Source organism: Tyto alba, unplaced genomic scaffold, assembly GCF_018691265.1.
Source record: "Tyto alba isolate M040663 unplaced genomic scaffold, T.alba_DEE_v4.0 Super-Scaffold_38, whole genome shotgun sequence".
Taxonomy (NCBI): Eukaryota; Metazoa; Chordata; class Aves; order Strigiformes; family Tytonidae; genus Tyto; species Tyto alba.
Window position 1 is genome coordinate 15,790,785 of NW_024881313.1, and position 57,513 is coordinate 15,848,297.

Sequence of the window (57,513 nt, forward strand, 5' to 3'; positions counted from 1 at the left end):
GCTTATCATGGTTATTCAGGATAGTCAAGGTCAAAGGATGAAAAAACAGAGTAATGGCAATGGTCAGTGGAGTTGGGTATTGTAAGATCTGTGTCGGTACTGTGAACCATTGGAAGTAGAAGTGGCCAATAGCAGGGTATTACAACATAAAGCTTGTTCACTGGGCCCTGGAGGACGGTACATGAGCATGCTGCCTAAAGGAAAACATTTCTGGAATAGACTATCCACCCTACTGTACCCAAGCTACACTTCAAATCAAACTACTTGTTTGCTTCTAAGGAGACCAGGAATAAACTAATGTATTTGCAGTGTGGGAAATCAAGCAACCAAGATGAGGACAAGTCAGTAAGCCTGATTATTCAAAAGTGCCTATATTGAAGAACACTCACATTTCTCAAAAGCATCTCTTGTATTATTTCCCTTTTTTTCCCCCTCATTTCAGGAAAGTTTTGCTGGTTTAATACCATAAGCCTAATTAACTGCATTTTATTAGTTAAGTATTCCTCAGCCAGTGTTTCCTAATTTCTCAAGTTTCTGGACAGCAGCTCAAGACAGTGCCATGTAAGTGTTTTAATAAAGGCGTCCTAGAACAGAATTCTTGCAATAATTTCCTAAGAGAACAATGATTTCCCAGTCAAGAAGTTAGGAAGAGGCAGACCAGAAGCAACCTTTGTTGGTAAAAGAGAAAGTAAAAGAGGATGAGAGCAGTAGAACCTCCCAAACAGCCTGCATCTATTTCCTATTTCTCTGCAACACCCAGCTTCTGAATTGACCAGTCTACAGCATTTAGACACCGTGTTGGTGGGATAAATTAGAATTATGCAAGGAAAAGGTAAGGAATAATAAATATTCTCTAGAAGGCACTGTCATTTCTCTCCTATAATGATGGGTGTTTGACACTGGGAAAAATTGATCATATGTCTATCAAAGCTATTTTCTCTTAAAATTTTGGACCCCAGACTTCTGTTAGAAGTTTATAAACTAATATTAGTTGTGATTTTCTTTTCCCCCCATACTTTAGAAGAGCATTTAGCTGTTGGGTTTCCTGCTTGAACAAAATACATGTATTGAACAACTATAGGAAAAAACCTACAGAAGAAAACAGCTACAGTAAGTACATGCATATTTACTTCTAAGCTGGAATATTTTATGAAGATCTGATGGCTTAGTCTGATACCATTTCTTTTTTTTTTTTTTAGACATTAATTTTGTATATAAAACTATACGTAATCTACTAAAATACTCTTCCAAATCTGTTAAATGTCTGCACATGAAAAATAGATTACAGTGAAATAATCCAAAGGAATATGTCCTTAAAGAAATTATTCTGCAGAAATGATATGACAGAGTTGTTCCATGTTGGAAAAGGACATCTTTCATGTATTTCAGTTGGCTAGAATCATTAACTAGCCAGCAACAGGAGACACAGAAACATTGCATCAAGTCCAGGAAACGAAAGTATCCTGTTTTGGAGCTTTATGTCATTAGTGAGGTTCCAAACACTAAGATGTGGAGTAACTGTTTTAAGGATATAAACCTGTTTGTTTTTATGATAGGAGTAAATTGTATGTCTAGTAGAAAATGTAAGTTTGTTGGGAATTAAAATTATTCTTTTACATCGCTGAGTTGAACACTGAGCAGAAGTGTTTTAGTTTCAGTTTCTTTTCTCAGCGTTTAGATATTCTGGGTGGAGTTACCTGTGAATACGATAGCTACTTCAGCCATGGAATAAAAACATTGAGCTTCTTTCCCCCTTCACCCTCAATTTTTGACAATATGTGCTTACCGTAGTGGCATTTTAAAGAACTAGAAACTAGTTTATCTGTGATCAAAAGGGAAGGTCTGTTAAGAGAAAATGCAACCGCAGGCTTCCATAGCCCACAGCCCCTCTTTTTTCTCTGCTCTCACAGTTCATTAGTTAAATAAGGAGGCAGCTTGGCCAAAGGTAGGACAACAGTTTTCTGGCACTAGCTATAAGAAACCTTTACTATTGCTTCTCATTAAAGTTTACAGTTTAGGAAATCAAATAATCAATTGAGGAAAGCATGTCACTAGCGTTGCTTAAATGACCAAGCGCTCTTTCAGAAAACAAAATTTCACTGAAAAAATCTAAGAAGTCATTTTGCCTCAAGAACACTCAGCTACAAATAAGAAAGGGTGCATGGAGGAGACTATTACCACTAATACAGTTACTGTAGCTGTGTGCAGTAACATAAAGTAAAAATTTCAGATTAATAAATATAATTCTTCCAAAGGAAGTAAGAGGATAAAGTAAAATCAGACACTATGAAGGAGAATTATTTTATCTTATTGTGTTTCTTTCTTTAAAGTTTTTGCAAAAGTCCACATTTACAAAGAACAAGTGGATTGTAAAATGCTCTTCTTCCTGTCACTTATCTCCACAAATGCTGCTGAGCTACTTGCTTTTTTTTAATTTGAGAAATCTTACTGAATGCAAATGGTAATGAAAAGACAATGTGGAAAACATTTTTCTTTCATTTGCAATAGCAACAGCTAAGTAATCACAGCAGTACCTTTCCACCCCAATGTATTTTTGCAGCATTATTCAAGCAAATTCTACCTAACCACATGTAAAGGTAAAAAAAAAAAGTTTGGATTTCCATGTGTGGCTGATTTTTCTTCTTCTCAAAACTGGGTACTCAATGAGAACCATTAGTGACATGTACACAACGTAATGGGTGAACAGCTGGCTGAAGGGTTGGATTCAAAGCATTGTAGTAAATGGAGTAACATCTGGCTGGTGGCCAGTCAGTAGTGGTGTTCTCCAGAGTTCAATTTTAGGGCCAATTCTCTTCAATGTTTTTATCAATGACCCGGACACAGGAGTTGAGTGCACACCAACTTTGCCAATGATACTGAACTAAGAGGAGTCATTGATTGAGAGGCCTTACAGTGAGATCTTGATAGATCAGAGTTGGCAGCCACCAACCATATGAAATTTAATGAGGACAAATGCTGAATTCTGCACCTGGGACAGTGTAATCCTGAATGCATGTATAGATCAGAGGACAAGAGGCTGGAGTGCAGCCCTGCAGAATGGAATTTGGGAGTTTTGGTTAATGGTAAGTGTAATAAGAGTCAACAATGTGCCCTGGTGGCCAAAAGGGCCAGCTGTATCCTGAGGTGCATTGGGCACAGTATAGCAAACCAGTCAGAAGAAGTGATTGTCCCACTATACTCATCATTGGTGTGGCCTCACCTTGAGTACTGTGTGCAGTTTTGGGCTCCACAATAAAAGGATCTAAAAATATTAGAATGTGTTCTAAGGAGGGATACAAAGATGATGAAAGGACTAGAGAGCATGACTTATGAGGAGCAGATGAGGATACTAGGTTTATTCAGCTTAGAAAAGAAGAGACTGAGAGGCGACCTCATTGCTGTCTACAGTTTCTTCATGGTTGGGGTGGGGAGCAGAGAGGGAAGTGCTGATTTCTTCTGTCTGGTGTTCAGTGATAGGACACAAGGAAATGGCTTAAAACTGCATCCGGGAAGTTAGATTGGATATTAGGAAGAAGTTCTTCACTGAGAGGGTGGTCAAGCACTGAAACAAGCTCCCCAGGTAAGTGGTCATGGCTCCAGTTCCAGAACTGTTTGGACAATGTCCTTAGATACATGGTTTAACTTTTAGATTGTCCTGTGTGGAGTCAGGAGTTGGACTCAATGATCCTTGTGGGTCCCCTCCAACTCAGGAAATTCTATGATTCTATGATATTTTTATATATATATAATTATTGGATGGCCCATACAATCATAAATAGGTGTCCAAATGACCACAAATAGGAATCAGACACAATTTTTGTGTAGTGTCAGCTACAGAAGTGGTTTAAAAACAGGATTCAAATAATACTGTAACAAATCTGTCTTTTATAAGTAGCTAATGCCTCATATATGATCTTACTTCACATTCCCATGATGTCCCCTAATTGAACTTCTGTATTCTATGTGGCAGATTACACTAATGAAAAAATTAATGGTTGATAATAGCAAGGAAATATGCATTATTCAGTTAATAGGCTATTATAAATCACTTGTTTAGTAACTTTGAAATTTTTTTCCTTAAAGAATGGAAAACACAAACACTGAAATAAAAGAGAAATCACATTCATATCAACATATTGAACAGTGGACAAAAGAGGAAGTAAGACAATGGGCAACTGAAGTTGTTATGATTGACCAGAAATATGCAGGCATCCTGTTTAACCAAGATGTGACTGGTTCTACTTTGAAACTGATGACTAAAGTAGATTTTGTGGAAATGGGCATACCCCATGGGCCTGCTCTTAAAATAATGTATTTCCTGCAAAAGCATGACATTCTAGCTACAGGTTCAAATCAGGCTGTGGAACAAGAAGGCACTGAACACAGTCTTGATGGAGAAGGAGAAAACGTAAAAATTGCAAAGAAAGAATGCAAGAAGAAATATGGGTCATTTAATTCCAGTATACTGCAGGGTTCTAAGACAGAATCCATAGAAGAGAAAAAAAGCATGAAGTCAGCTGACAAAGAGAATGCATTGGAGAAGCCACTGTCAAGCAGCCAGCAACCAACTGGAAAGATGTGTATGCCATACCCTTTTGATAATTTCAGTGATGGTACGCGATACACACAGCATAATATTCTTAATGTCCCTGAAACAGGGCCACTCAATCTCATTGATCCAGCACATGAATTTAAATTACTTACCAACACAGACAAGGCACAAGAAGAGGATATCATGATGAAATTTAGCAATGAAGTCTTCAGATTTGCTGCAGCCTGCATGAACTCCCGCACAAATGGCACTATTCATTTTGGAGTACGTGACAATCCACATGGGGAAATTGAAGGAATGAAAGTTACCAAGAAAGAAGCATATGTTGACCATTTGAATAAATTAATCAGTAAATACTTTAATGTGCCATACATCAGCATTGCAAAAGCTTGCATTAGAGAACCCAGATTTGTCGAAGTACTGTTACCAAATGGAACTCCATCACATACATTTGTCATTGAAATAGATGTGGTTCCCAAACACTGCATCTGTGATACAAAATATTTCTGCACCAACACATACGAATATGAGAGTAAGAGATGGAAAAAATCTATCTTCATCAGGGATGGAGCTAGTTCCAAAAATATTCAAAGTACAAAAGAATTTGAAACTTTTAAAGGCACCTTGGCAAATCTAGCAAATTATCGTAAAAGAGCAGAGGAAGAATATAACTTGAAGCAGAAGAAGTCAATGAGTGAAGGACTGAAGCTAGTTAGTCTGCTCACAGGTAACAGGGACTCACTAGATAGCTCTTATTACGACTACTATATTTTGGTAACAAACAAGTGCCATCCAAGTCAAACTTCACACTTAGACTTTTTACAGGAAATAAAATGGTTTGCTGTGCTTGACTTTGATTTTGATTCAGAAATGAATGGTGTGTTCAAGACTTACAAACAAAAACGAAATGCCAAACTTTACTTCCCAAATTATTATGAAAACAATGTGGGTTCAGTTTCTGAACAAGCTGAAAAGCTGAAACTGCATCAGGAGACCAACTGGATTTTCTGCAATGGAGGATCAGACTTCAAAGGCAATAATGAACTACCATTAGATCCCACTTCATGGCAACAAGACAGAGCTGCTGGTGTCAGAAAACTGATTTCATTTCTTACGCACAAAGATGTAAAGCGGAGTGGAAAGTTTTTAACAGTGTTTCTTTTGCTTTCCACAGTGGAAGATTCAGTAGATCCCCTTGTTGAGACTTTTGTGACATTTTTCCAAGAATTAAAGGGACTAGAATACATGGTCTGCATTTGTATCGGTGCAGGTATGTACCAGCGATGGAGAGATCTTCTGCATGCTAGAGGCATTAGTGAGGAAGCACTTTCAAACAAATGTGTTTCTAATTTAACCCTGCAAATGGTAAATGGTACCATCATAAAATTAAAATCAGCAACACAGTCTTCTGAAAGACTTCTGCCCTCTGTTGGACATTCTACTGTTCTTCTAAAGAAGAAAGAAGAATCCATGGCAGCATTGGAAATACTTTGTGAAAATGAATGCAAAGACACAGGAATAGAGAAGGATGCAGATAAATTTAAAAACTTCCTGAAAGAGCGGGAAGAAGATTTTTATCGAGGTGGTAAAGTAACATGGTGGAATTTCTATTTTTCTTCTGAAAATTATACTTCAGATTTTATCAGGAGGGATGGTTATGAGAAGCTTGAACATCTAATTGTGTCTTCATCTAACAGTGCTAATCAATCACCTGTAAAAATTATCAACCTTTACCACCACCCAGGCTGTGGTGGGACAACATTAGCTATGCATATCCTTTGGGATCTCCGGAATCGTTTCAGATGTGCTGTTCTGAAAAACAAACCAAGTGATTTTGGAACACAGTTGACAACTTTACTCACCTGTGGAACAAACAATGACACAGGCTATTTACCAGTGTTACTTCTTGTGGATGATTTTGAAGACCAAGAAAATGTCTATTTCCTGCAGAAAGAAATTCAGATGGCTATAACAGAAAAATGCATTCAGTATGTAACTCCTTTAGTGATCATTCTAAACTGTATGAGATCTCAGAATCCTGATGAAAATTCAACAATCAATTTCTTGAACAGTATTTCTCTAAAACACATGCTTTCTGAAAAAGAGCAAAGGGCCTTTGATCAGAAACTGAAACATATTGAAAAGGTGCATCCAAATCCTGACAATTTCTATTCGTTTATGATTATGAAGAAAAACTTTGATCCTCAGTACATAGAAAAGGTCGTAAAAAATACCTTGCATAACTTGAATACTGCCTCTAAACCAGCACAACTTGTTTGCTACCTGACACTTTTAAACTCATATGTAAGAACATCTACACTTTCAGTATCACTGTGTGAAGAATTCTTAGGAATTAATTCTCGGGAGATTGGCTGCAGTAAAGATAAATTGATAGAAAAGATGGGGATTTGTTCCAATATTCTAATATATGTTCAGGTACATGAATACACGAGATACAAAGGTCTTCGTATCATTCATCCATTGATAGCATCTCACTGCCTAAAAGAACTGAAACTAACCTATCACTTGCCTAAAAGTGAAATTACATTGCAGTTATTGAAAGAAGATTTATTTTATAAGACTTTATTAAAGCAAGACAAACTTAATCGTGATATACAAACCCTGCTGATTACTAGACAGCGCAAGGAATATGGCGATGAGTCAGACACATTGTTTTCCCCCTTAATTGAAGCCATTCATAAGGAAGAGAAGCATGGTAACGTGGAGTATGTGTTAAAACAAGCATCTGCTAGATTTGAGCAAAATGGTTACGTTTGCCAAGCCTTAGCAAGATACTTCTACATTAAAGAAAGGAAATTTGATGATGCATTGTACTGGGCCAAAGAAGCCAAAGAAAGAGCACGACATAATTCATACATATCAGATACACTAGGTCAAGTCTTTAAAAGTAAGCTAAAATACTGTGTGGAGTGCAAAGCAAAGAGTGCAGTCCTGACAGCTGAGGAACTCAAATACTTGCTAGAGCTTGCTGTGAATGCTTCACAGGCTTTCAGAGAATCTCAGTGTCAAGCTGAAAATGCAAACAATGCACAATATTTGCAGCATCAGAAGCTTCAAAGAAAGTTTCAAGCGTACAATACTGCTGGTTATCAGGGAGAGATAGAAACTAGTCTTTATGTTATTGATGTCCTTTGGCATGTTCCTTTTTTCTGCAAAAAAGACTTACAGTGTAGAAAAAATATGACAAAGTATCTATCAGGAAATAGTGTCTTGAATGTAGATAACTCTAACACAGAGAGTGAAATGTTCAAGGTTCTTGAACATTATCGCAGCTTTTTATGTAGTTTGCGATCACGGCTGAAAAGGGCATTTGACTTTTTTGAAGACTACTTTGTGTTTTTCAAAACACAGACCAGTGAAAAAGAAATTGTAGATGCAAAATTGTATGACAGGGTTCAAGAATGTTTTACCAAATACAGAGAAATATTTTGTAATTTCAGTTTTGAGCAATGGAAAAGTCAACAAGTCCCAGAGATGCCCATGTCTCACTATATAGAAGCATATAGGGACACTGTGGAGGCATCCAAAGCAGGCTCATTTTCCAGCATTTTGGAATACCTCCACAGAAATCACAGAAATGCTGACAGAGAAATAGAAGATGTGGTAGAAGCATATGCATTTTTGTGTGAGGAGAATGCGCAAGTAACTCAGAAAGACAAGCAGAATTTGATTTTGGCAAATGTTGTTCTGAACTGCATTAAACCTAAATCCACTAAGTTATATCCTTACAAGGTGCTGAGAAGTCTGCTTATAAGCATTCTACAGAAAATGGAACCCACTTCACAGTGTGTAGAGCCTTTCTTCCTAGCCTCCTTGATGTTCTGGCCCGAAAATAGAAAACAACTAAATGAAGATTCCAGGAAAATGGAAACTTTTGTTAGACGCTTAAGTGAGTCTTTCAAAGAGCTCTATGGAACCCTTCAATGTTCCAGGCAGCCTCGGGCCCTGTTCTATCTAGCAAAAGGCAGTGACCTGAACAGATTTGTTCACAAAAGAAAAATAGATCAACTTTTTAGTTCACTTTCAGAACAGGAACTGAACTACCTCTGGCAGAGTGGAAATATCTGGAAGGAACAGGCTGTTCAAGATCTTTTGCTTCCTTTGGATGGACGAGCTGAGGGTAAGGTTATCTATGTAGACTATGGTAGCAATGAAACCTTTAGGATACCAGTGCAGCCTGTTCCCTCATGCCTGTTGAAAAATGGCCCTAACATAGAAAGAGTGTCTTTTTACCTTGGGTTTTCTATTGCTGGTCTCCTGGCATACAACACACAAAGTCTGTCATTAAAACATTAGGTATTATAGTTTCTCAGCTACAAGGTTTTTTCAGGCAAAATTATCCTTTAATTGGTTTTTGGTTTAGTTTTTCTTTTTTTTTTTTGTTAACAATTGCAAGCGTAAACCTTGGGTTGTCCATTATATGTCCTTCCTTCACTATGTTATTCTTTTAGTCCCATGCAGAATTGTGTCTCTGCTGTCATAACTGCTGTTTGGGCAGTCAGTCAAACTGAAACGTTGGTACAGTTAGTCCTGTAGACTGGTCACTACTATCCAAAGTTCTTCAGTTGATAACAACATGAGAAATCATTACCAAAAAAAAAAAATCTGAAAAAGAATATTTTGAAAATGTTACCTTTAAATACCATCAATTTTAAGAACCCTACTATCTTGCTAGCTTTTTTGCCATTGCTTGTAACGAATGATGTCTCACCATGATTTTCATACTCTTGTATAACTAATGTAAGAACAAGGAACATATGTTAGAAAACTTATCATGTGACGTTTCCTGATGTTTCATTGTTTCTGGTGTCATCTTGGCACAAGGATAATGTAAAACACCGTTCTGTTGCAAAGCAGCATTTTTTAATCTGTTCTTATTGTATATGCTTGAATAATGTAATGCATTTGTATATAGGCCTGTATTAATAGCCAAGCTGTACATCTTGTGGGAGGACATAAGCACTGGTCTTTTACCTTCTCAGGCCATTTCTAAATATACAGTTATTAAAGATAATGTTACTTCCTGCTGTACTGTAAAAGGACACACCAGTTGGCATTTGATGTCCATATTAAATAGATTTTATACTTTTGTGGTGGGTCTGCTTCTGCTTTATATAAAATCGATCCAGTTTGGTCATTCCTTTCCTTATAAATTCCTTTGGTTCCTTCCAGTGATAGATATCTTATCAACTTCAATCCTTGCAAGAATAGACAATTTAAATGCTTTAAGTAGTCATTGATTGCATTGTCTTCCTCATGTGTGTAAAACTGCCTGCGATGTTGAGACACAGTGTTCCAAAAAAGGAAAAGATACTGGTGCAAAGCACCAGAAACAAGAAGTTACTACTCTCTGGGGGTGCAAAATGTTGCACTTTGCAGTATGTGCATATGATTCATGAAAAACAGTTCAATGTCATTAGCTGCCTGAAAGAGGTCTGCACTACGACTTTCATCACCTGACAAGTCCTCTCTTCTCTTTGTGTCAGGCAAAAATAAGTGACATCTCAAAAGATTAGTAAATTGACCAAAAAAAAAAAAAAAAAGAAAGAATAAAGCAGCAGACCATTCTGCTCTTGCACAGCTCTTCTTTTAGCTGTAAATATGGATAAGGGTTTTATCATATAATCCAGACTGCTTTGTAACTCCTGCCAAAATATATTTCTCTTGGCAAGAACACACGCTTCATTTTAACCTGTATCCATTTTGTTTCTAACAGTATACTTTTATTTCAGAGAGGGTGCTATAGGATCAATTTTCATGATAATTCATTATTTGTTCTAGTTAGTCCTCAGGATATAGCCATACAATTTATCAATGACTGAAGTATTTACCTTCCCATATATTTATAGTAAATAATTTGCAATATCTTCATGGCAATTAAAGACTTCAGTCTTCATCTAAGTCAGTCACACCTCCTAAGAACATCAAGTATTTTTATGTGCTCAAACTCAGCTGAGCTGTATAGAGTGGCATGTTGGGCACACCCAGCAGGGTGCAGTGGTGGGCGGCTGTGGGGTGCCCCATGGTGGGAGGCCGTGAACCACTCTGGGCCAATTGCAGCCAGTTCCAGGTGGCTCCAGCAGCAATGTGGGCACCCCACTGCCCGCCAAACCTCTGCCATTCAGGGGAGCCGTTGGTGATACGACAAGTTTAAGAAAGAGTGGCAGCTGTGATGGACAGGGGAAATGGTAGAGGAGATGCTGTTGGAGACATGTGGAAGGGGACATTGTTGGGGCATGGCTAGAGACACACTTCTGGAAAGGGGCAACCCACATCAGGGCTGGGATAACCCTGAGGGACTGCAGCCCATGGGTGACCCATGCCAGGGCAGAGGAAACAAGAAGGAAGGAGCAGCAGAGAAGCAGATGAAAAGAATCAGAAGCAAGGAGTGGCAAAAATAAACCACTACACACTGAGACCAACCTCTTCCGCTGAAGGGTCCTCACCTTGTCAGGGGGATTGGGAAGAACTGGGCAGAGGTGAAAACGAGAGGATTTGCAGCTAGGAAAGGGGAAGGAAAAGTGTTGGACTGAAGTTGAAAGGGGAAGGAAAAGTGTTGGACTGAAGTTGAAAGGGGAAGGAAGGTATTTCTGTAAGTGTTTGCTTAGTTGCTTGTCTTCTTGGTTTCTCAATACCCCAATCAGAAATTAAATGTTTATGTTAATTGGCAATAAATTAAGTGAAGCTCCCCAACTTGAGACTGTTTTGCCCACAATGCATGTATATTTACTCATAACCCTTGGAATCTGGCACAGTGTGTTACCTGCTAGACACTGCACTATATGCCTGTGTGAGTTTACAGAAATACAGATTTTACTATTTGTATATATCAGGCTGTTTGTTGTAAAATCTATTTTTATCAGCAGTAGCTCATTAATAAATACAGGTATTTGATAACATCCTTAATTGAACAGTGTGGAACTGTATTTGATGATACATATCACACACAAAGGCTGACAGAATTGTTTTTTACAAGTATTTCCTATTTTCCATTACTTTGTAAGACCATTTTTTCATGGCTCATAACTTTGTTAATCTTTGTAGTTTGAAAACAAAGCTCTCTCATGACAAATATCTGCCTCAGATGTATTTTGTGTTAATTAAAGCTAAAAGGCTCAGTAGCTTCCAAATGTGAGATCATGAAAAAAATATGTTGTATTGCCCATGTTAAACAACTCTACCAGTTTTTTTCCTGCCTTGTTTAAAAAAGGGTTTTCTCTGGTAGGAGAAAAAAGGTAGATGTGAGGGGAAATTTGTCTGCACAAGCCTAATTTTATCAAGTTGCAAGGCCTGAAGAAACTGCCATTCATTTATGGGCATATGCAAATTTAGGTTTTAACAGCAGAGTCCATACACAGATGCCAGCCCCAGAAGTTGCAGGTCTGGGCTGTGATGGGCCAAGTCAAAGCTAAGAGCTCAGCCCTGCACTGTCAGTGCTGAGTCTAGATACCTGGAGGAGACAACCTGATACAACCTGGTTGCACAGGAGCCAAAGCTGGCTCTGCAGGAAGGAGAAGAGAAAGGGAGGCCCAAGCAGCTGTTTGACTTTCACAGACCATTGGGATGCTATCTCAGCAGCCCCCTCCGGTGTGCTGACGGACCAGCTAGGGACCCCCTGTGCCCAAGCAGCATCTGTGAACTGTGAAATCCTGTGTAGGAACAGGAGCTGAGGAATCCACTCCTGGAGGGGTGCAATGCCTGCAAAAATCTGTTTAGGGGGTAGAAGTTAAGAGTACTGAGGATCCTTCTCTGTCTAAAATCAGAGCTAGAAGTACAGAGCATGGAGAGGGCTTCACAACTGGTAACAGAAAGGAAGATTTCCATTAAGGAGATATTAGAGGAAACAGACTGGAGCGCAGTTGCTAAGATTTAGGGTAGGAACAGTGTCTAGACTAGGCAAGAGGCAACAAGAACCAAGAAACAGATATCGGAAAGTAATGGGACAGGAGACCAATATGGAGATCCATAATGCTCAAGGGAAAGAAGCTCAATGGAATAAAAAAGTACACAAGGGGGAAGGGGAAGGGAAAGGGAAGAAAGTCAGCTGCTGGCATGCAGACTAACAATCATACCATCTAATCAAGCCACAGAAAAGGTGCGCACAGTGTGCAAATTCCCTCAGCTCTATGTCTGAAGGAGATTGTACTTCCCACAGAAATACTTCCTGGGCTGAAGACTCTCAAGAATCGACTACAGAACTTGTGAGGTAAGACAGAACAAATTGAGATTCTCTAGAAAAGAGAATATGGAGGAAGTCACACTGACTTCTAACAGATGAAAAGCTGAATCAAAGAAGCTGATAAAAAGCTAGTAAAATGTTCCCCACATCCAGACCCAAGGTGGGCATGGAGTGAGAATGCAAACATACCATAGGAAAGATTCAATCTATACCTCAGGGGAAAAAAAAAAAATATCAGTAAAAGTTATGGGCTGGATATTCCTAGGGAAATCATCCACAGGGGACGTTTTCTAGATGCTCAACATCAGAGGAGATTCCAGACACCTGTTCTATCTTCTCTGCGGTTCTGCTAACTCTTGCTATGGCATCATAGTCCCATCACTAGATACTCAAAGATTAGGTAGGTTTATTGCCACATTCCCCTCATTTGCCTATGCAAAGAATGTGTCTATCAAAATGAAATATTTTCCTCTTCTCACCACACACAACCTATAATTAATTCAGTGTCAAAGTATGTGGCAAGCGCATGCCTTTCCTCTTTAGAGACCATTGTGATTACAGACTGTGACGGTCTTGTCATCAGCACCTCTTTAACTTCAGCTATCCACTTAGAGATTTGAGCATATCTGTGTAAGAGTATATGACATAAGTAAAAAATATTATTCTTTTTATTGATATCTTTTTATAATGAATATCTACTCAGTAGGAAAACCATCTTTTCATAAATTTGAGGTGGTAAGCCATATGCACCACGTGCCTTATTTGGTAATGCCTGAACTGAAATCTCAAGTCTGTCCTTCAGTCTTCATGTGACATAAGGTAAGCAATTTTATGCCAATATTTCCAACTGTAAAATGGAACATACTCATATGTACTCATAGTAAAGATGTAAGAATAACTTAGTATTTGCATGTTAAAAATTTAACACACTTCTGCTGCCCAGTCCTCCTTCTGCCTCTGTTCGGTGGAATGAGCAGAATTTCTATTACTCATGCTTCACACTCCTATTTCAAAATTATGTGGCCCAAGGCTTTGTACAGTATGAATATGCTTGTTTATTTCTGGGCTGTTGGGGTTTTTTCTCACACAAATGTGAATGATACTTAAAAGACTTAGGGCTGAAATAAACTAAAATATTTGTGAAATGGGAAAATAAGGTGGGAGAAGTTTTATCATGAGAGCTGGGCTTATCTACAGGGCTGATAAGGCAGGAGATGATGCAGTCTTGTGTGGCAGGAGCAACCAAGATGATTTACATAAAAACGCAGCAACAGTGAAACCCTGAGGAGAGGCCAGTGCTGGCCCGGCCAGGAGCAGCCCTGTTCAGGGAAAGCTGTGGGAGGAAGGCTCTGAGGAAGAGGCCATTACCCACAAGCAGCCACCACACACTTCACCTGTACGGGTGCTGGATGAGGGATGAACCGGGGGGCTTTTGGTACGTGCAACAACCTGTGTTTCCACCAAAAAAAAAAAAAAAAAAAAAAAAAAAAGAAAAGAAATGCCGCGGATATTTAGTTGTTAGCCTAGCCACAGAAAGGAAAAAGGTAAAAGGAAGCAAAGGAAGCAGCCCTCCCAGCCTGCTCCGACTCCGGACACAAAATGGCAGGAGGGCGGGAGCCGCTGGGGAGCCGCGGCCCGCCCGCGCCTCGGGCTCTCCGCGGCGCGCGGGCGGAGGCCAGCAGGAGGCGCTGTTGCTCCGCGCCCGTGGCGCTGCGCCCTCACGCGTCCGGAGGGCTCCGTGTGGGCCGCGCTTCTCCGCCACGGTCACGCATGTCACGCCGCACCAGGCACCCAGGGGACGGCGCCGCTGCCTCCGCTGATGCCAGCGAAGCGAGAGGGGAGAGGCATTTCGGTCACCATAGCAAGAGACCACTTGTCCTGCATGAGAGGGATAAGGAAATGGCTGTTCACACGTGGCCGGGGGCCACCTCGGGGGAAGTCCCACACCTGTGGGGAAATTGCACGAGAAGCTGCACAACTACGAACAAAATTCATTCAAAGTGGGACAGGTCCTTCCCCTTCCTGACCACCTTGTTCCCACGTTGCGAACCCACCTGAGGGTAACCACCAGCAGTGTCGTGAGGGGACTGAGAGTGGACCTGTCTGAGGCAGTCACCCGTGCCAGGGCAGTGGCAGGCCCTCTCCATCGCTGCCACTGCTTTGGGAAATGCTGAGCAGAAAGACCAGAGACCCATGGGGCTGCAATGAGCAATGCTGGACTTTGTTTAACTGCAAAACACCCAAGCTGGGATGCTTCACACAGGGCCCGATCCAGGCGGCAGTGTGTCAAGAGTTAATGCATCCTGAGTGAAAAAGACAGGAGGAGAGTGGCTGGGCTCATCTGGAGGGACTTACCCTTGCCCAAGGGGACTTATGAGAGCCAGCACCACAGGGAGTTTCTCACTTTGGTTTGATCCCATCTTGATGCACAATCCACCCTCCAGTAAGGAGAGTGTTGGCTGTGACAAATCCATATTGCTTTGATTTGAGGAGTCTTTGCTGAAGAAATCTTTTTCTGGGTTCCCTTTGCCTACTGGAACCACAAGCCTTCACTTTATGTAACCTATCACAGGACATTCCCTGACTGCGTCTTTGTAGGCACTTGCTTGTTCCTGGCTGTTGCTTAAAAGCTCGGAATGAAAAAGTGCTAGTTCCTACTCAGCAGCTGTGTTCCCTGAGGAGCTTAGGGCTCCAACACTTCTTGCTGAGCCAAACTGTAGCACCAGCTTCAGTGCAGCTATGGCTGCATTGGGAGAGGTCTGGCTTTGCAGCAGATGGAAAATTGAAGGACAAAGTTGCAACGGCAAATACAGTAACAGTGATTAATTAATAATGATTAATAATAAAGAGTGAGAAAGAAGGGAAGAAAGAAGACCTGTCCTCATGCTAGCTTCCTGCCTTCTTCAATGATAATTCCTATATTTAAATCAGGGAAAACTGACTTTAAGAAGTCAATTAATTTCCTTATTAAACTCAGGGAAATGAGAAAAGTCCACAAACTGACTGTTTTAGTTCAAGCAGTCAAGATGGATCAAGTTTATGCATATGATGAGATGCGTGTGCTCTAATGGAACAAAACATATGAAGAGCTACAAAAAATACCTCAGGCCTGCTCAATACTATGAATGCAATGTTGCATGAGTTACCACCTCATGATAGACTGTCCAGGGGACTTCACATCAGAGAAATGTAAGAAACAACAACTGAGATCCTTGGTAAAACTCCTGTTGACATCAGTGTACAGGAGATTTCAAGATAAAGATGATCAGCATGGACACAGGGATCATTTGGGAGTTACATGTTGGTATATGGACCTGCTCTCCCTAAGGCCAAGTAGAATGCAAAGATAGAGCAGAAACGAGAGTCTTGTTAAAAGGAGAAACAAAATTGCATTTTAAAATCCTGACTAGTTAAGCTGTTTGTAACAAGTCTTTCAAGTAGGGTTTCTACAGAAGAACAAGAAAATAAAACTGATCTTTATGGTTAAATTTCTTCAGCCTGCAGTTGTCATGAAAAGGCAGGTATCAAAAGAAACAAAATGAGCGTACTAGCAAAGAGAAATGATCTTTCTTGAGAACAAGCTGAAATGTCAAGGACTTAGGGTCTACAGTGTGCTGATAAGACACACCGATGTGTGAACTTTCCCTCCCAGAGCCATCCATCTCTATTATCACTGCCTGGAGATGGTTCTGTGTCAACTTTGCATCTGCATCAGTAACTCATTCTGTTCAGCCATCTGTTCCACAGACATCAAACTGTTAAGAAGCCCCAGTACAGCACAATCTAGTCCAGTAACACAGAAACAGAAAAGAAAAGAAAAGATCTCATTACCATTTGAATTCACAGGCTCTCCTGTGATACACATACAATATTTTTTATATTGACATGAACATGGTAATTTGGTGAGTAAATTCTTGGCTATAACAAGGGGATTAAAGTCAGATACTTAATATGCAACAGCTATGTTCAGAGGCAAAATAATTATTGAGTTAAACTAGGATTTAAGGTAGTTGTTTCTCACTTTGCAGTTTTTAACTGGGTTAAAAAACCATTCCTATTAACTAGGATGACTATTGCATCTTGGCATTTTAGCTGCTGAAGAGTTCACCACTAATTTATAGTATAAATGAGATAGGCATTTAAAAACCAAGGTCTCGGAACAAAATTATGAGAGTAGATTGTTGACAGGTTTCTGGTGAAATTAGAGGTTTCTGGGTTTGTTTTTATTTATTCAAGTCCATATATGATAGAAACTTAGGATTTTTTATTTCAGTTGCCCATGTTGTCTTTCTCAATTAAAATGTCCTAAGAGGTTGTAAAATTATATCTGCCAAATTCAGTGGCTTTTGATATTTTTGTCTAGGTTTTTTAGTACTATAGAGCTAGGATAATTAAAGGCCAGAGAGCTGGATTCCATTCTGGCCTGTAAATCTTCAGCAGAACTGGTGCTGAAGTTTCAATAACAAAATCATTATTGTGAATGATTACTGAGCCAGAGAAAACCATTGATTGACATTCAGATTCTTAACTGAATTTGCAGATGCTGCGAAGTGAGAAGATTTGGTGGGAGGTCTGTGAGAGGCATTGAGATGGGATCTTACCCTCACATTTTTAGAGCTCTCCTTCAGAGAAGCACTGCACTCCAGCATTGCTTTTGGGCTTGGAGAGACAGGGACTGCAGAATAGTGCAGGAGCGACATGCTCAAGCCTCGTTCAAATGAAAATGAATGCTGTGTTTAAAACAATAATCCCTTTGGCTAATTAACATGTGATCTGATTGGTGAATTAGCCTGTATGGAGTTTTTCCTACCACAGCTCAAGTATTTTCAATAGATAAGGGCTTTTATTTTTTAAAGGTAACTCTCCCAGTAGGGAAGCAAAGATTCTGCTTATACATTGACCCTGTATAATCTTAACACATTATTAAATGTAATCATCTGTTGTGACATATTCTCCAGTGAAGAGAGCTGGATACACAGGCTGATACATTTTGTGACTGTGTAGCATGCATCCCATTAGATATACTACGCTCTAAGCCATGTGTTCAGTTCTGTTATGTTCTAAAGGTTTAATACAACCTTCCTGTTTCTACATGATGCTCTGACCTGCTCACACATTAATAATGCACAAAGCCTCTCTTTGGAGCTGAAACTTGCTCAGCCTTGTTGCATATCTTTCATTTCACCTCTATCTTTGTTTTATATAACTCTCCCCACACTGTCTCTTGGAAAGAAATACACCAGACTTGTGTCCCCCAACAGAGCTGTGGTCTCTAAGGAAACTCGTGCATTAATTAAGGAATAGTATAATGGGTATGGGGCTTGTTTTGTTAACCAGTGCCCCAAGGAGCATCATTTCACTTATTTTACCCCTCCCCCCACTAGCAAATATCAGCATGTTTCTGCTAACTGTCATGTGGGTAAGTTCAAAACAATACATATGAGATAAAATGTTGTCTTTTGAAATAGCAAGCAAATTGGCACATGAATGTAATTTCTGTAGTAACTTGGCGCTGTCTTCTCTGGTTACTGGTTGTTGGACTCCTCCTCAAAATGTTTTAGTATTGAAGCCAACACCCATGGCCACACACTGGGTGTGCTTGGCAGCTGCAGGGCCCAGATGCCAACCACTGGAATGCATTTTATGTACCAGTGTCTCTGCCTGTGGCTTGGCTTCCTGGCCAGCCTTTAGCAAAGTCTCTTCTCTGGACTCATCTGGCTCCAGTGCTTGTTGCTCTTGCAGCTGTGGAACTGAAGCAAAAGGAATTTACAGATGAGCTGTCTCACCGTTCCAGTAACTGCTTGCCTCCACCACCTCCTAGCAAGATACATACACTGAATCCTTTTAGCATGTGAAAAAGAGATGTCCCACTTGCCTGTATTCATTGTGGAGGACCGAGTGCATGGATTGACAGGCATCACAGTGCATGAGTTACATCACTCTCTTCAGCACTTAGAGTGGGGATCTAGGCATGGATTTATCTCTGTTATTCCACAAGACTGAAAAGGAAAAAAAAAATCCACCTGGCAAGCAAGCTGTCTCATTGTCTGGATATAATTAACAAGTATGAGAGAAGACTGTATTTCCACAGATCGGTCAGTGTAGCATGCAAAAAATACGGCTTATTGCCATGTTATTTACTGAGTAGCTTTTTGTAGTATATTTGTTAATGTTTTCTTTTTTGTAGGGCTTCCGATCTTAACTCTTTGATTGCAGCATTCCACTGTGGTTTCTCTGCTACAGCACCCTCTAGACTTCTACATTTGTCTGGAAAGCTGGCAGCTCACTAAAGACATGCCAAGCAGAACACTGGAGGTGTGTTGTTTTGCTACACACCCACAACACAGTAATTGACATAGCTGCAGTTACATGCATCTAACTCCACTAAGGAAATATCCCCAGCTCCTGTTAAGCTACAGTAAGAAAATGTTGATGTGTCAGATACTGAAATGCTCACCAAGCTGAGACTGAATTGCAACCACTGACTGAAATACTTTTAAATGTCTACAACACTACAGATTAATTTTACACCTCTTACTTGCTTTGATGCACACAAGGGTAAATTCATTGAAGGGTAATGTCTCAAATTCCCAGGTTGTATTTAAGAATGGCTGTAACCTGAGAAAGTGCAGAGTTAGTTAACAGTCTCATCTTCTGAACTGTATTTTAGAACAATCACATTGACAGTTGAAAAAAACACATCCAGTACATGCATTTTTGGACAATGTATGCACACGCAGGAATGAAAAAGTGTAAAAGGTATTACCACATGCTTATCTGGAAGGTGCCATTTAGGGAAAAAAAAAAAAAAAAGGTATGAATTTATGTTATATTATTTTAAAAATATTGTGCAAACATATAACCAGATTATGGAAGCGTATAAACAAAGATTATGCACTGGTTTAGCACTCAAACAGCTATGTCTTGTAGTTATATTTACTTCAGTGCTGTCATTCCAAATGGCATTGGTGCCACTGGGAGCACCATTATCTGCTGGTGTTTTAAGTAATCTTTGTGCAGATTTCTCAGTGCAGTTTTTTCAGTAAGGCATTTTTTTATATAGTAACATTAAAATATAGAATTCTAAAGTATGGTAATACTTGGTTAGGGCTCTCAGGTCTTATTCTAAGTGAGAGTTCCTCTCCTGATGTTTAACCTGGGGAAAAAATAAACAAACCAAACCAAAAGGATACAAAACAAAACCAAAACAAAGCAACAAAAAAACCCCAAACCAACCAACCAAACAAAAAAAAACAATGAAAAAAACACCCAAACCAAAACAGAGTAATGAATCAGTACAGGCATTGGTAGAAGAGGGAAAAGGTGGCAAGAGGCTAGTGAAAAATTTAAAGGGAAGATAACAAAATGTAGAAACATGACAACATATGAAATTCAGTGTAAGTCAGTCAAGAAAATCAAACTACTTGTGCATGTTGATGTGCTAGAATCAACTGGGAAAACCTATGTATTATTATAAAGTAAAAAAAATGCACTCAGTTGTTAACACTCATTGAAAAGTGAGCAAGAAATTAAGTCACTCTAAGAAAAACATTGAGAATAATACTGTAAATATTTTAATGCCACATAGAAACAGTTTTACCTCTCTAACCTGAGTGTTAAGATTACACAAGCTCAAAAACAATATGGCAAATAGAATTTTATTTTTACTCTCTCATTAATTCTTACTAGGGCACAAAAGTATTTCAACACAAAGGCAGACTAAAACTTTTGAGGCAATTTAATTTAGGGGGAAGGGATATTAGAAGAGTAGGTGAAGTGTAGAAAATGATGGTGTAGAAAAAAACATCCGTATTTTGCTTCTTATATCCCAAGGAGTATATCTAGTGAGATTAGTAATAAAGAATGAGTATCAGTGAGTGATGTTTTCTACATAATTAATGTCTGAAGCATGCTATTGAAATACTCACTGATACAGAAATCTTTGCAGTATTTCTTATAAAATGGTTCAAACATTTGTTTGCATCGTATAGATGTTTTCTATGAAGTTAAGCAAGACAAAATCTGTTGGACACATCCACCTTCAGTTTGTAAGAACCACATAAGCTAGCTATGCGAAACATTCATCTGAAAGACCTGTTATGACATGGCTCTTGATGAGTGTTCCACTTCTGTAGAATATGATTTTCACTATATTTAAGTATATGGCCATCATTCTGAAACCTGTTTATCAAGGTTTACATTACATGTTTTCTTTCGTTCATTTAAATGCCTGAAAATGAAGAATGTAGGTCTGTATGAATATAAGCTTCTTTTCACCAAGTAAAAGTGAACTCAATATAAAGATACTTGTGAGGGCATTAAGTCTGCTTGTAGCCTGGGCCAAGAGATTACCCAATCATTTCCCTTTGATGGGAAGGATAAACTAAATAAAAAGCCCAACAAAATTCTGAACAATCTCAGGAAACTTTGTTGAATAACATTCCAGTGACAGAAGAGTCAAAATTTTCATTATATAAGCTTGTGATTCAACAACCAAAGGTTCCTTCTCATTTTGGTATTTCAGCTATTCTTTGAGCTCAGTTGCATCTTGACATGCGTAGAGGCAACTGCCACATGGGTCCAGTACTTTAAGCAGCAGGTGGGAAATGAAGTTAAAGAAATGTTAGAGGAAGTGTAGGACTAAATAACAGGCATGTTCTCTAGGCTTCTGATGTTAAGAGAGCTCATCTCATAAACAGGCCTACCTAATATTTTAAACATAAACCTCTGAGGAACTGATATTCATGTTTCAGTGGGTGGTTGCCATGACATGCCATGAGTGAGTTGAAAAAGAGTTTCTTTGCTGATGAGAGCCACTGTAATGTTCACTATGACATTTTCTGACTAGCATATAAAATGGAGGTCTGGACGGTCTGGACTTCTATAGAAATCTTAACAATACAGTGGTTCAACTAATTTAAAAGGACTGATCTCCAATTTGAGTAATATTTCAGCACTCCTTGCTTACAGTCTTTTTTCATTTCAGTAATGTGAAGTGGTCCTTCCATTCACACATTTGAAGGAATAAAACAAAATCCCACCAGTATGGAATGGTAGAATGGAGACTTCAGGGTCTCTTTGCACTAGTTTTACCTCAGTGTAGTTGCATTACTTCAGTGGAAGTAATCCTAGATTCCTGGTAGTTATCCAAATTTGAACTAGTAAGACTAGAAAAAACAGGCAGCACACTTCAAAAATATATAGCTTCTTTTCAAGTGTGAGGAAAGAGTCCTGTTTATGTGCCATATACAGTAAAAATCAAAGTAGGTATATCTCTTTTTCTAATCCATTTTTCATACAAATCATGGGGGCATACACTACAGGTCAAATTTGAAGATGAAATGTTCATTCTTGTATATTCTGATCAAATATGACAGCTCCCAGGTCACCTTCTATTAAAATAAAATTTGCTTGCAATCCCTGGCCAAATTCTCCTTCCCTAGTAAACAGCACGGCTATCCATTAGAAGTTGTATATACATGTGATGTAGATGTATGTGTTCATAGATCTTCTATATGTGATGTACCTACATATACAGTTTTACACTATATGGATAGATACTGTGTATACGTACAGTATTATTTTCATAGATGTGTGTACTGTATGTTGGTGCTATTAATGAATAAGGGCAAAACCTATTCTGTAGGTTGGGTAATGAAGGGATGATATTACACGGCGAGTATGAAATCAGTCTGATTTCCAGCAGAGTCAGTTGCAGCAGGACAGCTTGCATCCATCTCCTGTTCCTCAGAGGCAGCAACAATGGTAGGAGTAAATCTTCTAACACATCTCAGTGACAAATATTTTGTTCCCATTCTTCCTGTCTCATCCCCTCACTTTTCTCCACATACTCAGACAAATTATTACTTTTCTGTCTACATTGTCACTTCATCCAGTCCAGCCCTGAACCTTTACTGGTTTTGCATTTTCTCTAACATTCTCACCCTGAAACTTTCTGCTGAGCATGCATGTGTCTGCATGCGTTTACACATGTGCAACTGTCAGAAATGTTTCTTTACGTTTATTATGTTACTAAACCTTTGAGATGAGATGACTGTTAGAAAGAAGTGGCCTCATCTATGTGCAGTTTTTTAGAGTCTGGCATGAGTTTTACAGCTCACAGAAACATGCAGTCTGCTTGTATTTTTCTTGTTCCATGGAAGAGCATTGCATAGCAATTGGTGTTTGTGTTTACTGGAGTTCACATCTCAGGACGCGGTTCAAATCAGAGTGCAAATGAAACTAATATATTACCATCTGGTAATGAAGAATGTGGAGAAGTTAAATAGTTAATTTTTAGTAGGAACAAACCACATTTCCATCAAGTACAAGCAGTCAGCTGTTATTGTAGGTCACTAAGATACAATGAATTATTTTCTGCAGTTCGTGGAAAACATTAGGCAGCTGTAATAAAGTCAATGGTATTTCCTTCCTTACTGAAACATTACTTCAGCAAAAACTCCTGTTTTGTTAAAACGCTATTTCATGCTTGATGAAATTTCATACATTTCATCTTTTTATACTTTTAAACTTCTTTTATTGATTGCTGCATATAGAGAAAACACTGAGGGAAAAATAACAGAAGTGGCTTTTCATGTTTAGACGGATGATGATTGATCTAAACTAAAAAGGCTATAAATGGAAGGGGAAGGAAGCACTTCAGTTGCCTTTATATAACATAGATATTCAGTCCAGGAAATGTACCACAACATAAATGTGTTTTTAAGACATTAAAACAGCTTAAACAAGAGCTAGAGTGTTTCATACCACAGTTCATCACATTTATTTTTCGTTATGTATTTGTCCATAGTTATCTCTAGTAACACACAAAGTTATTGTTTTCAAAGTTTATCTTGCCTTATAAACACCTATTTAAATCCTGCCTAAAATATCTTTAATAAATCCCCTTACATCAGACAGTAATACATCTTTTACTCTTGTTTTCTTTTAAGATCTGATGAGCATGAAGAAATTAAGGGTTCCTGGGACACTAATCAGTGGTGAGTCTCTCAAGACTGTGAAATGAAGAACAATAGACCTTGACTGTATGTATGCAAAAACTGGTCAGCCAGCTGGTTGTACATTATCAGGGAAACACTTTTACTTTCTACAGGGAAACAGCACCCTCAGTGTTTCAAAAATATGCAGAGTCCTATGGACTGGCTCATAAACAGTAGCAGCTGGACCTCAAGTCAGGTACCCACACTTTGGTAAGCAAACTAACATTTCAGCAGAGGAATGAGAAAAATGTAGGAATTAGTAAGGGTTAGGGGGGCATGTTTGGATGGGAGGTTATGGCATTTTCAGTAGCTGGACAGGGATACAGATTGGATAAAACCTGAAAAGACTTTTGTAAATGTTGCATTAACAGTTGTCATGCTCACTTTAACATTGTTAGCACTGTATTAATAAGATGGAGTTTCCTTCCCCTCCTCCCTTTTAAACTACTTTAGCTACTTCAAATATATATCCAACTGAATATGAGTCTGAAAATTTCAGATCACACAGTAATTTTTCCTTAAAATTCAGTAACAGTATCCTTGATCCTGGAGAGCTAGTGATGGATTGTAAAGGTTTTTAAAACTAACATTGCTGGAGTTGATTGATGCTAGCCCTGCCATAAGAGGGTGTATTAATATCTCTCTCTAGAGATATGGGTCATCTTTGTGACTAGGAAATAAACTACCGAGCCTAGAACCTGGCTCTTTGCCACCTATTTGCAGCATCACAGCATGGTGGCTTTCAGGAGAAGGTTTTCCCAACAGAGAAGAGATAATGTTTTAAGGAGTTAATTCACTTGGCATTACACTTATACCTGGTTTATAATGTGTTAATGCTCTGTCATCCCCAAACTATTGGGACAAGGCAGCTGGTGAAAATTCTAGAAACTGTGAGCAATCCACCAACACATTCTGCTACCTCAGAGATTTCCTGGGTTGCTGCTAACCTGAAGCTTTGGATTTGCAATTAGTGGATAAGGAACCCAACTTCTCGTGAAGTCAGAAAGACTTTAAGTGCCTAGTAAGCCACAGCATTTTTTAAATTCTTACTACAGATCTACTTGAGACCATTTTTTTAATATCAGCCCTCAGCTTCTTACCTCACCCTAGTGAAGCAAGACCTTCTATCTCACATCACACCTTTTGTCCATCTTAGCTGTATTGTCTATTGTCAGCTCTTTGAAGAAGAGCTTCTCTCTCTTAGTGTATCTACACAACATACAACATTCACCCTGGCTAATGAGCTCTACCATACCCAGGATAAGATCTCCATTTGGAAACCTTTTAGCATCAGGAATGCTAGGTAGAGTCATGGTCATTCACATGCAAGAAAAACTCTACGTGGCATATCTGCAGAGAAGGACTAGCATGGTCTGAGGGGGAACAAAATGAAGCAAAGAGGTTGGCTTACTCAGGCTAGCAAAACAATGGTTGATACTTACTCCATATAAGAAAATGAAGATTAGAAGTCTGAGGACTGGGAAAAATCATAGAAGCTGGAGGACAATGCAACTTTCTTTTGGAGACTTTTCTGACTAGCTCTTTCATTAACATTCAGCTGCATATTTTGGAACGGGATAGGTTAATTCAGAAGAACTAAAAAAACCTGTGAATTGTCCTATCAATTCTGGACTACACCAGTTGACAAAGTTGTGCCTTGGTAATACATTATTTGATGCATTAACAACACAGAAGACTTCTTATCTTTAACCGAATATTTCCAGAATACAGGCAAGGGGTTACTAGTCATAACTATTTCATTAAGACAGGACAGCATGGGAGTTATCTGCCTTTTATTTTTACTTCTCTTCCACCTACATGCTAAAAAAATCATATAATAATTTATTTTTTTTAGTTCCATATTGTACATACCCCATAATAAAACCCTGTCTGTACTGTAGCTTTATCATCGAGCAGGCCCACAAAAAGCTGTGAAGTTTAACTCCATGGACAAATCCAAATGCTATTAACTAACACATAATAAACTTTAAATCACAGGTTTGTAGTTTGTCTTAACTAACTTTGTTTGCCAATAAGCATGCCTCCATTCTTATAATGAGAACATTTCTACATCAGAACCTCATCTTTCATGCAGTTAAACCGAGCAACTCATTGTCTTGTCAAAGTTAAGATGACAAGAGGTCATTGGATCATCCAGTCTAACCAGTACATCACAGGCCATCACTTTTCACTCATTCACTGCTGTACTTGATCTTGTCTTCAGCTAAACCATGTTCTAAGGTGATACTCAATTGTTCTTCAGACAGGAGATTTTTCCATTTCCCCTTAGTAGTTTGCTCCCTATTTAGCTACCACCAATTTATACTTTTGTTATTCTGTTTCTTCTTTATTGTAAGTAATTTTTCAGTCTTCTGATAACATAAACATTTGAGGATTCTTCTTGTATATGATGTTCAGGCAGTTTGGAATAACTTTGCATGCTCTCCAGGTTCTCAGTATTTTACAAAGTATCTGACACCACAGATGGGATTTATTTAACCTAAGAAGAAGCACCTACAATGTGCCACAGGCAGCCATCTTCAAGCTATTTTAGGATACCTTTTATAATGAAAAAAAGCATCACCTTAAATGAGCTAGTTTCCATTAACTATGAAAGTCATCTAGAGATTAACACATGCAGAAGTCTACACTGTGAGTGTGTGTGATGATTAAGTGAGACAAATTCTATTGCAGGACTGTGTGTGGTATCATAATGTTGGCCACACCAACACAATTCACAGAGGTGCCATCATCTCTCTTTTCCTGCTCAATACTCCAAATAAATGTAACCAAGGATGCATGCATCACACTAGGTGTTCATGTAAAATTTTATCTCCAGCATGACCTGTAACTTCTGAGTGTTTCTACTTGAATAAAAACTGTAGTTTTGCAGTCCTGATTTAGTTAAGGATATGAGCAAGATAAGATACAGGGAGAAGAATTGTCTTTTTATCAGGACAGCTAAAGTAACCTTTTCCATATAAAATTGCCTTTGCTGTTCCTGTCAGAAAGTGTTATCATCATGCTTTCTTCTTCCATGTATGTATGTCCTCTATTTAGCTCTATTAAAATGTGTCTTGCTGGAATGGGATCAGTTTATTACCAGTCTGGTTGCTCTGCATTATTCCAGCAACTATTTCTTTGCCTGATAGCTTTAGCACAGGTAGTTTCATATTTACTCCCAGATCATTTGCAAAACTGCTGAATACCATGAGGCATAAAAATGACAGAACAAGTCTCCATGGAAAACCGGTTCTGATTTGTCAATTACTTTTTAAAACTCTTGTTAAACTTCTTCATAAACTGTTTTAATGCGTCATGCACTGAACAGTGGCAATACCCAGCACGGTAAGACTAATCATTGTATGAATTACACTGTTTCACCTGTCTAGTTACCTCTACCAAACAAAATTGGAATTTTATTTAAAAATGGCAACAGTTTAGTTTAAAGTCCTCAATTTAAAGAACGTAGGGCTTTACTAAAAAACAGTAATTCCATTCTCATCCATTCACTCTATTTTACTGAATTACATGCCCTATTTTCTATTATTATGTCTGGGCCTGATGTCACAGCAGCATAATTACTCAGGCCTTCCTTTATGTCTGTCTTTTTAATAATGAATCAATGCTAGTTCATTTCTACTTTTCTATACTTTCCTCACTATTCCAAGATTTACTAGAAAATAGCATTAGCATACAAGACATTTCCTCAACCAACTCTTTAATGGTCTTTTGGGTGCTATTTATCTAGCTTGCTGATTTTAAAATGTTTATTTCTAGTAGATGGTGTTTAACATCCTCCATAGATACTAATGGGCTGCAAACTGCTCTATCACCAGTGCATGAGAAACGTGTAATCTTGCTTCTTTTCAGATACTGGACGGAAATATTTGTTGAGTTTTTCTTCACTTCACAGAATGGACATCCATAATTTTACTTGTCTTTTAGAACTGAATCATATGATTAAACTGCTCAAGGAGTTCTGACTTTTCAGTAACTCCATATTGCTACTTTTTATTTAATGTAGCATTTCTTTGTGTATATTAATATATGTGATATAACTGAGCTCTCTAAACTGAGAACCATAGTGGGCATGCATGTTTTTAGTAGCTTTTTATAGTGGTTTTCACATCAAATATCTTTAGAAGCTATCCTTATGACTTATGTTGTGGTCTTAGATTTAGGTGTAAACAAATGACAAAGGTAATTTACACTATATTTTAAAATAGCCTGTAGCAAATACTGTGTTTAGAGTCATGAATATGAAACAAGCCTTTGTATAGACATCTTGAAGAATGAATTTTATATATTCTTTTAGGAAACAAAAAAAAACAAAAACAAAAACAAAAAAACACCAAAGAAACACACATCAACACACATGCAGCATTGTGCTCCCATGCAAAATCCTCCATCACTGCTTACTCATATCAGTCAGCCCGAAGAGGTTTCTTCTTTAGTCACTGTGCCTGCAGGGAGACCTACACTACTCCACTGCTGTTTTAGTAATGGGTAAGCAGTGGTAGCTCTAACTGTACAAAACACCTTCACCTTTAAAATGTTTTTTATATAGAACTTAATCACACAAGATCACCATATACAGTAACAAATAATAGTAATTTTTCAGGAGTTCACCCACAAAAATCAGCTGGTAGGATGGAGGCCCCAGTACTTCACCTCACTTATGATGGGGACATTGGATTTTAAATTATTCAGTTTTAGTTGCTTAGGTACCTGACTGTTTGCCCAGGGCTTCCTAGCAATTAGTGAAGAGACATAGGCTCCCTCAGAGGAGAAGTCAAAGCATATATTTCAGTCAGGGTCCTGCTGTGATCAACTTCTAAATCCTCTCCTCTAGATCTTGCTTATGACAAGAAAAACACAGATCTGTGGTGAGCAGAAGTGTGATCACTGGCTTTCACAAGGTCATCGTTGGCCTGTAGGTGAGTCAGCCACAGCCACACTCAATCACATTGGTGTAGATCTGGTACTTGTGTGGTTGGAAATGGAGTGTCCTCTGGAAAGCTCCATGAAGAGAGAGTGACAAATATCAGGGTTGGTATTTGTCAGTACTCCTTCAGGCAGTTTGTTATCAACAGTATAGGGTCATTTCATCTAACAGGTCTTTCTGGTGTTTACTTAAATGAAAGAAAGAAAATAATATGTCCCTGGTTAGGGACGGACCACATAAACAAGGTGTTTTAATAGAATCCATGCACACACACAACCCTGCAGTCAACTCCACAGGTATCATAAGGCCTGTCATCCAAGATAAATGCATTCAGCAAATCTAAACAGAAGGTAACCATCATCCAAAAGCAATAATAAGGACCTGAGAACCTCTGGAGAGCCAGAAAGCCTTTATTATTTCAGAATCGCTTGTTCCTTGAACAGGGTGTTGACTATTCAACAGAAGGATGAGATATCTTTTTTTTTTTTCCCAAGCAAACAAAGTTATAAGTGTGCCTCTTTAAGAAGCAGATTCTTTAAAATATTCTTAAAGCTGAAAAGTTTACTGTGTCAATCTTTGAGAGGTATGTAATAGCCCAGGTGTGTAAATGTTAGTCAGGCTGCATTAGAAGGACCCTTCAGCTTGCACCTGAAAAGAAGGTAACTCAGATTTGCATGTTCTTTGACAGTTCCATCTTCTCTGCAAAGATTTGTGTCCACCATTTTCCCATTCTTTTTTAGTTTCTTTCTGGACATGCAATATAGAGGGAAAATAGTCTCAAATGCCTGCAGGTGGAATAAGTTCTTCAGTATAACAAATCATGTTGATCTCATTAGTCCTAAGAGGGCTCACATTAAAAAGGGGAATGTTCACAAAGAGCATAAGAAAAAATATATATCACATTAACATTTTTGTGTCCTAAAACTAAGAATCAATCATGCCTCATGGGTGACAAGCTGAGTGCTTAATCTTGAATATAGGCCCCAGCAGATGGTTTAACTTTTGGATACTCTCCATTTGAGAGAAAATCAGATTTAGACTGTTGCTACATGAGATCTTCCTCAAACACAGTGAGTTCTTTTCTTTCCAACATTTGCACTGGAATCTTACAGGCTCACTTACACAGCTTGCACATAGCATCCACATAATTTATGGCTGTAGGAAATACTGGATCATTTGATACAGCTTTACAATTGATGGTTGTAGAAAGCAACACCATTCTTTTCACATGAAGGCAAATTTAAATTAGTTTAATTTTACAGTGCTCTTGTAACTCTTTTCTAATTGAGTGTCATGGTCTTCGGCATGTTTCACCAGTTAATGTGTAAAGGGTCAAGATGAGCCCTTTGTTCCACCAAAGGGATGTTTGTCAAAGGGAATTCTGCATGAAAAATGCTTATCAAGTCACAAGTCATGTTCACAAGATTTTTGCCTTTCAGTTTGTTTTTTTCTAAATCCCAGACAGTGCTGATTAGCTCAATGTCAAAACCGCATTCTGAGTGGTTCCTTCTCTTTCTGTGTAAGTGTGACTGCCCTTAAAACAGTATGCATTAAAAGAATGCATGCTTCTGAATGACATGAAGCATACATCCGAACAGCGTTGGGGTAAAATGTGCTGTAGTGCAGTGTTAAGGGAATGGAATTTCTAAGGAACTGGTGAAGAACCACTTTGGGAATCTAGGTTCATACAATCAGATGTCATTCTGGTATCTGGATTCTAAATGACTGAAGGCATTGAAAACCTTAGCATTGATGGTGCAAGACACAGGATCAAGCCATTACCTTGAAGACTCACTATAAAGGTATTGCCCTATAGTGCATTAAGTCATCTACAGTTGTACATAGTAAGTGGTAAGTGCCAACTGTGCACCATGAACTTTACACCCATTTTCAAATAAATAGCAGGTGCTGGATAGAATGCAATCAGTCTCAAGTTTATGTTTTCTTTACAGATTTTTTTTACTTTGATGTAAAAAAAATTTAGTCAACTTGAAGTAATGTAAAATTTTATCATGCTTAGCAAAATTCTCACCCACCCAATATTTTTCAAAGCTCTGAGCATTCTTAGGTTACCCTAACCCACTCCCCAAAGAAAATTTAAGAAAAACATTTGAAACTTGAGACAAATATCCACAGAACATATCTGCATAGAGAAATACAGACAACCGCATGGCCACTTCCCCTGTGCTCCAAACTGAAAGCACAATTCTGATCCAGAAACCTTGTAATCACATTTCTCTAGCTTTGAATCAGACCTCATTTAATGGGATCTCAGCACCACAGTAATTGTTTCAGGATCAGAGCTGCCTCCTGTCTGGTTGACCTTGAACAACTGCCCAGTTACCTGCTACTGCCTAAATACCTAATGAATTCACGGCACCATGCAACTAGTAGATAAAAAAAGTTTACACAATAACTCACAGAAACACCATCATCAGATTTTAAGTTTCCTCAACCAGGGTCCATAATTTTGTACTGTGTCTGTATAACAGTATATGGGATTCTTGTCCAGCTTTGGGCTCCCAGGTATTGCCTTGATATATGGAAACAAATCCATTTAAGTAAAAGTACCATCATCATCCACTTTCCTAAGTGTGTAGCAGATATTTTCAGCGATATTTCCTCAGGTAGCCTGTATGGTCTTTTAAGATCTAACTTTCTGAGATGGTGTGCATCCACAACTAGTACCGACTTTAGGAAAAGGTGACCTGATCCTGGGCACAGGCAATTCCAGGAGGCAGCCTGACCACATGTGTGGTCAGTGTGTTGAATGGGGATTTCTGTTTGGGAGATTTGCCTATTTTAATAAATTGGTAGATTAAACTGTCTTTATAGTCAATAGCATCTTATAGGGTAATTCAGAGCAAGCCACTTAAGAGTTATCTTCACTGATCAGCCATGAGGCCCACACTTTTTTTTCTGACTTGAGGACTATGTTTGATTATCAAAGAAGAAGTTGACCCTAAAGTGAATTCTGTTTTATTCTACTTCTTAAGTCCCCATCATAGTTCTATTTCTGGGTGTCTTTCAGATGTACAAGAAGCACATCATCTAGTTTTTGTCATGTGTGAGCAAGTGAAGGTCAAAACCAGAAGAGGCTTATTTGAGATAAAAATACTGAGACAAAATATAGGTAGTCAAAACAAATGAAACTCCCCTGTCACACTGGAACTTTGATTTTAATTTAATTTAATTTGTCCGTTTCCCAGTATTAGTAACTTCTGGACTGTTTATGTCAAACTTCTTTATTTCTCCAACTGCAGATTTTTAAACCTTCAGTATAAAAACATGAAGACAAAATAAAATAGATCTTTTCTTAAAAAGTCCTGGGTGCTTTTTCGACAACTGTAATCAGGGGAAAAAATGCTTTTGGAAGATCTGTTATTTACCTCTGTACTCTTATTTGTTCATAAATTCTACTTCAGATTGTTCAGAAATTTTTTCAGATTTCAGATTGTTTTAATAAAGATGCACTTCATTATGTTTCTAGATATGGCAATTATTTAATCAACATGCTTTATTTAAGATTTTTGCATATATGTCAATTTCTATAAGATTTTAGTTGCCTTGGGAGCATACAATGATGGAATGGGTTTATGCTCAAAGAAGGATGATAAGCAGCTAATTTATATGGTATCAGTTCACTTTCAAACATACTTTGTGAGTGATATATACTTAGCGCATGTTACACATGCTGCCTTTTTTCTTCTAGTGAACTTAACGCTTTCAGTGGAAGAAAAAACTGTCTGCCTTTCTCTCACTAGCTAAACTGTCTTCATGTGTCCCTTTCTGCTCCCATGACAAGTCCAAACCAGTGTCAATACTGAATGAAAAATGCATGAGCTAGAATAAGAAAGTACATGCTTAAATAAGAACCAATATGGCAGAAGAGCAGGAAGAAGCAGACTTGAAGAAATGGTACCAAGAGCAATTAGAAGTAGGACTGAAGCCCTACACAATGGCCAGGACACTGCCATAGAGTCCCAGCATAACTGGATCAGTGCAGAAAATCAGCCTGCTCCCATCCTTTACGTGGCAGTAGGGTGAAAAAAAAAAGTGTGAAGAAGGAGAAATATTAGTTTAAAATACCTGCTAGTAAGATTAATTTAGATTATTTCACTGGCACAAGTTTGGCTTTTTTGGAGCATCCACACAGGTGTGATCAGCAGTGGTATCTGCTCACCAAGTTGGAAAGTTAATTGTATTTTTAGTCTACTGCTAGCTGTTCTGCCTGCAGCATGCTGCTGGAGAAGGATTTGGGGTTCCAAGTGTAGGTGCTGTTTCCCATTTACCAAAGGGCTGTCCCGCAATATGTGCCACTATTTGGGGAGTAGAGAAACAAGTCTTGAATTTAAAGAGTAAAGATCCCACAACTGCAGCACTGACCTGCTGCAGGGAGATGAAATATCTAGAGCTAAGGGTGTGCACTGACACGTGCTTATCCCAGCGGCAGCCTGGCACTAAACTCTTGAACTAACTATGCAGACTACCTCCCTTCTGCATCGTACTAAGGCATGTTACATGGATTCTCACACTTCTTTTTGTTCTTCTTGTGCCTGTAAAGCGAAGCTGATACCTAAGTTGTTCTCATGCAGCTTGGCTAACATACCAACCACTGTCTCATAGGGGATGTTCAGAAATCACACAGAGCCAGGGAATTTGCCAAAACCTATGATTGCATTCCTTACCATCAGTGCCAAACAACAAAAGCCTCTATCCAGCTCACCCATGCCTTCAAGTTTACTCCTACAGAATCCAGTTAACTATTCAGATCCTCACACAAGACATTATTGGAGCTGTAAACATAAAATGCAACAGCTTAAGCTGCAGTCCTGTAGAGATGGGTTACCACAGCTTGTACCTTCTGTGGACTGGTTTGAAAGATTTTCATTTTGTCATTGCAGAAGCATTTAAGAAACAAGAAATAAAGGGCTTTTGCACAATTGTGTACATTGCTGAGATCTTAGTTATGTGTGGGAAATATCAGATTCTCAGAAGATATGATGAAAATGGAGAACTTGTAACAATACAGAGATCATGTTTTCCCTACTCCAATGAGAACATTTATACCATCTGCTATAAAACAGACACTAATCAGAGTATCTTATGTTCATTGCTGACACCCAACAGTGGTTCCTTTAACAGACTGACCTTGTCCTTTCACCATGGCAATTTAAAAGCTTCTCATAAATATTTATCATCTTTCCAGTATGAATCTCTGAAATAGCTGCTGCAAACAAACTTGTTGGCCTTGCTTACCAAGTCTGCAGTATTTGGACTATTTTGCCTCTTTTTATGTCACCCCTTCACTCCATATGGTGCATCAAAGATGTCAGCCTTTGTTTTCAATTTATCTGCCTCTCTCAAATCTGTTTTCCATGCTTTCCTCCCTGGTGTTTCCTATGTGTAATCTCTGTAAGCTTTGTTCCTCAGCTGGGTCACAGGATCTTTATTTTCTGCACTGAAACTTTGCAAGACCTGTTTTCAGAACAATTTCTGCATCTAAAATAAACCAAATCTTTGAAAATAGCAAATCCAAGGGACAGTTTAGAAGTTTCTTTGCTTTCAGTTTTAGAAAAACATTCTCAAAATTGACATTGTGAAGATGTGTTCAGTTGCTATATGGCAACTTCACTGGTACTTTTTCTTTGTCCTTCAATCTACCCAGGCAGTCTTTACAATAGGATACCTTCTCCGGTGTTTGTACAGTATCCATGAAAACAAATGATGATTTGTTTTAGTAAGTAGCTATGATAAATTGAGAAATACTCAACTGTACTAACCCTAGAAAAATGCAAGCTCATTTATATGGAAGTCATAGAAAGAATAGTAATTCAAAGTCTTCAGTTCCAAATGTGGTTTTACAGGCTTCCTGTATTACAGTTTGTTCTGGAAGACCCCTGAGTACCACACAGGATCTGAACTTTACTTTAAATCAATGTGACAAATTTATCTTTGGCCAAATTTTGTGAGTGGAGTTAGGCCAGATACAGAGTTGTCTCTGTATCTGTAGTCCTAGCCTGCCTGGAACAAAAGTTAGACACCATAACAATTTCTATTAAAGGTCTTGGATTTGTCTTAGACATGTTCAAAATCATCAAGAAGCAGCTATTTCTCTGAAATAACAAATAATTGAAGTCACCATTTACATTTCTTCCTTCCAAATATAGGCACCGTGTAAGGATTTTGTGGATTTTATGCCAGTTAATTCTGTTGACTTCTATAAACTATATTACTTTTTAAATCATTAACTATCACAGTGAAGTTATACTAAACACTCTATTGTACTAAAATTTCTTTGGGACAGATACATATATTACTAACTTACTTACTCCCTATGTTATTTGTTGCCAACTGGTGACATTTATGGCAGCAAATTTTTGCATAGGATCATATTTGAAAATTCACATTTTCACTAAAGAGTTTTCATTTACTGTCATAGAATCAGTATTTTGTTTATAAGATGTAGTGCTAGTTTTTCATACTTGACTTTTTAACATAAAAATTAATTATGCAATTATAAAGAAACAAAATAAATTTTTAAAAAAATCTTCATCTTATATTGCACTTTAGGAAAGAAGCTGAGAAATATGATTCTAAATATGACTGTAGCCAGCTCTCTCCAACAGCGTTAACTGTTGTTTGATTTGACAATGCAAAGGAGAGTTGAAAAAACTGTCTCCAAAAATCCCATGCCATAGAAGGTAGCAGCTGAATTTAAGGATTCATCCTTTAACTGACTATAGCGAAACCCATTTCCCTGAAGTTCTGTGGACATCCTGCTTCTAGTTATAGCCAAATAAATAGAAATGCTCCCTGCTTTATTCTCATGTGAGTATTGATCTGAAAGCTAATATGTGTCTTTTGTGGTTGCTGTGAAGTTGTACACATTAGAATTATGTTGGGATTATTTTTAGTTATTTTCATTCATTTACAAGAACTTTGTTTTTCAACATACAGTCAGAAACAGATTTTTCTGATAAAACTGTCAAGAATTGCAGTTGACTTTTCCAGGTAGTCTTAGATGGTTTCAAATAGAGAGTGAACGACTTGAGTTTCTTCTATATTAGACAGTTTCTTAAAAATATAACATTTTAATATGTTTCTGAACAAGCATTCATCCAGCATGTCTGTTAACACAAGAATCTCCTAGAATAGCCTTTAGCAGTAGAAACTCAGCACCTGTCCAGCATCATGTTTTAGAGACCATTCAGTTTAGCAGCACTTTGAGCTTGGTACTCTGATCCAGGTTTCTCAGTCTACATAGTCTGCGTGGGAGTTTGCACCTTTTCCAGGCCATTTTTAAGCAGCACTGTTCTATATTATGGTAAACTGAACTTGAAGTACATAGTCAAACAGTGAGCTGAACCACAGAAGCCATGATATAATTTGTTGTCACATTTTTAGCTTCAATTGTCAGCATGATTATAGAGGATAAAGAAGCATGTGATCAAAAACTGATCACACATATCAGTATTTTAAACAACCATTCACAGGTCAACCACTGAGACATTAAACATGTCCATCCTACTTCTGTGGATGATCTTCAGGGTCATTTGTGTTTGCAGTCACCACTGACAATAGCCACTACCTTGTACTGTAACATAAGTACTATGTGCCTTTGGTGTTTTGTTGCTGTGCAATGGGATGTAAATCCAAATTATATAAAAACCCAAACATCACTCAGCTGCATAACCTTGTACCATTTCCTCTCATACATAAAATCACACTGGTCCTCTACAAGTCACCCTCACCTTAGATAGGAGTCAACCTTTTTCAGTCAGAGAACTGACTGCTGGCACTGGAAGCAACAGAATAATTCATAAAAGGAGAAAATTGTCATCCACAATGTGGATCAGAAACAAGGTAGGATGATATATGCCTTTTTCCACTGGTGTTTACAGACAGATGGTCAGCTCAGCTCCAGGTGCTAGAAAGAATTGTAGACACACCATCATCCCTTAAACTTTGTCTTATTCTACCTGGTATCACTTGTTCCAGTAACTAGCTTGTTGTTCCTCACTCTATTCCTCATCTCATCTTCTTTACCCATCATTCTTGGTACAAGTCCCAGCTGCCAGCCCCATACTTGCTCAGCTGGTCCCAGCTTTTCATTATACTTCTAACACTCCTGACTCCCAATCTTGGTTTTATAATTTCCTTCATAGGCTACTCCCACAACCCATGTGCCTCATTTTTCCTCCGTGATCACTTCATCCAGGGTGTTCCCTGAACTGTATGGGCAGAAGATTAGGAGGCTGCTTGCCTTGGTGCCTAGCTACAGCAGTGAAAGCTTGTCTTTTGATAATGTCTTCAGCCATGGTCTAATTAGCAGCCAGGGAGAAGATCTCATGATTTTTTTTGTAGTCATTATTGTAAGCATGATCAGGAGATACAGATTATTTAAAGATTTACGCAGGCAAGGCCCAGATTCTTCAAATTCTTGCAGATTGGCCTAATTTGATAAATTTTTTCTAGACTCTAAAAAGTGATGTCCCTCACACTTCCCTGGTGCAAAATATGGCACTTAGACCTGTTCACAAAAGCACTTTTAAGAATTTATAATGGAAAGATAGTGTATTGCTGGTGATCTGTTTCTTGGAAACTTCTGAAATATTTCTGCTGCAACATAGACTAGTTTGTCTGAGACAGATGATAAGGATAATTTAATTCCAGAAGTCATATTTTAACAAAATTATGCACCACTGTAGTAGTCTTATAAAGTGTCAGAATACTTCAGCTGTAGGTGATGTTATGGGTTTTACCTACGGTGCTGAGAAACCTTCCTGTAGTTCTGTTCCCATTAAATGCCAGGTAGATAACATGTTCTTGACGTAGTATCAATAAAATTTGAAATGCTGCCTCACATATATGACCTTTCAACTGCAATTAGCTGGTTATAGAGGTGACAAGACTTTTCATCTTCAACAATTTTTAACTCATCCTTATTATATTAAAGCTGAATTGCAAAATCAAGTAAGCTTCTAATAAGGGATTTGAGGTTTATAGTATGGCTTCTAACCATACATAACACTTTTACTGCTATACCTAATGCCAGGTGTAGCATATACCATTCAGGTCTGTAGCATATATATAATAGTCATTAATCATTTGTTAGCCTTTATAATCCCTTTATGAATGTTCCCTTTTATGCAATATGTGAACAAACTGAAGTCCGGATCATGAGAAAGTTTACATTGCTGCTCTGTCATGGGTTATGTTTGAAGAATTGGATGTGACGTGCAATTTTTAAGACCTTTTTAGCAGAATTTTGCAGTTGTTTTATCCACCTCTTTCTGCTGCTTTCTACTTTTATCTTCTCCTTTTCTCTGTCCATTTCACTTCCCTTCCTTTTCATTCCTGTCTCCATATCCCCTTCTCACTCAATGCGAAGTGATGCTGGACAAAAGGACAGTGAAGGAGTCTGGAAAGATTTATGTCAATAGACAACTGAGATTTTGCTTAGAGTTGTAATTCTTAGCCCGTTCTCTACAAGTTGATCTTTCAGAATCTTAGACATTCTCTCCCAGATAGGAGCTGTTATTCAATTGTTTTTCAACATAAACTAGAGGACAGTTGTTTTTTTGCTCAAGTTAAAAATAGGACTTGGTTGTGTTCCCTGATAATGCCAGTCACCCTGGGGACAGGCAGCCAGGTGGAATTGAGTGGGCACCATCCCTACCCCCTTTGCATTTGCTGTGTCCTCTATGTTCCCTTCATAGACCTGTGTCCATCTGCATCACTTTCTCTAATCTGTCTCAAATTAGATCAGAAAAAGCAGAATAAGCCATAAATGGCAGGCTGACTGCCACCTGCTAGTTTCTCAGCAGAAAGCTCTCACATGATGAAAAACACCAAAGCGTTCTCAGAGTGGATCCCTGTTTCCCTGCAGAAGAAAAAGTCAAATTATATTCTTTGACCTATACATTCAAACTCAAGGGGCAGTCATATTCAGGATTTGTGTCGGGATGGCCAAGGTCAGAGTCAGGATTTTGCTGCTGTTTTTGTAGTAATTGTCCTAGAATTTCAGTCAATTTCTAGTGGGAAGATCACTTCCTCTCCAAAACCAGTTCCTTCTGCAATGACCTGCTCAGCTGCAGAGGGAGATCTGCCAGCTGAATTTCACAGATTTTATTCATGTGTGACACAGAGGAATTCTGAGTCCAGTTGTGTGACTGGGCTTGTGGTGTAAAATTAGTAATAAATAATAGGACACGAATCAGTTACCACTGAGATTGAAACTAGAGAGAAAAAACAGTGAGTGGCAACATTTAAATATGACTCCAAACCACAAAATGGAGAGATGACACCTTTCTCCTCTCCCACAGAATCCAACATCTAGTTTTCAGATTCTGGCTTCTGAAACTTCTGGGACTCGTTCTTTGATTTGATTTTAATAGCAGAGAAAGAGAAATAATACAGGTTCATAAATAAATTTAATTTATACTCAAATGCGTATTTATTATTCGTGTCTACGTTTTGAACCAAAAGACCCAAATGAATATGTATTGCCACCATATGCAGTCCTGGTCACTGGGTTCATCTTAAATCATGGAGAGGAAAACTAAGTGGTTATTGTTGGATTCTCTGCAGTGCAATGTGTCCAAAACTGCACTGAGATGATGTCAGAAAATACTACATTTTTTCCCAATTATGAAATGAATTATGGGGAGCTAGCTTACCACAGCCAGAATTGTTAAAACATCTATTTTGGCTGATACACTGTTGTCTAGCCAGAAAACACAGGTGTTTTGTTTTTAAGTTGGTTTTTGGTTTTTGTTGTTGGTTTTTTTTTTTTCAAATGCTGTGTTTCAAGATTACATTGACCACCTCTTTCTTACTCTCTTCAGGATTTAAACAGTAGAATTCCCATATGTTGAGAGATATCTGAAGAATTCAATCTTCTGCTATTTTCTCTTCTGAAAACAGATCAAAGGAAAAGCTACAATGCTCAAACAACTGATAATATCTATAATGGCCACGGTAAATTTCTGTCTGACTGTTTAGAATAAAGTACAGTGTTATTTAATAGTTTTTATCTAGTCAGCTCTTTTTAATGACAGATGTGAGGTGGTTTTCCTCCACTTTGAATCACAAGCTCCTTGAATGGGTAACATTAATTTGTCTAAGCACCCCCAGTCATGTTCAGACCACTGTAATTCCAGAGAATGAGAGCTCAAGTTAGAGTTATGGCAGAGATGAATTATGAACTCAGTGCTCATTCAGATGGTTTCAGACTAGCAAATTCAACCAGTTTCCTAAAAAATGTCGAGCATACTCATTAAATCAATTCAAATCTTCAGAATTTCTTGTTATTTTTTGGTTTAAATTTTTTAAAATGCCATTTTCATTTTTCATTAGCTTTAAATCATCCTAGAATGAGACAGCTCGGTTAGGTTGATCCATTTCAGGAATTTGGTTATCTCATCCAGCTATGTCACCCTGAATCACATATTAGTAGAATATTCAGGGAATTAAATTATTTTGTTTTCAATAGGGAAACAAGTATCTCCTGGTGTCTCCTTAGGTAGGGAACATTGGGTCAAGTCCTCTGCTGGTGCAAATGAGCACTGATGAGAATCTATTCTATGTCTCTGATCTGTAGTACCATCTCCCTTCTTATCAGTATCAATCCTGCCAGAAGAAGGGAACAGACAGAGCCAGAAGAAGGGAACAGACAGAGTGGTTGTTATCTCTCCTATCAGGTGGTGACTGCTGAGGATGTAGGCTACAGTCAGATGCTATTTTCCTGTCTTACAGGGAATGAGAGACACTAACACCTACGGATACCATAAAGGAAAGACAAAACCTCCAGTTTCAGCATTCTTCTACCCTTTCTTTATTTTCTATTTAGAATATGTGAAGATCTCTTAGAAAAAAGTTCTATGACCCATAAGTGCTCCTCCAATGAAAATCCTGTCCTTCTTGCTGAATAATGCCTAGAATTAAATTCCACTGCACCTGGGGTGGAGACAGTGTTCTGGTCAATTAAGAGATACTAGGCTGAGGTGAGCCTGTTTTTCTGTGGTTGTTTTCAAAGACTTGCTTTAAAAAAGCAGTGAAGTTTTTGGTTAGTTTTCACCCTTGGATTTTTGGTTTTGGTTTTTTTTTTTTTTTTTTTTTTTCCATCTTCCAGTGATTTCAAATGGGCTGTATATTTTCCTAAAACTGTGCCATTAATAGAAATGACACATAAAACTTCTGGTCATCCCTCTCTCCATCTGCCCAAACCTTCCCCATTCCCATTTTACTCTGTAAGTGGCAACCCCCATCATACTTGCCCCAACTCTTCCATTCCAATACAGTGAGAAACATGTTGAGTCCAGCACCAGCCATGTAGCCAACAACAACAAAAAAATGTATCTAAATTGCACGCTAACACTGAAATCCTGATCTTAATAACATCAGTGAGAGGTGAGAGCCTGAAGTCTGGGGTGTGAAGCTGGGAATTTGCACAAGCAGTGAATACATTTGATTGCAGCTTGTAGATACATACAGAATATTTTTTCTTACCTGCCCCAAACAGAAACACATCATGCTCTCCTGTTAAAACAGGGACCTAGGTATCTGAATCTTGCCTCTTTGTATTTTTTTCTGTTCTGAACAGGCTGCCTTGTTTGACTAATACTGCAGTCAGTTGTGGAATGAACTAAAATTGGAGATTTTTCAGATCCCTCCCTGAAAAGATGATGGCTGAAATAGATAGTCATTGGCAGTGTTCCTCAAGGGGGCATTCTAATACATTATTTATACTGTTTACGTAGGATGAGAGAAAGCCATCAAGGTATTGATTCAAATACTCAAAATTCTAGTTTAAATTCAGAGTAATTGATTTTTCTACCAACAGTGTAAATTAGTAAAGGGGAAAAAAAAAAAAAAAAAAAAAGAAAAAACCTTGAAAAATGTAACTCTTTCTATAAAATACATCTAAGTCTGTACAAACTGTAAAATCAAATGAAATTGTGTTAGCAGTATTGGACTCTTTTCAGATTTTGTCAAAAATAAAAACTGTATGACTTACTGGAACATAGACACACTCCTAATAACACTGAGTTGATAACAGATAAGAAAACAAATTAATATTAAGACATTTTCTGTGGAATCTACAGAAGAATATTGCTAAAGTGCAAAAGATAACAGTTTATTTATTTTAACTTAGTAGAATGTCCCTGTCTAAAAGGAGATAAAAATTACATTTTGAATGAGAACATAGAAGAAAAAAAATAAGGGATTAAATTAAATCAAAGAAAAACAGAAAAATTTCAGGCTAAATGGGATTCCAGAAAATTTTTTATTAGGTTTACAAATTGATGTTAATGGCTGTTCTTAGACAAATAGGCAAATCAGTGTTGGATGCTGCATCTTTACAGGCTAAAATAAGAAATATCTTCTGAAAATCGTTCTAAATACTGAAGGTACATGAGAGGTATTTGCTTAAGCAAATGTCCAGTGTCATTAATAAATGGAGACTCCAGACTATTGGCAAATAATCTCATGGTTTTGAAATTGTCCCCAGGAGCTTTATTCATCTCAACCAAGCAGAATTAATTGATAGTAGAATATTCTGTGATACTGTGAAACAGATTTTAAAAAAATACGGCATAACTCTTAGTTGTTGTCTCTTGGTCCTAAAGAGTCATTTGAAGGAGTCCTCTTAAAAATTGTCTGCTACATTTAGCAGTGGATACAGCATCTTATGGTGACTAGTTTCTCACAAGAGATTCTTTCATAGGATTTGACTTCTATATAACAAGCATATTCATGTGTATCTGCAAAGGGAATAACACTGAACCCTTTAGTCATTAGAGAGGATCACGCAAAAAATATCACTTCCTCATTATCTTATTTTATATAGCCATCTTTTACATATGCATTAAATTGACTACAGGAAATCAGCTATACATTTATAATTTTGATATAGAAAAGTGAATGTTAATTTAAAGGGTGAACGTGGGCAAACAACACTTTAGAACTTGCAACAAATGTTGCCGACAGCACTTGCTGGTTACAAATTAATTGGGTTGTATTAGACATTTTAGCTGTCTCCAGTACTTAAAGGTATGGATTTTGGCTCAGTTTGCCGGAGCTTAACGTATCTGGTTTCTCAAAAATGATAAATATTTACTAAACTACATTGTTTTTAGGTGATTCCAATAAAAATAACATGATCTGTTAAGGCAAAAGATATCACGAGATAAATACTTCTTACAGAGGTGAACTCCCTCTTTCCATTTTATGAGACTGATTTCATTTTGCACTAGATCTGCACCTGGCTAATTTATATTATCCTGAGTAAGCTGAAATCAAATCTCCTTTCATACCATTTCTGCACCATTATATGGGGAAGGTTACACTGGAGAAAAATTGTCCAGAAGCATTGGATACGGCAGGTCCACTGTATGTGGGGTGATCATAAAATGATCCCATGCTAATTTTACAGTAGTTTTGTGCTTGAAAATGGTTAGGAAATGGAAGTGGACAATCAGTGTCTTTCATATGTATGTGTTCCTTTATGTTTACTTGAAGGGTTCCTAGGAAATAACTTCACAGAAGCTAGCAATACCTTCAGAAAACCTTCTAGCAACTCAGGAGGAGTCCTTAAATTATCCTTGGATGAAGAGATACTTTTTTAGTACTAAAATTTCTAATGATTTGGGGAAAATGAACCAGAGATCAGTTGGATCTCCTGCACTACAAATTCTGAGTCATTCTCAAACTGGCAGTTAGGCTGAGGGAGGATTCTGCTGTGAGGAACACCAATCCCAGAGCAGAACCAGCTTTAGAATTAAGCAGCTGCAAATGGACATAGTACTTGTACTTGCACCTTTGATGTAGTACACCAGACAAGAAGCCTGAAACTGCCACTGGATAGAGAAAAACAAAACCCAACTTCCCTTTAAATAAAAAAAATTGGCTCTCTGGAGAGGTTTATGAACTTGGGGCAGTTATTTTCTGATAGCCTTTTGTTGCAATTTCAAAAGAAATACCTATTAAATAACTGACAAAAGTGGACTTTTTTTCAGCAAACACAATCAGTATAACAGAGACCTAAGATCATTACATTATTTTGAGAAAGCAGCACTCCTGAAATCTAGAACTACATTTCATCAGACAAACTACTATCCAGGCTCAGTCATAATTTGCTTTGCTAGAATTCCACAATGAGTGCAGTTAACCAGAATCAACAAAACTATTTCCATGTACAAAGATAGGAATTGCGCACAAGGAACTTTCTCTTTCCAACTGGCCTTCTCACGTAAGCTCTTTACATACAATTATGAACATTTTTTTTTAATCTTAGTCTTTGCTAATTTTAAACACCACTGTTGTTTTGCAGTGTTTTATCTTCATCCCTGCTGAAACACATCTGGCATGATAGGATGATAGCTGCTTTTGGTTAAAGTGTAGTTGAGGAACTCTGTCTTTTCTGAGGCCTTTTAGACACACTTGACAAATTGCATATCTGTAGTACACAGTGGAATGTTACCCAGGAATAAGGAATTAAAGGATTGCATGATTTGGACCCATATAAAACAACACTGGAGACTAGACCACAGATTTCTCACTCCTGCTTTAGTCCAAAAGACACGCTTTTACCTGGTTGGTGAGTAAAGATTTCCCATGGACTGTGTTTGGAGCCTGCTCTGTGGCAGGTAACATACAATACAGTTTCATAGGGTCATCATCAATGAGCTTAAATGGAGAAAGTAGTAGACAGGAGTCAAAGAGTCTTTTTGGATGCTTTCAGGAGGCAGTATGAATTATAACTGCAGGTTCAACAAGAGAAAACCTCACTGCCTCCACTAAAATAACAGTTTTCCAGGTCTAAAATATCAGTGTATAACTTTGTATCTCAGGAGTTGGAAAGATGGCTGAATTGCTCAGGAAAGTTGAAATAATGACAGTGCTTTTGTTTTATTACATGGGTTTTGCTCTGGACTTCTGTGCTAGAAGTAAAGACGTTTGTATACAACTAACAATTAGAAAGATTGAAATTGTATTACTCTTTCTAGGCCTTATCATATGGTACTTTAGTTTAATGTCAGATCTTCAAAACCAGTGGCAACAAAGATAGCTTGTCATAATTGAAAGAGAGCAAGTATTACCAGTCATGTTTGGATAGCCACCTCATCATTTCAAAAGTAAGACCATATTCAAACTGCAGAGATCCAGTAGTGTAAAATATCCCTGGCTTAGTTCTGTATGGAAAATGTGTCTTGTCCTAAAAACATAATAACTACATTCAGCAGAGTTTGCAAGACAAGTGCTGAAGGAAACCTAGCATTTAATGATGGATTAAATTGAAGGTATGGAACTATTTGTTGGCTGTGGGTGGTTTTGACAGCTCTGCAAAAGTGGCTTCTGCTTCAAAATTCACACTGGTAAATTTGCTACTGGGCTCCATATAGAAACCACAGCATGATGTAACACTGCATGACTTGACTAGGAGCTGAACACAATGGTCTAATTGCTAAATGCATGTGAGAAGAGGTCCAAAATGAGGAGACCAGCTACAAACCTTTGACTTGAAATGTTTGACTCATTTGTTTTGTTTCTTTAACAAATGTGAAGTTAACTTAGGACAAAATATTTTCAGGGAAATTCAGAAGCAGTTTTTTTAAGCTAAAACATCAGAAAACAGATGTAGTAACAAGACCCAAAGACCTCATAGCTACATCTACAGACTAACTCATTTACAGCTGTCAAGGTGCTCAGCCTACTGTGATTAAAAATGTGACAGTGTTTGCTCTATTTGAAAAAAAACTGAAATAACAATGAGAGAAGTCTCTATCTGGTATATCTTTGTCTAGGGTACCTCAGCTTTTCTAATTTTTCTAGAATGAATCAAAGAAGTCTATCTACTTACCTGTGCTGAAGAAATTGTTATGAAGAGTGAAAGAACTAAAAGAACATTTAAAAGAAATAACTCCTGAAGGAAATAGAAGGTCTGACTTCAGTCTCATGGGATTTTTTTAGCTTGCCCCTGAATGTGTCACCACAGATTATGTGGTTTAGGAGCCTGATCAGAGAAAACTGTGACTTCACTCCTACCCACATGTTGGTATCCTTTTAGAAAGGAAGGACTGGTGCATGTCTACACCTTGTCCTAATACAGATTTTGTGTACAATTACATCATGCACCCAAACAGAAGAACACAGAAGTACTCTAAGAGTCTCTGCTGGACATAGCCATCGTACTATTTTTTCTTTGGAAAAGTTTGTTAGAAATAAGAGAAATAAGAAAAGTTTCCTTTCCTTTTTTTTTTTTTTTTTTTTTTCCTTATTTTTAATGTCCCAGAGCATGCAATTTAAGCAAATGTTCATTTTACTCAGTATTAACCAAACTAAAAATGCAACCAAGCTAGTCATCAGACATGATTGTTCCCACATGCTTGAGACATCCTACTGAAGTAGAAGGAATTTCCTTATGAAGATTGTCATTCCTCTCCAGGGAGTCAAAGGGTGCTTTGAAGGCTCTCTTAAAATAGACACCTCACTTTAGATAGCCAAAATCAGGTTAAATACAACCCACTCATGACAGTTGAAACACAGATTAGTGGATCCAATAGAAAGATTCATGAAAACCAAGAGTCACCAGGACCGTTTAAATTTAACCATCTGGCGTAAGTTTTCATGGTTAATTTTAAAGGCAAGGCTCTTCAACATCTTACAGAACCATTACTTGTTTTACACCTAAATCATACATAAAAATGTAAGTACATGAATATTTATGTGCTGAAGAAAGATCAGGTCATAAAGACTTATGAGAAGAAGTGCTGGAGCCCAGCTGTCAGAAACTCCTGCCGAGCTAACCATCTGTCTATAATCACATGTCTATCAGTTTGCTGTCTGTAATTACACGTTTGTCAATGGCCCGCTCATACCAAATGCAGACTTCAAAGAATTCAGGTTTTCTCCTGAAAAATCTGATCTTTCCTCTGCTTCCTCCTTCTCCCTTTTTCCCACCCCCATGTAACTTTATGCACCTTGATTAGTTCTGGGTCTTTTTCTTATTTGGGATGATTACACTGACATCATATAAATGGAGACTCTGTATTTATTCTGAGGAAAGAATAGTCTTTTGAAGATGTCAAGACAGTCTTTATTGGTAAAATGACATTTTCATGAACCAAATTGGAATTAAGTTCTGCTTACAAATAAACTGCTATGAAAGCAATTGTCTATATACCGAATGTCAGATTTTAAGCAGTTCTCTAGGATTCTGTTACGTTTTACTATTGCTTTATGGGTTCTTGGATTCACTTAGGCAGAAATGCGAAGGTACTAAATTAGTGCAATGTAAAGGTGATCTAGAATGTGTATAGCTGTTAGTAATTTATGTAATATATACCATTACAGTGCTGACAGGGGGCTATGCCTTATGTGATTAGTATTAAGGGAAAGCATGGAAAGTAATCAAATAAAATCCAACATATGCTGATTTACTGTTTTTTAAATTATACTCTGTTTGGAGACAGGCCCTTCCAGAGCCTTTTTCTTTTACACCTGGTAATCTCCACCTTGCTCAGTCAGAGTAGGGTGCATGTCTCTCCAGTACATCATTAACACAGCTGCCAGGGCCACAGAAAAGAGCTGAGCTTGCAGCATCTACCATGTTTTCTCATTCTTTTGCCCAGTAGTGAGGAAGTGAGGTCAGGACTCAGTTTCAGGTCTCCCATAAGACTCCTGCTGGCTTGTTCAACATCTCCTGGCTCTTTAAAAGAAACAAATAAACTCTGTTTCCTAATGATTTGTATTGGATTCATGCTGAGAAATCCCAGCTCTGTGCCTGCCACTTGGATGGGTTACACATTCCAAGAAACACAAAAAACATCCTTCTTTCCTCTGATCTAGATCCACACCCTTCATTAGCTTCAGACTTCTTTTTTTAATTACTTCCATTAGCCCATGCCTGAAATGGCTACAAACATTATTCTGTCTTCTTCAAGGAATATCTTCATCTTTGCTTTCTTCTTCTTGTTAGGGCCCCGTAACACTTCTAACAGATACTTCAACACTTCTAAAATATGTGCTGAGAACCCCAAGAACTGAGAAATAAGGGAAAAAAACTGAAGAAAAATCTCAAAATGTTGAGTAACAACTAGTTCATGACAGAAGAGCATCTAGCAGTGAAGTGTAAGAAGCCAAATGAAAATTAGAATAGTAGAGTATTTTGTTTAAAATAAAAAGCTAGAGGAAGTACAGATCAGAGCTTTAAAGTGTGGTAATATGCTGAAAAAATAATTCTGTTAAAAGGTTATACAGGTTTTATTCACTCTTGGAACTGTACAACTCTACAGTCCTCCTTAGGAGATACGGGATACAAGTTTATGTTGTGTACAATTGGAATGATTCCTATGTTTTCACTCACTTATTCTAGGGAGAGAAATAGGAGAGAAGATATTATTCCATTCTTTACTTGGAGCTCCTCTTCAGCAATTTGAACAGGGAGGTGCATGTCCTTGTTCCAAGTGACTTCTACATTTACCCCACTGATTTTCAAATAAGCTTTTTAGAGCTAAGCAGTGAAAAGCCAGTCTGTGGACTGAAAATCTTTTAGTCTCATGTAGAAGGGACACTATATCCACCACAGCTAATAACAATTTTGTTGTTTCATGATGACACTACAAAGCCTGTCCTTGATGTTGCTGCAAAAATGAGAAGCAAAGACTGGTAAAAACACTTTGTATGTGTAACAGCACAGCTATAGCAGGATCTTTTGGTACCTGGAGTATACCTTCATCTTCCCAGTATCTTCCCCTCCTATAGGATTTGAGGATTACAAATTCGTGTTACAGAAAATTATAGACATGAGTAAAATCTCAGGTCTAAAAAGAATTCTTTTTTTAAGAAGACAATGGATCATATCCTGACAATCCTATGTATTAAACCTCTCAGAGAGTGGGATTGTCTGGTATAATTATTGATGTAGATAAAGAAATCATCGTTTTGTGTGTGCATGTGGTCATGGATTAACAAATTACAAATTTGTTGTCACTCCCCACAGAACAGGCGATATCATCCTTACTGACTATCTAACATTTTGTCAAACTACCAAACTGATCACCTTGACTCCAGATTACTGGTTTAGATTTAGGTTGCATCAAACTGTTTTAATCAGAAGGACAGTAAGTGGAATGCTCTTGTTTGAGTACATTTGTATGGGTGGATAGGATTCATCACATCTACATTTAGCCACCTAAAAGTTAAGTTCACCTTTAACACTTTCTCTACAGTGAGAAGAGAGAAAGAAACCCCCTAAGATAGTTGCATAAGGTAGGTTGGACAAACCACCTTCTGAAGTTACCCATGGTTTTACACTGACTGTAGAAAGACTCTAGATGCCTGGTTACAGCTAGGCACAGCTCTGAAATGGCTAAAGATAAGCATTAAAAATATCATCAGTTTCTGCATGAGAGTTCAAATTCATTACTGCTACTCAGTGGGAGGAGGCTCACCTCATATTTTAAAGTTTTATCTTACAATGATTAGCCTTTTGGGTGCCATTCCTTCTACACAGAAGAGAAGAAAACAGACAAAACCCTCAAAAGTTCCTGGGTAGCAGTATGAATAAAGAGGTATTCAGAATGTAAAGGGCTCTGCAGAAATACTCCTTGCACTATTCACTCACCTCTGCTCATGTCTATGTATACACAAACTGACTACACAAGTCAGTAAACTTTTCTGTATTATGTTGTTAACATCTCTCAAGCCTGAAAGGTTCAGCTATCTCTGAGGATTAAAACCAGATAAATTTCCATGCCTGTTTGGGGGGTTTTGACACAGAGGGGACTGCCAGAAAATGTGTGGTAGTTGTGGTTTTTGTGATGTGAACACTTGGACTGACACACATATCTTGTTTTGCTGCTGTATGCTCATTAGATAGCAATAACTTTACATCAGTGTTGCACAGTCTATGACCTGGACCAGGAAGTCTTCACAGTCCTTTACTGATGCTCAGAACAATGCTGTCTCCCAGTCCATGGTCACTCATCATAGAAAAAAGTTGATCAGAATGGATTTTAAGTTCTTTACTGTGAGGGTGGTGAAACACTGGAAGTGTTCAAGGTCACATTGAATGGGGCTTTGAGCAACCTGGTCTAGTGGAAGGTGTCCCTGCCCATGGCAGTGGGGTTGGAACTAAGTGATCTTCCAACCCAGGTCCCTTCTTGGTCCCTTCCAACCCAGAACTTTCTATGATGCTATTCTATGATTCTGAAAAAAAAAAAAAAAAAAAAAAATTAAAAACTGCATGTGCTTATTTGCAAAAGTGTGTGGTTTAGTTTATTTGCATTATTATGGCTTTGGCATTAAATCAAATTGCTAATCTTTGTCTATCCAGCTATCTGTATTTTTGTCACAAGTGGATGGAAAATGCAAACCACATAAAAATGAGACTCTGACAACTTCAATTTTCATTTTCAGATTAACCAGAAAAAATGTGCTTTGTCACTTGCAAAATACACTGTAGTTCAATTTAGGTTGGCAGAGAAACTATCATTTTCCAAAAGAGTGAAGGAAAATGACCAAGGCCCAAAAAGCATGATATTTTTATTAACTGGACACTTTCTTAAAACAATTTGTTTTTCTGACCCTTGATGGTCCCAGATCTACTCTGCATTTCACCTCATTCCTTGCCCCCTCTATCCACAGAAAAAACTCAAAGGTTTTAAAGTAGTTGGTTCAAATACTCTATATTCAAACAGTCAAGTGGAGAAAAACGAGCTGTTCTCAAGTGCTCTGTGAGCTATGCTCTTCTTGGAGCAGCTGATTGAATATCTGCAGCTGCTGCTAACAAACAGAAAACCGGTCTCCTTTGTAACTTCATTTTATTGTATGTCAAACCTCAACTGCAAATATTTTTTTTTTTTAAATAATCAAGTGCAATCTGATATGCCTGAACAGCAGCACTTTATTGCCACTTTATCAGCCAGAATTCCTTTGAAGGGATGCTGGTGACCAAGAAAATTTGCCAGATCAAAATGGTTATAATCATTCACTTATTTAATCAAGTATGAAAACAATGCATGTAATTGTATGACCAGTGATATATTATTAACAAAACATTTTGCTGTTATGCAGTTCTTCCTGCCTTATTGATGGTTCTTTTCTATCTCAGATTAACAATAAGCCATACAAGCAAATCTTACTTGCATGGATCAACAAATCTAAAAACATAAATTGCCTGTTTGCTTTATTAAACATAGTAAACCTACTCAACAGAGACATCTTCCTTACTTTTATGTATTTCTTGTTGACAGACTTTTCCAGTGTAGGTCTCTCAGAGTCATCGTATTATATTGCAGGTAGGTCGTCATGGGCTTTTGCAAAAGGTTCCAGACAGCAATGTACATTGTGTTTTCACTTCCATCTGTGATTCGACTGTCATACTACAGGGCTTCTATTGTAATTATGGCAAGGGTAGAAGTGTGTGGGGTTTTGTCTAAAATTTTGAACGATTGGGATATTTGAAAGCAAAATCTGACTACCCTGAATGCAGTCAGAAACCCTCAAAACACCGTTCCGGCAGCCTCACCTCCAGCACAGCTATCTAGACTTATACTCTTCATTATCAAGTCACATTCCCCAGCACTTCAGAAAAGAGAGAAGGAGCCCATCACAATATAAATGAATTATGTAGTTTTCATTTTTCCTGTCACTGGAAAGTGCCAACAATAACAGTGATTCACAGAGAAGAAAATCAGGTCCTTGTCCAGAGCAGTCAACAGTCTGGAGCAGGTGTTGTATATGCTAGATATTACAGGCAAGTAAGGTAAAAGAACATTGAATCACCAAAAGATGGAGAATTAAATAGCACAGCTTCCTAGTTCTGCAGTCTTTAGCTTTATTTTGTTACAGTTAACTGTTAGTTTTGTCTCACTGGTTGTTAACAAGTCTGTCTTAAGAACATGCAGGCTGACACAGGAAGGCTTCTGCTAGGGCTGTTTTGAGGAAGGTGTAAGCGTGGGGAATTATGACTACCTCATAGCTTTATAGAAAGATGTCTAAAGACAAAATTGGCAGAGTGATTAAAGAATAGTTTTCAGGCAGAGATCTGGAAAAAATTCTGACTTATGTGAGGTGAAAAAAAAATCTAACTTAAGGGAAGTTTAAAAATTCTGAATTTATGGAAGAACTGATGTAGATTATCCTTGGAAGTGTGGAATCCCTGTTGTTGAAGGAAATAAAAGGCTAGACAACATCTGGTAGCGATGAGACAAGCCTATCTGATACTGCTTTGAGGAATGATTCTTTTTACTATTCTTTGATAAATACCTTCACAATGATGAAGGGGCCTGGATGTGGAACTGTTTTCAGTCTGGATCCATTTCAGTCCTGTCTTTGTAATGGAAGAAGTCAGTGGAATGTTTTGTTGTATTTAATGTAAAAATACTTCTTATTCCAGAGTTGTCAAGCTTTGATTTTAAGAGCAAATAAATAAATAAATAAATAAATAAATAAATAAATCGTGTTGGAGATTCACAAATGTACACAATCCAAGAAGCTGCCCACTCTTAAGCAAAAATGTGTACTGTGTCCAAATGTTTGCTCATGTCCACTTTTGAATCTGCTATGACCTACCTCCATATTACTTTGCAAGAGGTGTTTGTTAGAAAGTACACAGACTATTTTTCTGACTTCTCTCTGTGGTGTTGCTTTAGTTTTGCCCTACCTAGAGAATGATGTTCACATCATGAGTGTCTAGTACTCTGTTCAGTGTTGGGAAAATGGGAAGAATTGGTTCACTGTTCAGATTCATTCTGACAGTTCATTCTGTATGTTCAATTGTGCATGTTCATGACTGTCCAAAATCTGCATGGGATTTCAACCCACTGCTTCTGAGTGGTGCTCATTGCTTAATTTTGAATCCTGTACAAAGACAACAGAGTAGACTCTCAATTCTTATTCTGATTCATGTCATTCTAACTGATTAATTCAGTGAAACATGGCATAATCACACTAAGCTAGACATATGTCATCAAAATGACATTTGTGAAATACACAGGACAGCCCCAGGTTTACCCTATTTTGGGTGGTTTGGTTTTGAAGGGGACTGAGGGAGCTTTCCTATCTTAATTAGTTTCCTAGTCCTCTTTCCCCAAAATTGGTAGAAAATATGATTCATCACTCTAGTGATGAGTTTAATGAAGAATAATGGTTTCTTGCATATAGCAAAATTGTTTTTAGCTATCTTTACCTTCTTCTCAAGGCAGGTATAGGGCACTCCTTTTCTTAAAGATAACTGATCCAGGATAAAAGCAAAGAGGCCCAGCAACCTGCTAGACTCTTTTTCCACATTTGTCTTTTCTTCCTGTCCACAGCTCACACAGGGAAGATGTCAAAGGTGACAGCTACTGGAATTTTGCAATTAAATGTTTGTAACATAGGACCATCTCTTTCATTTCCAAGGTAGAAAATGATGATTTTGTTCCAAATTTAAGAATTCAATAGGTAATGGTGTGGGAGAAGGATATTGCTGCTTAATTTTTTTTTTTTTCTGGTACAAGGGAAAATACTTTTTTTAACACATAGATTTTATTATGAGCTATGTTCTGTTGGCCTCTGTTTATGGTAGACATCCGTCACAACTAAAGACAAGGGTTGAGCATTTCTTTCCTGAGAGAAAAGACAAGTGAAATGTAGGCTTTACTGATAAGAAAAATATTAAGTCACCAGGAGTTACTCTGAGTCTTTCTTCTACCCTCCTTAGATGTACTTTTTTTACTTTTTAAAGAGAAGAAGGTTGGTATGTTAACACTAATGGTAAGCATTTAGAAAAAGAGAAAAAAGGGAGAAACCTGTGACTATATAAGAAAAAAAAAAGTTTGTGAGGGTTTTTGAAGCAACATAAAAGACAGAGTACCCAACTAGGTCTTAGTCAAATAACACCACGAAGCCTCATACATTTTTTATCTTCAATAGAATAAATGAGAAAAGTGGGTATGTATTTTGTTCCATATCTTCATTGATTGAATAACACTCAAAATACAAAAATATCTTGGATATAGAAAAAAAATATATAAATTTTAAAAGTATCCATTGGCTATAAAATTAGAATGTTAAAGTATGAATTCCTTTCAAAATCTCAACTAAAGCTTCTTGCCACGATATTTTGAAAACCATGAACCTCAGAGCTGGGAAGCCATTACCCTTCCATTCTTCTTGAAGACTAAAGTACCTATTCAGTATTATGGAAACAAAGGTCTTTCAGTACTTACGACCAGCCTCTCATGTGGTCAAGGCTGAAACAGATATATCTATAACATCTTGCCATTGTCTCTTTATAAATTCTGCACAGAAATGTATGCAGGGGAACAGAGGAAGGGGAGGCAAAGTGGAAAAGGGGAATGCTATCTTAAAGGACCCAAGAAAAATACTTGCTGACCTCAGGCTAGGCTACGAAACAAATCTTTCAAGGTAAAACAATTCCATAGTCTAATGATGTAGTACATTCAGCCTGACCAGGATACTTGAACAGTGGTGAAAGAAAAGGTCTCTGACTTCTTGGGGCAGCAAGAACTTCAGCAGCTTCCAGTCATGAGATGGATGAAAAAGACTTCAGCCCAGGCCCTTCACTTCCTGCACAAAAAATGCCTGCAGGTTAGGATATACAGGTCTGGGCTGTATCACTTCCAAAGGGCATTCAGCCAACAGGGGAAGGGCTGTGCACAATGAGGGACAAGAGCACTGATAAAGAGCTCTCTTAACACAGTCCAGGTGGATGGACATTTATATAAGATATTGGGCCCATATTAAAACTATCCAGCTTTGACAGAAAACTGAACTACAACTGGAGGCAGTTCCATTAATATAAGGTCTAAATTGCCTTCTAGAGATTTCTAGGTCTTTCCAGGACAGCAAGTTTAGTCTGATCTCTTAGCTTAAGTCTAAGGTTAGGTCCAAAAAGTCCAGTCCAGAACCCATAGACATTCATTTCACCTATGGAAAATGATCCAGAAATTGTAGGTTATCTGCTGTTTTATATTAAGAGCTATAGAAACAAAGTTTGTTCTCCTTTTCCTCTCCTTTTGCCTCTTGCCTTTTAAATTTAGTTTTAAATTTGTTCTTAGCATCTCATTCACAGCACTTGTTTTGTTAAATAAGAACTTTAAAACATTTGACAGTCATTTGTCCTGTGTATACAACAAACAGCAGACAAAATGTGCTGTGAAGCAGTTAACATTCAGGGCACTTAGGGTATGAAACACTGCAATGAACCCTGAACAATTCTTGCTTACGTTTCTAGTATGTAAACTAAAGCTATGCTTTATTTCTTTGGGAATTGTATTTTAGCAGGTGTATGTTCCTTATTTGAGTAAAGAACATTTTTCCAATCATTTTTATGATTGCTTCTTTGAAGGTAACTTCCTGGAGAAAGATCCAATTGCAAAGAACGATTTATGGGGTCCTTGTCAATCACTAAAAATTGAAGTTACTGATAGAAAACGGATGTGGTCAGAAGATGAAAGAGCTATTTCTTCGTTTTCCTGGGATTTCCAGGTCCTTTGCTTTTCCTGACCCCTTGGATCCTCATATTCTTGTTTACATTTCAGGATTACAATTCTGAGATTGAATTGTTACTTTTTTCAAAGATAATTTTATTCAAGCAAAAAATGACCTCTGGATAATATTTTCAAAAGCACATCAATCACTTTGGAGCCTAAAAGAAAGGATGACAGAGGCTGAAGAAGCATATGGGATACAGTTCCCATTAACTTTCAGTGGTTGAAAGGTACCTAACTAACATTTCTGCCTTCAAAAAAATTACATTAGTCCCATTTTTAATAGAGCAAGAGGCAAAGGCAAAACTCCACTGGGACATTATGATTGCATATTCATCTACACAGTGTTCACTGTTCATGGACGTATTTTCATTTTAAACTACCCAAGGGACTCTAGGTGAACTTGTAGTTTAGCTACTCAGAATCTAGAAGTTTCCAGCTAAACCACTCAGTAACCTCTGCTTTCAAAATTTTAATCTCTCATTTAGGAAATTACTTAAACTAAATTCAATATAGGAGTTTAACAAATCTTAAAACCTACAAAAATAAATTTTAATTCTATACTTTAACCAGTCTTCAGAAGCATTTATGTTTTAAGATTTAATTTCAGGGAGAGCTTGTAGGATCCAAATTTGGTCAGATTTTGACATATGATAAGACTGTACCATTTAGCTTTGTGAAAGAAAAAAATACAGAATTTAATTCTAGTCCATTAAGTTTCAGTAGATTTTAAAGCGTAGCAGTTGAACATCATAAATGAAAAGATATCCACAGATTTCAAATAGATGTCTTAACTAATCTCAAACCTTACAATATCTAGAAAGCAACATTTGTGCTTCCCACAAAGGTGCTGGGCATTCTGGCAGTAGATCTATCACAATGCAACCAGGAAACAGAAAACTAAGTTTCAGTGCATGGCAGTGAATGTAATAAAGGAAAGAAGGGATAGAGCAGGAAAGATGAACTTCATGTAAACCAAAGGGGAATTAGGCTGCTGACACTAAGAATAGAAAAGGTCAAATGGAAATTTTTTGAGTCTGAAGGAAAGCTGGCACTTGAGGAAGATTTTTGACTGCTGTATCCTCTAGATATGAAGTTATAAGCCCCTGTATCCTTGAATAAAAAAAAAAAAAAAATAGACCAGAAGTTGATAAAACTGAAGAACAAAACAGTGAGGAACAAGTTCAAGTAAAATCTTGTTTTAGCAGAGGATGTAAAAACAGACAAGCAGACTGACAAGAAACTTACAAGTATGTCCTAGTTTGGGCTGGAATAGAGTTAGCGTTTCTTCTTAGTAGCTAGAATAATGTTGTGTTTTGGATTCAGTGTGGGATTTGGTATGAGAAGAATGCTGATAATACACTGATGTTTTCAGTTGTTGCTGACATTTCAAGGACTCCTCAACTCCCCATGTCCTCTCCATGTGCAGGTGCACAAGAAACAGGGAGGGAGCACAGCCAGAGCACTGGACCTAAATTGGCCAATGGAATATTTCATATCATGTAATGTCCTGCTCAGTATATAAAGGAGGGATGGCTGGGAAGGGGCTTGCTCTCACTTCTGGGAATCTGACTGCAGGATCTTGGTATGTCGGGATCGCTAGACATGACTGGGCCAGGTATCAGTCAGCAGATGGTGAGCAATATCATTGTGCATTACCCATTTATACTTTCTATTATTGCAATTGTTTTATTACCATTTTTTAACTGTTTTTATCTCAACATATGAGTCTACCTTTATCTCTCCAATTCCTTCCCCCGTTCCCAGGGCGGGGAGGGTGGGCAAGAAGCTGACTTGTGTTTGTCTGCCAACTAGGTTCAAGCCACTACAGTGGATTTCAACATATACACTACAAATCTAAAAATGACTGGATGAACTGGCATATTAGATGATAAATGAAGACATTAAAATAGAAGGTAGTAGACAGAAATTGGTGAATGTGATGAGACAGTGAAATATTGAGGGTGTAATTTCAGGGCTCTCCCACCAGTCACCTAGCTCAGAGAGTGACAATGACTGTGACATGCTAAGGGAGCCAAGGGAGCCAACTGGGCAAAAAGCACAGTAATAACTGGAGAGTTCATTTACACCCATATAGACTGTGTAAATATCTTCAAAAGTTACAGTGCAGAGACTGAATTTTTTGTTGTCCTCCTGGACCAACTAGTTAGCAATTCATAAGAGAAGATGCAACTCTTGACGCAGTCTTAAGCAGTGCAAGGTGGGCCTATGAAGAACCTGCAGGGTAGAAGGGATAACAACATTTTTAAATTCAGGATCTTTGTTACAGCAAGAGTCAAAATATGCTA

The 57,513-nt window shown here is 37.9% G+C and overlaps 1 protein-coding gene across 2 annotated transcripts; it reads left to right on the top strand.

The window, feature by feature from the left end:
* Nucleotides 1-722: 722 nt before the first annotated feature.
* LOC104364040 (sterile alpha motif domain-containing protein 9-like) lies at nucleotides 723-10,116 on the top strand. Of its 2 annotated transcripts, XM_032991363.2 has the most exons (4): nucleotides 723-832; nucleotides 1,022-1,110; nucleotides 3,472-3,580; nucleotides 4,084-10,116. In XM_032991363.2, exon 4 carries the CDS (start codon nucleotides 4,085-4,087, stop codon nucleotides 8,867-8,869), a length of 4,785 nt encoding a protein of 1,594 aa, XP_032847254.2. In that variant the 5' UTR covers nucleotides 723-832; nucleotides 1,022-1,110; nucleotides 3,472-3,580; nucleotide 4,084; the 3' UTR covers nucleotides 8,870-10,116. The 2 variants fall into 2 exon arrangements, with proteins under 2 accessions (XP_032847254.2, XP_042658144.1); XM_042802210.1 differs by lacking the exons at nucleotides 723-832; nucleotides 1,022-1,110 and having other exon boundaries at nucleotides 3,439-3,580.
* The last annotated feature ends 47,397 nt before the right edge of the window (nucleotides 10,117-57,513 follow it).

Bases quoted from the DNA above. Each gene is read 5' to 3' on its own strand.
- LOC104364040 (XM_032991363.2), top strand. From the start codon at position 4,085: ATGGAAAACACAAACACTGAAATAAAAGAGAAATCACATTCATATCAA.